At 44.8% G+C, this 72089-nt stretch overlaps 1 long non-coding RNA gene across 1 annotated transcript; it reads left to right on the plus strand.

Annotated features, from left to right (window-relative positions):
- The first annotated feature begins 22726 nt into the window (after positions 1–22726).
- On the plus strand, positions 22727–47524 carry LOC146859488 (uncharacterized). Its single transcript, XR_014979778.1, has 2 exons — positions 22727–22806; positions 46872–47524. It is a non-coding gene; the product is annotated as an uncharacterized LOC146859488 (long non-coding RNA).
- The last annotated feature ends 24565 nt before the right edge of the window (positions 47525–72089 follow it).

The following is a 72089-nucleotide window of genomic DNA, read 5'->3' on the forward strand; positions in this document are numbered from 1 at the left end:
CATATGCAAAACAAAACCCATATTTCCAAGTTGAGTGGAAGGTGTTGGTGCAATTCCGATAAAGGGTCCAGTACAATTGTAAACCAGAACAGATGGCTTCCGTGTTCCTATTTCTTTATCCGGCGCCAGCCAAGCTGGAAATAACAGTGCACCCGATTATACGACACACGCGCTAGAAAGAGGACCTCGTGGCCGCTGCCCTTTCAAGATCGAATGCAAAGGAAATGAATGCAAGGTCCTGAAATATTGCATTCAATGAAACTGTAAACTAATAGGATATCTCCGCATCCATGTGCTCCTGTTCGCTCAGTCAAGAGCAGAAAGGGAGCGAGACAACAGCTGCTACAAGGTGCAGAAGCCACACATTAAACCCTACAGAGATAGTCATCATTACAGGCATGCTTCAGATTAAAGGGCAAAGATGCCAGTGCAAGTCACGCTAAAAGTGCAGTGCACCTCTCTTGCACGGCACTTTTAGCGAGATGTGTGCACACCTGGCAGATATCAGCGCGCCCGGTATTTACAGGGCGTTTTCCCCTCTTTAGATTCCGCCAGGCTTGGTGTGCAGAAATGTCAGGAGGGAGCGCTCTCTGCCCACCGGCAGTTCCAGGGGCGTGAACGCTGCCACACTCTGTTCGCCATGCCTGCGCAGTCACCTGTGTAGGGCGGGACCTCACTGTAAGGCCGTTTATTTCAGGCCCTAGTGGTGCACTGCACAGCTGGCTCTCTCAACAGATGTTGTCTTGACGCACTCGTCTTGCATCACACCAGGTTCGCCTCTGTTCGATCGGCATTTTCAGATTGATTTATGGAAGCCCCATGTGTATCTTCAATACAGTGAACACATTGGCCTTTTGTGCCTCCTGAAGGGCAGTGTGTAATAAGGATTATGCGTTGAAAGAAGTCCATGAAACGATCCAGTAGAATTATGTAGAATTTAATCCAGAAGCAGTCAAGTAACCACCAGTCCTAGCAGCAGCTGACTTCTCAATGGTCAAGAATCCTCCCCACCAGGTGGCCAGCATTCTGTTGCTGGGCTATGACAGGCACAATATAGAACACAGCCCAGCTGCACAGGCAAAGACAGTGGAAAGGATGAAATAACATAAAACCACGACACAGTGCTTTGTTCCACGTCTTCCCATCAGTCCATACTCTCTTGCCCCTGATGTGCTGTTCATAGGCCTCGTGACACTGACAATAGACAGTCCAGGAGTGGAACCCCAGGCACCTGTCTCAGACTGCAGCGAGCCTACTCTCGCTTGTCCCAGAAAGTCTCTTGTGCATCAATGGAACTCCGAAGCGTTCAAATTACACAACCAGGTGATCGGAAAAGGCTTGATATAGACAGGACGTGACGTGCACAATAAAAACATCCGGTAAAGATTTCCAGAGGAGCAGAGACTCAAGTTCAAAACCCTGCACAACAGGATTTATGAGAAGGCAGTGTGACACTTTGAAACCAGGGCCATCACTGCAGTCACACGACCCGCTAACCAGGAGGCAAACGGGAGCCCATGGCTGATCCTACAGAGTAAAGAAAACCACTGCCTGAGCATAGAACAGCCGGCAATAGTCCCATTCAGGCAGAGATTCAATGACGCACTGAGCACTCTTGCCTATGTATAGAACTCACACAGTCATCTTACATCACCCCCTCCCAACCATACGGCAAGACATTCAACAAACTGGGCAGTTTAGGGGTAGACATTAGGGATTCATCCTGCTGATGGAGCCATTAATGGCCGCGCTCCTACTCGGCGCACCATTGTGTGTGAAGTTGAATGAGCAGAATGAGAGGAAACAGCAGATAACAGTCCTCAGTAAAGGTCAGCACGCGATCCATATGGCGGTTAGCATCTGTCCAGCCAAGCTCACTCTCATATCTAGACACACACCCGCTGTCTCTTCTGCTGCATGTCTGCGCTCCACTCTTTCAAGCACAAACCAACAGTTTGGAATAGAAGCTTCTCACAGGCTGAGCGAATACTGATAACAACACAGGATTGCACACTTGCGTCAAAGCTTGCGGGTCGGCTGTTCCGTACTCTTTGTCCGCGAGATCACTGGGAGGCCCTGCACCGCCTATTCTAAACCCCGCAGCACCACACAATGGGGCATATTAACAAGGCGGCGCTATAAAATTATCGCCACTTTTGCGGCCGTTTTTGGCCGAAAAGCGGCGATAATTTTATCACCTTATCAGCAAAGACACGCTATCGCGTGTTTTGCTGACTTAGAGCCCGTTTCCAGCACACCTAACTTTGCATCGCTAATGAGATGCAAAGCAGGCGTGGCTGTGAAACCAACCAGGGAAAATATCGCGAAGGCAGCTTCGTGATATTAACAAGTAAGGGTAGCGATTATTTAAATCGCGTTAAGTATGCCTTAATGCAGGAATTTAACGTCTGTTAAATTCCTGACTAAGGCATACCTAACATGGGGGGGGGGATTCTGTGGCTAAGGCCACAGGCCCTATCATCTAGGATATCGCCGTTTTCCACCATGGAAAACTGCGATATCCACACTATCTCTGGAATTTTTATTGCCTCGGCGATGCGCATTGTTGATAACGCGCTAACCGGGCGATAAATTCCAGAGATAGCCGGCGATAAATATGCAAGCGCTGAGCGGGCTTTGCGATATTTATCGCCGGCCCTTGCTAATATGCCCCAGTGTGTTTTTGTGGTCGAAAGGCGATAACAGCATCGGAATGCCCAAGAGAAATGAAGAGCTACACACACAAGAGACTGCCCAGCAGGCAGGTACGCCAGAGGTTCACCTATGATGCCGTTGCCTCGGCTCTCCAGGGTGGCGGTGGGGCTCGTGACAGGTCCATAGCTGCAGTCCTTGGCGCTGGTGCTGGCACTCACGGGCGGCAGGGACAGGGCGGAGCACGGGGTGTTGGCTGGCGGTGTGGCTGTGCTGCTCGTCAGGGTGGAGCAGAGCCTCACCCGCTGTGTCACGACAGAGCTCTGGGAATGGAAAGCAAGAGGGGTCAAACACAGTAGATGAATCCGTTGTGTGCTTACACAGTCTGGCACGTCAACATATATTATTAATCTAGAGAAACAATCACATGGTAAAGAGAACACGCTATACACGATTTCTGATTCCATCCCTCTCCTCTGATTACAACAACAAACAAGCATTTGCAATGCAATAGTACTAGCATTTACGCAAGACCTATTGCATTGCAGGCAGGCGGTCGGGCGGAGTGCAGAGGGGAACGAACAATGGGAGTGCTGGGCGGGAGAAGGCACGGCAGAAAATAGTACTCGAAGTAAAGGGGCCAGTAGACATGTAAGGATACAAATGACGGCATGGCCGTCACAGGGAGGAACTAACAGGCCTACAAACCAATGGAAGGAAGCATTTAGTAAAGGATAAAGACAAAAGCCAAAGAAAAAAGATGGGAGTGGGAGTGGGAGTGGGTGTGGCTTTTTTTCCGTACTCAACTACCCCGGATCAATCCAAGAGCAGCGCTTGCATGCTGGCTCAGGGCCCGACCTAAAAACAGACTGTGAAGCCACAGAGCCCGGTGCATTGGTGACAATCTCACCACCAGGAATGGTCCTCGCCAGTAAGAGGCTGAGGAGAACCAGATGCAAACACATGCAGAAGACACAGGGACATCTCCATGTCCTCAAAGTCCATGCAGGGCGCTCATTCCTATCTTTCCATGAAGGAGGCAGGGTCCATGCAGGGTCCATGCAGGGCCCATGCAGGGTAAATGCAGGCCCTCATTCCTACCTTTACATGAAGGGGGCAGGGCCCAAGCAGGGTCCATACAGAGTCCTCATTCCTACCTTTCCATGAAGGAGGCAGGGTCCATACGGGGTCCATGCAGGGTCCATGCAGGGCCCATGCAGGGCCCATGCAGGGTCCATGCAGGCCCTCATTTCTACCTTTCCATGAAGGGGGCAGGGTCCATGCAGGGCCCTCATTCCTACCTTTCCATGAATGAGGCAGGGTCCATGGAGGGTCAATGCAGGGTCCTCATTCCTACCTTTCCGTGAATGAGGCAGGGTCCATGCAGGGTCCATGCAGGGTCCTCATTCCTACCTTTCCGTGAATGAGGCAGGGTCCATGCAGGGTCCATGCAGGGCCCTCATTCCTACCTTTCCATGAATGAGGCAGGGTCCATGGAGGGTCAATGCAGGGTCCTCATTCCTACCTTTCCGTGAATGAGGCAGGGTCCATGCAGGGTCCATGCAGGGTCCTCATTCCTACCTTTCCATGAAGGACGCAGGGTCCATACGGGGTACATGCAGGGTCCATGCAGTGTCCTCATTCCTACCTTTCCATGAAGGAGGCAGGGTCCATGCAGGGTCTTCTTTCCTACCTTTCTATAAAGGAGGCAGGGTCCATGCAGGGTCCATGCATGGTCCATTCAGAGTCCATGCAGGGTCCATGCAGGGTACATGCAGAGCGGGCAGGATCTACAGGGATATATGCTGCCAGCTCCTGAGGAAGGTTTATGTGACCCATGGAAATGACTTTCCCTTTAGGGTACTGCCCCCTGCCTAATAACTGAGCCATATTGGAGGCCTTGTGTTGTAACCTGGTGGCCCCTTGTGGTAGCGCCTTAAAGCCTACAGCCTACTGCCAGCTACTGTAATAGTGGCCAGAGCTCTAGTGTTGCCTAGTGCCTCATTTATCTATATATTTTCTATCACATATCAAAACGGTTCACTTCTTGTCCGAGGAGCCTCGAGGCCCTGATAACATAAATATATCATTGGAGACACCTCCTTTAGCTGTTCCTGTAGCATGTGCAACATGGTATAGCTGTGCCCATGTTACTGTCCTCCTTGCTGACTTCCCGTGTGAATACCTCAAAAAGAAACCGCATCTCTGTCAGGCATTTGTTTAGGCCCCCTTTGCATCCCCCCTTTGCATGCCATATTCTTTGATCGCTCTGTACTGCTCAAACAGGCGTTCAAGCATGAAATAAGTTGAATTACAACATGTTGGCACCTCATGGACGAGTGCTTTAACTAACATTATATTATAACTCTGAATGATCCTCAACTGATTCTGGGTTTTAAATGAATGGTTGAAATAAGTGCACACTCTTCTGCAGGTGGACAGTAAAATGCTTACTTGGTCTATTTTTTTTTAGAAAATGTTATACAATGATGTTGATGCGCCACACACAGGAGCCTGAAATAACCACCATCGGCCATGGTCTTAACTATATTACTTCCATTGTCCGTGGCAACAAATCCACTCGCAAGCCCTCTTGGTTGCAGCCATTCAAAGAGCTTGTTTTTAAAGTCTTCCAAAATGTTTGCAGCAGTATGAGATATCTCTATGGCAAACAGGGCTACTGTTGGACTTGGCCCTTCCTACAGGGTCATCCCTGAGCTTTTTTGTTTGCCTTCCTCCTGTATTTTTTCTGACCTGTTGTTGGCTGTTTTATGACTCTAGGCACTTTACCACTGCTGATCAGTGCTAAAGTGCATATGCTCTCCCGATTGTAAAATGTATATGTTGGTTGGATTCCATGTTTGGCTTATTTGGCTCACTGTCAGACCCCAGTAAAGTGCACCAGGAGTGCCCAGGGCTTGTAAATACAAATACCGCTGGTGGGCTCGCAGCACTGGTTGTGCCACCCACAGAAGCGGCCTAGTAAAATGTGTCTAAGGTCTGCCCCTGCAGAACCTGCGTGCAGTCTGGTACTGTCATGCTGACTGGCAAGTGCACCCACTTGCCAGTCCCCAAACCTTCCCTTAACTTCATGTTAGTCACCCCTATGGTAGGCCCAAGGGCAGGGTGCATTGTAAACATAAGGTAGGACAAGCCCTGTGTGTGTGGCATGTCCTAATAGTGAATTTCAGCCATTTTCGTTTTTCACTATTGAAAGGCTACCCTGTTCTCATAGGCCAGAATGGGCTGTTGGAATAGTTACATCCTATGATCCTAACAGACCCAGGGAACATGGTAGAAAATCGAGTTTAGTATGCCTGAACTCAGAACAATAAAGTACGTCTGTTAGCAAGGTTTATTTTAATGTTCTGTGTTCGCAAACACCACTTTTAGAAAGATGGCCTTTGCTTGCCTAACCATTTCAGCCCGCCTCTGCGCTGATGTTTATCTGCTGTCTGGCTTGCGTGAGTGACAGGGCTGGGGAAACCCAGAGGGGCAGGGCTAGGTAGCCTGGTGGTGAATAGAGAGATTGACAGGTAGATGGGTGGGAGGAGTGCACCTGGACTCTGAATAGGACTGTGCTCTGCCTCCACAATGCTGGCTCCGCCCCCTGTGGAGCGTCTGATGACTCTGCCCACACCCTGAATGAAGAGCCTGCTTAGCGTCAGCAAAGTGCTCCAAAACTGGACTGAACTAGGCAAGGGCACCCCTGGCCTGGGAGAACAAAAGTAATGTAGGAGCCCTGCTCTTAAGAAATCAGATCCTGCTACAAGACGATCCTCTGCCTGAGGAGAAGGAACTGGGAAAGCTGTAGGAGGAGTACTGTCCTTGACCTGGGGGATTGGCCTGCAGTGGTTGCCTTGCTGCTGAAGGAGAGGAGAAAGATTGCTGAGAAACTTTGCTTCAACTTGTGCTGTTTAAGGTCTCCAAGGGCTTGTGCTGAGCTTGCCCCCTGAACGAAGTCCCAGGATCAGTGGACTTCACCCCCCTTGAGATCCGCCGTTCTCCCCGTGAAGCTGATGCCGAGAAAAGTGTGCGCCTCTCAACTTGGCGTGTACTTGGACAAGCCTGTGCCCCCCTGCCCGGCCTGAGCAATGCGACTAAGGCCCCTCGAGCCGTAGCTCGCAACGCAAGGGAAGGACTTCGTGACACTTGCTGTTTGCCTCTCTCCGCATCGTACCCCTTGTGCGTGTCCCCCTACCCTTGCTGAGGGAAGGCTGTGGTGCGTCGAGTGGTTGGCACGCGGCTCCCCCCGGGAATACTGCCTGCTTTGCATCGCACTGAGAACAAGGGCGCCACTCTCAAGGTACGGCTCGAACGCCGCCACGAAGAGCCAACGCACCGTACACCCGCATTGTCCCCCTGAGCAACGCGACTGAGGCCCCTTTCGAGCCGTAGCTCGCACAGCAATTGAAAGGACATCGCGCCGTACAAACGTGCTGGAAATTCACCGCACCGTCCGTGACGAACTCCTGAAAGATAAAGGTACTGTGCTCCCTTCGCACCGAAAGGTGTACGCATCACCCGGAACGTCTGCAAACGCTTGTGAGACCCGCTTGTGAGCCTCTTACAGTCACACAAACCGCCCGACGCGAACGAAGCGCACAGAACTTCTGAAATATGCTTGAACTCAAGAACTACTTATTGCAAAGTATGGTGGGCCCGTTTTAATGTTATTGGGTCTTGTGCTTAGTCTGCTTAAATATAAAATACTTATTATTGATAAACCCAGAGGGGGTAGCATTGAATTGTTGTATGTGGTCCCAAATGCTTAACCATTACGCCTAAGATAACGCCTTGTCTGCTCGCGCCAAGCTACCTAGAGGGTGAGCAGGGGTTATTGTTAGAGTGTAACCACTTACCCTGACTGGAGGAAAGGTTCCCTGCTTGGCACCAGTACCTACCTGTGCCAACCAGAGAATCTGGATTCTAACAGCTACTGGTACATGCTTCCGAGCAGCATTAAAAATCTCAGCAGTGTGAACACCTGCAGATATCTTGGGCCCGATTCACAGAACTAACTTAAGACAAAATCCTAAACTTACTACTATTTTGGTATTCACAGAAGGCACTTACTCATTTTGGTATTCACAGAAGGCACTTACTCATTTTGGTATTCACAGAAGGCACTTACTCATTTCGGTATTCACAGAAGTTAGAAGTCCTAACTTTAGGACTCCTAAACGCCTTCTGTGAATACCGAAAGTCTTAAAATTAGGATTTTTCTCAGTTTAGTAGTAGTATAGTTAGGACTCCTAACTTTAGGACTCCTAAATGCCTTCTGTGAATACCGAAAGTCTTAAATTAGGATTTTTCTCAATTTAGTAGTAGTAAAGTTAGGACTCCTAACTTTAGGACTCCTAAATGCCTTCTGTGAATACCGAAAGCCTTAAAATTAGGATATTTCTCAGTTTAGTAGTAGTATAGTTAGGACTCCTAACTTTAGGACTCCTAAATGCCTTCTGTGAATACCGAAAGCCTTAAAATTAGGATTTTTCTCAGTTTAGGAGTAGTAAAGTTAGGACTCCTAACTTTAGGACTCCTAAACTGAGAAAAATCCCAACTTTAAGACTTTCGGTATTCACAGAAGGCATTTAGGAGTCCTAAAGTTAGGAGTCCTAACTTCTGTGAATACCGAAATGAGTAAGTGCCTTCTGTGAATACCAAAATGAGTAAGTGCCTTCTGTGAATACTAAAATGGTAGTAAGTTTAGGATTTTGTCTTAAGTTAGTTCTGTGAATCGGGCCCCTTGTCTCTAGCCCCAACAAAAGATATCCAGTGTGCATTGATGCATATGTGATCAGTGGCGTGGCATCTGGTCCACATGTCTGTTGTCAGGTGGATAGTGTGAACAGCACTCTGCTGCAAAGCTTGTCCAAGCAATTCCAGCATGTTGTAATGTAGTGCTGGAAAAGAAACTCTGGCAAAATAGGATCGGCTGGGAACCTTCCATTTCAGGCAGATGGCTGCCACAAATTTAAGAAAACCCACCCCTTCCACAAAAGAAAAGGGGAGGAGGTCTAGTGCTAACATTTTAGCCAGCTTTGCGTTGTACAAACTTGCCACTGGGTGGTTGTGTTCATACTGCCCCTCCGGTATGAACATGTTGAGAATGGTAGCCTGGATTATTTTCTTTTATGGTGCCACTGATGCAGGTGACCTCTTGAGAGAAGGCAGGGGTAGGCTCAGTGTGCATCTCAGCGGAGGAGTCAGTGTATGCTCTTGCCTTGGTGTCTCGACCTGAGTCTTGTGTCACTGCGATGTTGCTGATGTGTGAGATACTACTGCACCGCTGGGAACAGGACTGATTAGTGTGACGAAAATCTCTTCCCCCTTCTTCACCTTCCACCATGATCAAATTGGATTTCCTACTCAGCATTTCAGGCCATTCACCAACAACACTTGCAGTTTTTTATTTACTTATTTATTTATTTATTTATTTATTTATTTATTTATTTATTTATTTATTTATTCAGTGTTTTGTGTAGCGCACACTTGACCCCGTAAGGTGTCAGAGCGCTTCACAGTACAGGACATGATTGCATTTTTTTTCTACAGTACAATACTCTGGATAGCATTTAACATATTAAAGTCCAGTTCAAGGTTGTCACAGCCACTTCCCTTGATAAATACTTTGGCACCTTCACAGAATGTAAGTCCAGAGGAACCAAATCATCAGGGAAAGCAAGAATCTATATTGAACAAGTGAAATTGGTTCATAGCAAAATTCTCTTGTGTCTCTAAGCGAGAGGATTTAGGCGTAGCTTATGTGGCTGTTCTGTATTGGTTACGGTAGGAATTTGCTCATTAGAAAGATCTTAGGGGCAGATTTTTGTTTCCTGGCGCATCCCTGCAAATCAGCAGGGATGCGCCAGGAAAGATGCGTCACGCAAGTTTACCCTTGCGCCACCACAGATGCGCCGCATTTACAATGCAGCGCATCGTGGCGCAAGGATAAACAGATGCGTGACGCATCTGATGGCGTAAGGGCGGCGCATTGCTGGAGTCGTGTCGCAAGCACGACGCAACTCCAGCAATGTTTAGGGGCTGCTTATACCTAACATGCTGCGTCATGCCTTACGCCTGCTTCAAGCATGCGCAAGGTTTTGACGCAGCAGCGTCGGAAAAGTGACTGAGTGAAATCTTGTAGATTCCACTGCGTCACTTTTCCGAGGCTTTTTCCGATGGAACGGCCACCCTGCATACATTAAACCTGACGCAGGTTTAATGTAGCACAGGGCTTTACAACGTGACACATCTCCCTAGATGCGTCACGTTGTAAATAAGGCGCAACATGGCGCATGGTTTACGCCGCCGCTGCATCACAAAAGTGACGCAACGGCGGCGTAAAAGTGGCGCAACTCCAACATAGATCTGCCCCTACGTTTCTTTCTTGAATCTTGCGAGGTTGGGTAACCTTCTGATGCCTGGTGGTAGCAAATTCCATATTCTCGGTGCAGCACCTGAGGATAAGTGTTTTTTTTTGCAGAAAACCGATGGCTTCCGCACTAGGTCTCTGGCGCTCCTGGATTATCTGCTTCCTCCCAAAATCTTCAATTTCTGAGCTAGATGTCTTGGTGAATTGCAGTGTAGCACTTTGTGTGTTATACACGCCAATTTGAGCTGAATTCTGGCTTCATAAGGTAGCCAATTCAGCGCTTTCAGGAGAGATATGGTCGAATTGTTTTGAGACAGTTATGAGCCTTGTTGCTGCGTTGAGGCAGGCTTTTAGAGGTGCTGTTGCAATTTTGGGGAGACCAGAGACCGTTGTGCATCCGTATTCAATCCTCAAGATTACCAATGCCTGAACTGGCATTTTGAGGTTTGCTGCAGTTTCTTAATATAGCACAGGTGAAATCTTGCGTTTCTAGCCAGCGTGTTGATATGTGATTGAAATGTTTAGGCTCTGGTCTAGAGTGATTCCTAGAGATTTGGTTGATTCAACAGTGATCGGGGTGCAGTTGGGTGCAATGATCAAGTTGCTCCATTCTTTTGTAATGGGCGGGCTTTTGGAGGGGGTTATTTGGAGGATTTCTGGGTTTTTTGCAGTTAGTTTAAGCTGATTGCTTGTTAACCACAGCTTTGTCACCCTTAAAGTCTTGGTCATTGTTATGATCTCCTCCAATGAGGAAATCTTAATATAAATCTGAGTGTCATCAGCGTACATATGGAAAAGGATGTTGGCACGGTGGAGTACATCCATTAGTGGTCACAAATATAAGTTGAATAGTGAAGGGGAGAGGGTTGATCCTTGTGGAACCCCTATCTGAATGGGGGAGGATGCTGACAGGTTTTTATTCACCAGAAATCTTTGTGATCTGTTCCTCAAGTAGGACTTGAACCATTCAAGAACATTCCCAGAAAAAATCCATCCTGTTCTCCAGCCTTTCTAGCAAAATGTTGTGGTTAACTGTGTCGAACGCAGATGATAAATCTAGAAGGATTAAAAGACATGCTTCGTTTTGGTCCAGAGCGAGTTCTGCGTTGTCTACTATGTGCAGTATTGTTAAGGTGTGCCTCCCACTGGATCATATGGTGCTTTTTCAAATGGATTCTTTGGCCCCGGTACCATAGTTTGTACCAACCTTACTACGACTAGCACTTGCTCCGCAAATGGAGCATATGGCAATGTTTACCTCCTTCTTGCTAACCATAAAGAAGTCCCAAAATGGGTAAGTCAACTTTCTGATGCTGGTGCCACTGCCCATGTCGGATGAACTAGTTGTAGGTGGGTGTTTTGATGTTTCTCTACATCTACCATGAGTCCAAGGTTTTCATGAACCTTCCTTTTCTCTAGCATCTCGTGGCATGTCTCACACTCAGACTGAGGTGGGATCCAAGTGGTGTCTAGATCATCAGAATGGGGGCTAGGACAAAAAGATGATGCACTAACCCTCCTTTTTCTTCCAGGAGTAACTACTATTGGTGGTTGTGGCTGTTGTTGTTGTTCACTTCTCTGAGTTTCCTGCAATGATTGAGTATTAATATTATTATTAAGAAACTTATAGTGCATGCACATAGCCCTAAGGTTTTCCCGGTGCAGAACGGAAGGAGGGGGAAATCAGAAAGGAGATACTTTGCGATAGAGAAGTTAGTTTCAACACCACTGCCCAGCGGCGTTGCCGTGTTTAGAATGGCTTCCTCTGTGACAGACACAGCCTGGGGCCTTGGTTTGGGTGGGTCCACTGTTGCGGGGGTGCTGGTCCCAGCTTGCTCCGCAGAGGCAGCCGTTGTGGCAGGCACAGTTCTTTTTTTTACACAAAAAGGTCTGGGCCAACATACCAGTGGTGATAAGCTACTTCAAATTCTCACTACCCACTTTCTTGGTAGTACCTTTTTATGATGCCATCTTGAAGCATCATGGGGTCTCCCCAAAATAACGGGACATTATCCTTGCAATGACTGCAGCATGTGTCATCTCACATGCTCATCCAAAACCCTTGATCTGGAACCAGGTAAAACCTGTAAACAACTACGGCACACCAACTGCAACTCATCCAATGTTGTCTACTTAGCCCCTTCAGTGCCCTGCCCTTTCCCCGCCCTGTGCCGGGCGTTACCTTAGCGGGCGGGGTTCATGACGAGATAGTCTCGTCATGGGCACAGCGCAACCGTGCTCCATGACGAGACTATCTTGTCATGGGCACTGAAGAGGTTAATCTAGTGCCTGTGTGGTCTTCGCTATATAGGCATGACTACACGCAAAGTCAGAACACGTACAGTCGAACACAGAAGCACAATACTATGCAAAAAAAAACATCTGTCGCCCCACGGACGTATTATTTACAACATGGACATACTCCAAACGACATGTCATGGACAGACATTGAACAATTTGACCACACCGCTCAGAATAATGAAAGGTTCTTACTGGCCAAAGAACAACAATGGATCTATCGCCTATCCACCCAACGCAAGGGATTAAATGATTCCATCCCTTGGCACAGTATCAACCCCTGAATAGCCTTTATTTCAACCGCCATCCCACTGGCCATCACCTTGGCAAGCTACATCCTCCTGAGAGACGTCCCACCTATTGAAATGATGGAAATCCTCACAGTATTAAATACTCTAAAACACTATAAGCACCCGCACACACGCACCTTTGGATACGCTCGCTACTGCGCACTACTACGCTTCAGCGTGTGATGCCACTAAACTTACCATATACTTTTGCCGGGGAGTAATCAACCGCATTTACGTGATCTAGTCCGGTATGTTTTCTAAAAACACTCCGCAGCTGACACATAGCCTCACTCTAGCGGCTGCACCGGAATGCCACTAACTTAGGAGGTGTCATTTGGTTGTCATGTAAAAATCATCTGTCAGTCTAATCCCTGATACTTTGCGCTTACTTCACTCTGTACTGTGTTTACACTAGCTTTCATGACGATCGACCTCGACGTCACTAGTATGGGCCCCACCTGGAGCACGTAGTCAATCCTTCTGCGTCACTAGCAAGGGCCCCGCACGGAGCGCAAAGTCTTTTGTCTATGTTCTTTTTCCCTGATAGACACTACTCTCTTAACCTGATTATCGGGACAGCTGTGTAACTACTACAGTGCTTAAACAGCCACATCTCCGCGATCCATTACCCATGGAGACCCGACGCAGCAACACAGGTGTTCAAGCACGTCCTGAGCATTCAAGCAGTGAGTAGATCACCAGAGGCAGCTCCCGCCACAAATGCGGTAAGACCTTTCCTTTTCAGGTTTTTACAAAGGGCGATCAAGCCCCCTCTCTTCTCTTTTCTCCCCGTCACAGTGCCAGAAACGCCGGAATCTCATGGGGCAGTCATAGCTAATTGCTAGTGTGAGAATACCCACTGTTTTTTCCTTATCATTCTCACTCAACATATGCTTTACCACACACGATTGCGCATATCTCAATAATCTTCACTTCATTTTTATCACGACATTCCCACCGTGTCGTTATTTTACCGTTTTTTCCACAAACGTCACGGCCAATACTTAATGATGTGATTATGCCATCGTGCCTAAAGCTACCTATATTTGTGTGTTGTTTGTCTTTTTGTGTATGTACGTACAGGTATGCTTTGAGAAGGAACTGGCTTCTCACATATAGAGCACCTTAGCGTATGCTACACATATCCCGATCGATACAAAATAGATAGTATAGACCGCACCCTTCACATTTCTGGGTCCTGAGGAAAGCCAGTATATTTTGAAGGCCTGGCTGAAACGTGTAGACCATTTACTGGATGCAGGAGTTTCTGAAATGTCACTCCACCTTCATCCATCGCCTTGTTTTTATTACTACTAGAGGCCCAAATATTAAAGTTAATCCCTTTGGGGAATGGGATCACTGGACAGTTTTTAACTTCACCTTCACATCACTTTCACTGCACACTCAGTAATATACCAGCTCCGCTGTAATACAGGCGTAGTAGTACACCAGGGACACACTCTGTGTCACCAGGTGGGCCCGATGATGAAGCATGCCACCAACTAGGTTGGTGAGTGAGGGCTTCGTGAAAAAGAAAGAAGTTTCTCTTCTCTCTTTTTCTGTCAACAACACAGGGCTCTGAGTCTCAAATCATGTCTTGATAGACTAGTTCTCATTGATTTAACATATAACCTAGGGGATAAGGTCTAGCGCTCTAAATCCTCACTCTCTTTTTGATCCTTCTACTGCCATCTTGAAGCTGTCAGTTAGTACTGTGGGTTATGTTTCTTCTCCTATGCCCGTAAAAACAAAGAAGCAAGAAGAAAATCAGTGAAACATGACATTATTGTGGTTCAATTTAACAATACAGTGTATCCATTCATATCATGGAAAACCACAACAACATAGACGTTCATGGTGACTGACTCAGGAAGGATAATTTGTAATTTGTAACTGGGTTTTGTATCGCGCCAACTCACTGACAGGTCTCAAAGCGCTACTGACCAAGTACAGCAACAAAGATGAAATAAGAATATAGAGGTGTCTGATCTAGTAACCGACTATTGAGATGGGAATGCGTCTTTAAAGAGTAAGGTTTTCAAGGACTTCCTAAAATGGAGAAGATTGGGTTCTCTGCGAAGTGCCTCCGGTAGCTTATTCCAGATGGTAGGAGCCTGAACTGAAAAAGATCTGCCTCCTTTTGTTGTTAACTTGAAACGTGGACAGGATAGCAGAAAAGATCCGGACGATCGCAGGGCGCGCTTAGGTTCGTATATTTCGAGCCTTTCTTTTATGTAGGCTGGCGCCTGTCCGTGGATTGCTTTGTGGCAGATACACATACTCTTAAATTCGACTCTCTGCACCATAGGCAGCCAATGTAGCCTATAGAGCAGAGGGGAGGCATGAGTCCTCCTCGGCATTCCAAGAATCAGACGTGCTGCGTCATTTAGGATAATCTGAAGACGATAAGAAAGAGCAACAACAACAAAACATACAGGCTTATCTGTTTGCTTTATGTGCATCACTTGGGATGTGGCACTCAGGGAGGTGCAGCTGACAAATGACAATAGAATCATCCTTAGACAATGAATGCTGTTCTGCACCTATGGCAGACATGGGGTCGATTCATTGATAGAAATCCTTGGGTCTAAGATACCTGCAAGAAGAGCTAGAGGTAGTCTCTAGTGCCGTGTGGGGAGATCCCTTTCAGGACGAAATCCCTCACCCACCAAAGGTGGCACGCTTCATCACCTGGGATTCTCCTCTTGGCGGGAAAGCCTAGTCCTGCCAAGGGCTACAGCTTCCTCTCGGAGAGGAAGGAGCTCAGGGATGTCTTATTCCTACACTTACTAAGATACACTAAATCCTGCAGATGAGAAGGGCTAACACTGGTATGATGAGAGCTCAGTGCAACAGAAAGAGGAAAGAAACAACCTTAAAGTGCAGGAGGTGAAGCTCAATCTAACTAGCGAGAGCGATAGGGAGACCTTCGTTTGCTCGTTCTTGCTGCCAGGATTAAAAACAGAGCACCTGCAGTACGGATATAGAACTGCACGTGTCAGAGGAAAAAAGTGTGTCTACGTGTTTCAGCCTTGGAGAACCAGAGTGGTATCACGGCTTTCGTCAGCACCATGGATAATGCTGCTGCGTCAATAACGCATGAATATTGTGAAAAAGAAACGAACATTTTAAAGGTGAAATACAAAACCAGTAATCTATTTGTTTTTCAGTGTTCGATTTACTGGCTGTACCTATAGACAAAAAATAAAGCGACAAAGAAAAAAGAATGGGTGAGAGGCTCACAGTCTGTCATATATTACACAGTAAGGAGCTAGTGGGATACTGTTATCGCCACACACATTCCACCTACGGCTTTAGAAACAGTGATAACATCTCTCACCCGTAGTGTGCGGGTGATGAGCCTCGCCTCAACCTGGCGACAGCTCAGGGAAGGGGCACCGCTCTGAAAGAAAGAAGGCAGCAAAAGAGCCAGACATGGCCAATGAGTGGGGCCGCCACCCCTTCTAGATGTACTGTTATCGGAGGGAAATCGACCATAGATACAACACTAAAACGTGTATGGTTTATTAAGACATTGGACACACTGGGCAAAGGATGGGAGGCTTGGAGCCTGAGGGCTGATTTAAGGAGGGCCAGACAATGACTGTATCCTGGCAGCTTCGATGGAGACCACTAGCTACTCACATCTCTGCCCAGTTATTCGAAGAAAATGTGGGGTAAAATTGGGTAATTTCACTTAATAGCCAAAAGGCTCAGTTCTTGAGCATACGTTTCTAGCGGATTGTGTATAGGGGATGACCAGGGGCGTAACACAGGCCCCCGCAGCCCCCGCGGTGCGGGGGGGCCCCCAAGCTCCAGGGGGCCCCTTCGGGAGAACAGACACCACACCGCCACACATGGTGTTTGTGATAACATTTTGTAGTTCGCAATTTCCTATTAAGTGAGAAAATCACCCACAGTAGACCTGCACTGAATGAATCGGGAGGCGCCTTGGTTATAAACTCCGCCACTGGCGCCACCCGGCACTATTTTTAGTTTGTTCCGGTATCATTATAGCCAATTAATGAGTGGAGGCAAATTCGACTTTCGCTTTCTTATTCCGCCGTAGATTGGGAGCGCGTGCGAGGCTCAGGTTCACCTAACAGGAAATTGTCAATGCACACTCTGTGTGCACTTGAGCCTCTAGAGGGTCGTTGGCGTACGTGACTGAGTGACACCCCCTGATTTCAATCAATCAATCAATCAATGAAAACTTTATTCGGATTATTGACAATCCCTAAAAGTGCAAAAGAACAATTATAAAATCATGCAATAAGATAAAAACTGTTTACACATGGGGGATAGTCCGTCTAAGCTTTAAGACATTGTAGACCTGGCACGAACCGCAATTTTTAAAAAAGAGCTCACACGAAAGACAAGTTCATCATCATCCAGGGACAAAATCATTGAAAATGCAAGTTCCAGGCTAATTGGTTTTGATTTTTTAAAATACGGAGTTAAAAACCATTTAATATACTTCATATAAAATTTACAAAAGAATAAAAAATGTAGAGTTGTTTGCCTACTCTGAGAGTCACAGGGGCATGGCTCAACTGATTGGGCATTAAAATTCCATAAAGGGAAGCTAAGTGCGTGTTTAATGGTGCCCGCCCTAAGGCGAAATATAAGGCCTCGCTCCCAATGGCTCAATGGAAGAGATAAATATCTGGGTGTGGGATACATTATAAAATTACAGGCTAAGTAACCAGAAACACTAGATTTCAAGGACTCCCTTGCTACCCTTTCGGCATCAAATAACATGTAAAGTGCTTTTTTGAGTTCACATTTAGTGGGGTGCTTAGTGGTAGAGGGTTTCAAGAAAATGTCTTCAAGGTTCACGCTGCGAAGAATACTATGCACCCCTGATAGCCAGGGAATAGTCATGCCCCTATCGCAGCGGAGACAATCCTCAATGATATCCCTAGTCAGTTTAGCAGTGGGATTTTTCCAAATCGACAGCCAAAAGAGAGCTGGACGGGCGCGAATAAAATCCCCTATAAAATGCAAACCCAATTCCCTATGGCATATAAAATGTGGGGAAGTAATGGGAACACAGAGAAGTTTCCTACAAAATCTGTGTTCCTCGGTAGTTATATCAGAGCAACTGGCAATGCCCCAAACCTCAGCACCATAAGTAGCAACCGGGACGCATTGAGTTTTGTATATTTTTAAGATAGCAGGCAATGCCCCGGTCAATTTTGGACGGGGGAGGCTCAAAATCGAATTAATGGACTTTGAGAACTTACTTCTGGCGTGGGCAATATGCCCACTCCAGGAGTTCTTCGCAGCAATGACCACTCTCAAATACGGGAAACTGCCAGTTGACCCCAATCTTTCTGCCCCCACTGCTATACTGCCAATGTGATGCCTCTTCGGGCCGCAAGACATTACAAAAGACTTTTTAAAATTGGTCTTCAGATCTAGGGAATCCATATGTGCAACAAAGCCATTCACCAATATACGTAATGCATTTGGGGTGCGTCCCATAAGAACCGCATCGTCTGCATATAGCAGTGCGGGGAGATGGTTATCTTTTATAAGCGGGACATTGCCTGTTAAAGAGACCAAATATTTGTGTATGCCGTTAATATATATTATAAATAAAAGAGGGGCTAGGACACATCCCTGTCTGACCCCTCTATTGACTGTGACAGGCTCAGAAACCTCACCCCCGGTGCCAATCCTAACACAGGCCTTCAAATCCCTATGTAAATAGGCCAATAAATGTACCAGCGATTCATCCAAACCATAAACTATTAAGGCCTTCCAAAGTAATGACCTATTGACAAGGTCAAAGGCGGTGGATAAGTCCATGAAGGCCAAATAAATTGGGCAATTACGTGCTACGGTGTACTTGCCCAAAATAAGGTTCAGATTAAGGCATTGCTCCGCAGTTCCCACTTTATTGCGGAAGCCCAGCTGACAACTCTCTAGAATATGGTTGTCCTCGGCCCATAACAGGATTTTATTATACAGTACTCTCCCTAAAATCTTTAGAGTATTGTCAATGAGGGAGATAGGCCTGTAGCATGATGGTTGTGAACGGTCACCCTTCTTAAAAATAGGCACTATGATGCTGGATGTCCAGGTTGGAGGTGGTGAGGAGGTAAAATTTAAATTCTTAAAGACATTCAATAGGAGTGGGGCCCATAAATCAGGGTGGGTCTTAATAATGTCAATTGGGAGGCCATCAGGGCCAGGGGCTTTATTCCCCGCGCTCTGTGCGATGGCCTCCATTACCTCAGATAGTGATATATCAGCCCGTGGGGGGCTGTTAAACATTGGGATGGCCGCCGCAGAAGGTGGGACCGCGTAGATCTTAGAAAAGTGGTCCACCCATGCAGCTCCAGAGATGGTACAATCTATTGGGGTCGCGACCTGTCCCGCGGAGCGCAGGTCTTTGACCGCGGCCCAAAAAATATCTCCCCTACCACGGGCAGCAGTTTGTACTAGCACCTCCCAGCGCTCCTCGAGAATCTCCTCCTTCCTTCTTCTAATAGCTAATTTATATCGTGTCCTAGCGTTTTTTACATCAGTCGGATCCCTCGGGCTAGCAGATAAGGCTAGTCGCAGTTCGCGGTTGGCCAGGGAACACTCATGATCAAACCATCCCTGGTCATCCGTCACGGCGCGCAAAGGAATCATGAGCTGTGCACGGAGGGCTGAGCAGATCTTGACAAAATCTTCTACTACCCCGGTATTGGGACTTAAATCGGACAAGCACGAGAGGAAAAGAGCAAAATTGTCTCTGATCAAGGTCTGTACAGTCGTCAACACATTAATACCCCTCCATTTTAATCTGAGGTTGTTTGAGCTTAAGGAAAGATTCCTAGCGCCACATTCCTTATTGTAAACCGGTCGATGGATAATCTTTAGACTGATCTTGATAGGGTTATGGTCCCCTTGGGACATTGGAATTACCTTGGCCTCACTGATACGGTCTGTCAGGCCAGGGGATATAAAAATGTAATCAATGATTGAAGAACAATCTCTACCTCTGAATGTTGGCACTAGGGGGACAGTGGGAAAGCGGTCCATAACATTCTCCAAATTGTGTGTACTCAAGAGGATAGTTAATTCCACGCCCCTTTGGCACCCCAAGCCTTAATTACAATCCTTAGGGGTTGGATAGTCACCGTTTAATTTCGCATTAAAATCGCCACCCAATACAAGGCCGGAGGTATCATTAAAATCATCCCTAGCCTCCAGAGTGGTGATAAAATTAAAAACGTTCCTAAAATGTATATTAGGTAGTGAGCTAAAATCATTATTATAAAAATTTACTAAGAAAAGGCTAGTTTTCTGTTTAAATAATATGGCCTGGAAATTCTGATTGTTTGTCGGTATGACCCTGGAAGAGCCTCCAGCAGCAATGTTAATCCAGATAGATAAACCTCCAGAAGGGCGGCCCATTCTAGGTTTTGCGGCGAGAATATTATGGCACTGAAACCCATTAACATGGAGGTTGACCGTTGCCCATGTCTCCTGTAACATAATTATGTCTTAACTCTGAATAAAATTGACCCACCCAGGGTCGAGGAGCCTTTGTTGGAGACCTGCTATATTCCAACTTATAACATTTAAGTTACCTGTCCTTGATGCTATACACTCTAAGGAGTTAGCGACATTATCAGAAGTCATAAGTACAGGTGCTGACGGCAGGATAGGGTCCTCTATCAACGGTAGGGCAAGGAGTCCGTTACTCGAACTTGGTTGTCAATCAGGAACATCTAGATCAGACAAACCCAAGAAACGATTGGCCAAAGGAAGGGCCGTAGGCGTGGGCACACAATTATTGGAAATGGGTTTATAGAAATAGCCAAGAGAAAACATACAAATGTTCGTCATAAGCCCTGGCAATAACTCACGAGTGCGCATTAGCGATTGAACAGTGTGGGGTCTGCAAAAATTTATCACAATGCAATCCCCACTAATGTTTTTTGCCGATGAGCCCACCCATCCCACTCTCCGCACCATTAAAATTTCATGCAATCTGGCCGGTTCAAAACCCTTGTGTTTCCTTAACCAGTCCACACATTTATTACGAAGGTCCACCCAAGATTCCTTCTTATTCTCGGGCAAACAGGGGACTCCGGCTAAAATTATAACGTAGGGATAGGATGCCGGGGGGAGGTTTAAAGTCACAGTGCTGGGCGAAGTCTTCGGTGGAACTGGTACAGTGAGCCGTGGTCTGACATCAGTGTCCGATGAAAGAAGAGGGGTCGTCGCCGGTAAAGGATGTGTTAGACCATTAGATATACGCCGAGTACTATTGTTGAAATTGGCTGGTCCGTTATCAAATTTATCAGCGGCCCCTGAGAGGCTCGTCGTGATAGGTAAAGAGGTACAGTCAACAGCCGATGCAACAGAAGCTGACTCCCGAGTTAACAGTTGTTCCATACGTAGGAGTCTCTCCTTTAAAGGGGCAAAATTTGCGTCAAAGAGGGCCTTAGAGTGGCTAACAATGGCTTTTAAACCCGACTCCAGAGCTGACATAATGTCGTCCTTACTATGGGAGGTGGGAGTGGGCTCATCAGTTTGGGTGCCCACCGACACAAAATTAGGAACGACAATTGTCTGCAATACCATTTTATTACATTTGGCGGGGCGGCCAGGGGTATTAGGTTTATTATTGGCCCCCCTTTTCCGTTTGGCCGGTGGACCACTGGGTTTAGTTGCGCCAATTAATTTGGGGGCGTGAGATCTGGTGCGAGATTGTTGGCCACTAAGACATATATCAGAAGATGTAGCTGAGACATGTGACGGGGACGATTGCTGAGCGGGTGTAACGGGCATCGGGGGCAGAGTTGGTGACACGGAGAGACGGTGGCTAGCAGTAACGCCCTGTGTTGTGGCTTCAAGAGATGAGCGACGCTGAGCCGCCATTAAGTCTAAAGATAGACGTCGCTCAGTTAGCTCAATCTCGTGGGTCAGTATGCTCTCAGCCCTGATCATAAAAGCATCCAATGTCCCTGCCACGCCCTTGCGTTTGCTCATGTTGAACCAATGATGTTCCCCTACACACCGCTGAAGCACATATGATACAGAGGCTTGTGCAGCAAAATTAAATCAGTCACCTGGTATTCCGGTTACTTGCAGTTGGTGGACCAAGGGGGGTGTCCCGACCCGGCCTCCTCTGGCCCCGGACGGCCACAGACGGCCCGCCCTCTGCCCGGGCTCAGCCCGGCGCCGCCCGCGCGCGTCCCGCGAGGCGTGGCGCAACGTCGGTTATACGCGCCTCCTGGCGCAAATGTGGCGTCCAAGCTCCGCGCCGCCGCAGGGACAGCCGGGAATTGGAGTCCCGGTACAGCGGTATTGAGTGCTCCTTCCGTGTCGCCCTTTGACTCTTGGCGATGGACCGGCAACCAGGGAGCAGCTGGGCACGCAGGAATTTATCCCCCTTGACTCGTGGCGGTGGCGGCGTTCACAGTGATGCAGGTAGGACGAGTTCCCCCCGCTCCGCCGGGCGCGACGTCGGTTATACGCGCCTCCTGGCGCAAATGTGGCGTCCAAGCTCCGTGCCGCCGCAGGGACAGCCGGGAATTGGAGTCCCGGTACGGCGGTATTGAGTGCTCCTTCCGTGTCGCCCTTTGACTCTTGGCGATGGACCGGCAACCAGGGAGCAGCTGGGCACGCAGGAATTTATCCCCCTTGACTCGTGGCGGTGGCGGCGTTCACAGTGATGCAGGTAGGACGAGTTCCCCCCGCTCCGCCGGGCGCGACGTCGGTTATACGCGCCTCCTGGCGCAAATGTGGCGTCCAAGCTCTGCGCCGCCGCAGGGACAGCCGGGAATTGGAGTCCCGGTACGGCGGTATTGAGTGCTCCTTCCGTGTCGCCCTTTGACTCTTGGCGATGGACCGGCAACCAGGGAGCAGCTGGGCACGCAGGAATTTATCCCCCTTGACTCGTGGCGGTGGCGGCGTTCACAGTGATGCAGGTAGGACGAGTTCCCCCCGCTCCGCCGGGCGCGACGTCGGTTATACGCGCCTCCTGGCGCAAATGTGGCGTCCAAGCTCCGCGCCGCCGCAGGGACAGCCGGGAATTGGAGTCCCGGTACGGCGGTATTGAGTGCTCCTTCCGTGTCGCCCTTTGACTCTTGGCGATGGACCGGCAACCAGGGAGCAGCTGGGCACGCAGGAATTTATCCCCCTTGACTCGTGGCGCTGGCGGCGTTCACAGTGATGCAGGTAGGACGAGTTCCTGACTAAAAAACACTGTATCGATGAAAGGCGTCGCCTCCCTTCGTTTTCCCGCCGTTTCTCATCCGTTAACCTGTCAAGTTTTACGCACTCATAACGTCACACCCCCTGATTTGCTATCCTCTCTGCTTCAATATTGCTCGGCCCGCCGGAAAATAACATTAGAGTGGTCTCCTAATCTCTGAAAACTACCTCCAGCCAGAGCGAGACACTGTTGAGAGCTGACTCTGTGTGACTCGCCGTGTGCTCTTGTGCGCTGAGATAGCTTTATACTGCACCCAACTGTGGAATTGCAGCACTCGGGTCGGGTGAGTCATGCATTTTTGTTTAGTGTTGACATCTTTCCAAGAGAAAATTACAGGCCATTAGTTGTATTTTCAAGTCTGCAAAGGCCTGTATTCTGAACATGCCATACTAACTGGAAACAAATTCGTATTTATTCATTTGTAACTGCAATTTCTGCGTTCGTTTACTTTACGTATTAGTCCCTATAACACATTTAATCGTGTTTTCTATTTATATTTTTCTATTTTTGCATGTGAAAGTACACCTATATTTTAGTGCAAATACAGGTGGTAACTTATTTTTTCCATCTGGATTTTTTTTTACCATGAAGAAACACTTCTCCAAAAGACTATCGCTATTTCTTGGGGGTTGTTCCATTCAATTTACAACCATGGAAAAGGATTTACCCAGCCCCTCAACAGGAGTAAATCTCCGAACATCATTTCCACAACAGGAATGTGTCAGACAAGGGTTTGGTAAAATCCACAAACGTGTACGTTTGTTTGTGATCAAAAAGTTACATAAGAGGAGTTAATATGTGACATGATAAATGTAGACGGCCTATCGGCCATTGTGTTTTTAAATGCAATAAAATGTGTTATGAAACAAAAAGTAACATAACAAACCCACTTCAGCATGCAGATAAACGGTAAAAATATGCACCAGCTGGGATTTTGCTTTTCTTGTACTGGCTGGAACATCAGAATATCCACCCTGTGTTTATTTGATCTCTGCAGCAGGTACTTAACTGTATTATTAAGACGCAATGAAGCGCAATGACATGGGGGGGGGGGGGGGGGCGATGTGACATGTTTTATGATGATTGCTTTACTTTGATATTTTCTTAGTATACAATTGCATCAGTATTTTAACCTTTCATTTCAGGGGTTTTGCTGCAGTTGGAAGATATTTTAGGGCTTCTCATTGATCAAAAAAGTGTAATTTCTAATATTTATCTCTTACCAACCACTTTATTGCTTGATTTTGCTTGCAGGAAAATGTACCCTAAGTGACACACATTTGGCAGTTGAGTGTCACTCATGCACTGAAACCATGGAAATGTCACACAGTCTGAAAACGTGGCAGCAATGTGTATGAAGCTTTCTCACACCCCTCTGCTTCCCTCAAAACCCCTGAAACTGGGGCCTTGCTGCAGAAACAACAGTCTCCAGGCAGCACCCCCATGTATGGAGCCTTCTCCCACCTCCTCCTTTCCTCAAACCCCTGAACCTGGGGACTGACTTGCAGCGACACACAATCTCCAGGCAGCAAACCCATGTATCCTTCTCACACCTCTTCCTTCCCTCAAAACCCCTGAATCTGGAGCCTGGCTGCAACGATGAATACCCTCCATGCAGCACCCCTATGTAAGGGCACTTACATAGGGGTGCTGCTATTTCTGGTGCTATGTAGCCGTTTTCAGCTCTTCTTAGAGTTTCTCATTGCTTCAATGGGTGTAATTTCTGACATTTATATATTTCTCTCGTCTTCCTTGTTGGATTTTGCTCGCCACGAAGTGTCACTCATAGTCGCTGAATGTCACTCATAATTACACTGAAGTTATGAAAATGTCACACATAAGCAATCCGAAACCTTGGCAGCTATGATTTAAACCTTAGTCACCAGAGTCGTAGTTATCGATAGTGCAGCAGGTGCACTGGTGTCGGAGCCCAAGATTGCAACGGGCAGTTGCACCCCAGTACTGTTTGTCTTTTATTACCCAATAGGGGTTTGAAGGCACACATCCCTTGCTGGCATTGTGGCCCGTTGTGCCGTGGGTGCGCTACAGTTTGTAGCCATTGAGCTTGTGCAGGCGACACAGTGACAACGTGTTTGCTTGAAGCAAAACTGGCGCGTGGCGCTTGCTCTGTGTGCAAACCCCACCTGCTTCCACACACAAACTGCCACAACAAAACAGGCAGGTACATTAGAAAGCCAGCACCCCCTTCAACGCATTAGCAACACATGTTGTCTTTTTTACATTAATACAGGGAAGTGTGTCTTTTTTTTGTTGTCAGTTTGAGTTTTATCGGCTGCCTCCTGTTGTTGCACTGCGCTTCCACCCCCCTCTAATGTCCTAAGGGCACCACTAGGAGCCTGGCGACGGCCGAATGTCTCTCCTGTGCAGAGAGCCGGCATTCCGTAGCTCGAGAGGCCCCTCTGTGGACCCCCTCACTCCTCTTATCCAGTTCTCTATGTGCCAAGGTCCCAGGATGCACTCTTGGAACGGAGGTGAAGGAGGTGGAGGCAACCTCAAGCGAAGAGGGCGCTGAGCTGAGAGTGGGGCGGAGGTGAGCATATGAAGAAGGGGTGCGTAGATGAAACTTCATTGTGGTTTGCTATCATGGTATACAGTATGTATAGGCCATGTGCCTGCGGGTTCGCACGCATTGCCTTGTGAACAAATATGCTTTTGTGCAAACTGTGTAACAGACGGACTCTGAAATGTGCTGCTGACTTTAACCTCTTCTCTGCCCAGGCTAATGAATATTGAGCCAGGCCAGCTTTCAGTGAGCATGTTACTAAGGGCTAAAAAACAAGCCAGCATGAGCTATGGATCGAAAAAACAAATACTATTTAAAGCAGCAGTGTTATGCTGCCACATTCAACAAAATGTTGGGTTTTGGCTTATTATGTATTTTCTGGCCAATGTAGCTTTCGAAGGCTTCAAGATAATTAAAATCATACTATTGACATAGATGGGTGTACATATATATATATGCAGTGCTTTAAATGGAAAAAAAGAAGTGCAGGTAGTCACCATATTAAGATGTGATTAGGGGTGGGGCTTGGGCAGAGGGGGGATATGGGGTGGGGCTACGGGGAGTGCTAAGGGACCCAGCGAGGGGCACACATTTGATTTGATTGAGATTTAATTGGTGTGCAAAACTAGTAACCCATATGCCTATACACATAAAATACAAATCTGGGATCAACATGTTGTGTTTTGCAGCACGCACATAAACCCTCTGTGCTAACTTATGATGAATCAAAACTGTTATCAGATAAAGCACATCTCTTTTTGGCAAGTACTTTTGTTGGCGTTTGAAAAACGGAACATGTGCAGGTAACCTAATTATTGAAATTGGGGTCGAGCTTAAAATGTCCCAATGGCGCCAACACCACACCTGGCCTCCCAGCGAGGCCTCAGAGCCTTTGCACACTCCCACACCCACCTTTGCCTGAATGCGATGGCCTGGCAGAGAGGTCAGCTGAAACAAATTTCTTCTGCACCGGGCTCGCCCCTTAGGGCTGACGTGGGAACGGCCCAAAAGATGGAGCCAAACCTGGCGTTTCAGGAAGGCCTCTGAATAGCACCTGCACTCCTCGCCTACCACGGGATGAGTGTGAAGCGCCTGCCTGGGAGGAAGCATGGGAAAAACACAACCTGTAGGCTGCCGAACGACCCTAGGGCCACAACATCTGGCCTGGCATCCCTGTGTGGCTTCTCAGCCTCCTCACACTCTCTTCTCCCCCGCCTGCCATGGCCTCAGTGCAAGGAGTGCTTGGCAGAGGAGTACTGCAAAGACACTGCTTTTGTGTTCAGCTGTTCCACCTACCGAGCCCCTTGTCCCGCAGGGGCCGAGTTGTGAATGGCCTAATGACCAGAGGAAAACCTGCCCCGCCCCGCCCCGACCACATCTATTAAGGCACAGTGTGACGGAATGGCAGGAAGGAATGTGGAATAGCACTGCTTGTGGGGTCTGGGCTAAGGTGAAGACGGCCCAAAACTGCAGCCACAAGACTGGCCTCACACTCGTCTCGGCTCCCTACCTCTAAGCACAGCCTTTTGTGCTGCGACCCGCCTACACATTCCATGGTGGCAGGTGCGATCGGTGCGACTGCACCGGACGTTGACTTGGGGTGGGGCGTCATTTAAAAAAAAATTATATTACCATTTTAAAAGCACCTGTTGCCCTGTTTCTGGCCTCCAGCAATTTTCAGACATCAATTAAAACGTCAATATAACTTCTGTGATTTATCATCTTCCTGGAAAGAGACGGGAGGTTTGTCTAGTGGAAGTTTTGACTCATCCTAAGGTAGTGCAGAGGGTTAAGATGCCTGCTGCTAAGAACGTGTACCATGCAGATCACAAAGTGCATGTACTGTAAATAGGTCAGTGGGTTACTGCTTCTGTAAGTGAGCTCCTTTTGTCACTTGTCGTTTCTAAGGCAAAATCCTAATATAGAACATCGAGATATTAACTGTCATACTAGAGCTGCTGCTACCTGCAAGGTGTTAGAGCTATAGGTTTTTTGCCCAGTCTTTCATCATCGTAATCTTGCGAAAAGGGTTCATTTGGGTAGAAAACAATTCTTATCATTAAAGAGAACCCCTAACAATGATGTTACGTTTTAAATTCTGAATTTGTGCTTTTCCAGAATAAGGACTCAAACTATACTGCCTACCAGTATCGATGACATGTCACTTCTATACTACACCTTGTAGTCCTATCTGATGTAACATTTCCTATACACTGATTTACACACATATGATTGTCTCTATGCAATGGTGTAATGTGCTCTGACACCTTACACTGGTATGAGTGGTGCTATAAAACTAAATGGCACTGTTAAAGGGTGCTAGTGAGGGAATCCGTGGCAGAGGTGGTCATGGGGGGGGGGCAATAGACATTGTCGTACAGGGCGCCACCAGCGCTAAAGCCGGCCCTGCATAGTGGCCTAGTCAGGTGGCCATAGTGGGGGCTGGGTGGCCAGTAGTACATTGTGGTTGGTTGTGCTCCATGAAACCAGCCCACAGGTGACACTAAGGCAGGGCCCATGCGCTTTGCCAATCCATCCCTGGCAGCTTCCTACATTACTAACCTTGATTCCCATCTGCTGTGCTACAATTTCACTATCAGTTTAACAAAAATGTGGTGACCCTGTGTCCCTTAGAACCTGGGTATAAATTAGTAAAAAAAAGAGTGATTCTGTCGGGTTTACGTCAATTACTTTTCAGTGCACTTAATGTCATGTGCATATTCTGATTTTAACTTTCACATCAGTATCTCAAACGCCTGAATAAAGAATCTTTACAAACAATAAAAGCCTTAGTCGTCGATGTTTCAACCCGTAGTGTGCACCATAGGGTAGTCACGTTGGGTCTTCATCAGTCACTGACTTTATGCATCGACAACGCTGGACGGATGCCTGCTTGATCCTCGCAGTACTGAATTCTCCTGCACCTCTGAAGAAATTCTATGCCCGGGTCCACGTTGATTCCACCGCAAGGCGCCATATACTGTTCACATAGCCAGGACTCCGTCTGGTCTACACTGGGCTGTCATTGTCCTTCCCCCGTCCTGACCTGATGAAGACCCAACATAACTACCCAATGGAGTACACTACGGGTTGAAACGTCGACGACTACACAAGGCCCAGATTGACCAAGGCTCTGCATACCAAAAGAAGCATTATCAGCTAACAGAGCAATTGGTTCGAAATACTTGTCTGGCCTATTTACCCCCACCCATGTACATAAGTTCTGACCACTCTGTATATGTTGCACACTTGTTGAGCAATGAGCACTTATCTCACATGATCACATTTATGTAAATATTGCTCCATATGTTGACAGCCTTGATCTACTGCATATGTGAATATATATGAATGATTTAATTCTGAAAACAAACAGTAGACACTACTATCGAGTCACAGCTGTTATTGTTTGTAAAGATTCTTTATTTAGGCATTTGAGATATTGATGTGAAAGTTAAAATCAGAATACGCATGTGACATTAAGTGCACTGAAAAATAATTGACATAAACCCGACAGAACCACTCTTTGTTTAACAATTTCACTATCAGCACCTTCCTACTCAAGTTTAAGTTTATTTGATTTAGTTCTCTGCTGAGAACAACACCTACCTCCTCAATCTGACTTCAAACAAGTGCATCCGTACTCTGCTATGCCAGCAGGAATCCTTTCTTATATTTCCCACAGTGACAATATACCTATTAGCAGGGCCTACTTGCACACCTATAGTGCTATTGACGCTACAGAGCCTGAGTGTCAAATATCACAGTGTGACGTGGGCCCCTCCCAAACTTCCTGCCAGCTCTAATTAAATGGATACGGGCCGCCCCACAGTTAGCACATTGAGGGCAGATTAGCACTCGATTATCAGAGTGCTTAACGAAAACGGACTGATTAGTCAGGTCTCGCTTCTTTTCTTACATGCCAAATTGCACTGAGCTTGGCATTCTACCCCATGAGTACCGGTACTCTCTTTGGACACGGAGAAGTTCCGTTACTCAAGAGTAGAAAATGTAGAAGTGCTGGTACTTAGTAACGGAGAGTACCGGCCCATTTAAAGCACTGTATATATGTATAAGTATATTAACGACATTATATTGGAACGTGCTATATAGAGTATTGGTGTTTCAGATTCAGCACCTCAAATTCTTAGTTGTAGATTCCTCTTTTCCTCAAGTTATTCAAACCAAATAACCTTCTTTATACTCTAGAAACTTGAAATACTTAAGCTGAGTTTCTACAGGAGGCTCCCTCTTCCTCGAATGATTAATCAAATGATTAAGCGTAGTCCCTGGCCGAACTTTGCGTGCAGATACATATCTTCTATATTAAGGCACATCTGGGTTCCAAATGCGGCATTCTACTTGGAGTAAACAGAACCGCTATCACCCCAAGAGGAGAAGAGGGAGGCAATCAACTGGAGTCAGTGCTTTAAATGGAAAATGAGAAGACTGGGTGGGCGGTTAGGGGCGTGGCTATGAGCCAGGAACCTAACAATAGCCTCATAAGTAAGGTTTAATGCAAATGTTCTGATTGTCATGTAAAGCCCATGGGCCAAATTCGCACAATATCAAACTGCCTCCTTACATAGGAGACATGGCAAGCATCAGCTCCAATGTATAGGTGCAGGGCCTAATTTTTGGCAGTTTGATATTGCGCAAATTTGGGTCATGGACATTTAAGCGCTTTACATGACAATCAGAACATTTGCATTAAAGCTTAATTTTTTTAAGCACCACTGGTTAAGGGAGTTGTCCAGAGTCACAGGACGATGAGCCGATGTCGGGATTCAAACCTGGTTCTCCAGTTCCACTGTCGGCAGCTCTGGGCACATCCTCATTCTCGTTGCGATGCCAGTTAGAACCTAACACTGCAGGAGCACCCCAGCGCAGGAATACACCACCCGTTGCCTGCCAGAGCGGCACTTAAACACGCTCCATCTGAAAGGGTTATTTTCAGTAGCTTTTGCATTGCACATACCCGTACATCAGGGCATGAGCCCTGCTGCTTCTGGGAGTACCGGTACATTGCTTGCCCAAAAACAAGTTCCGGTACTCAGGGGGAGAAAACTGAGAAGTGCCGGTACTCAGTACCGGTGAGTAGCGGCCCATTTAAACCGCTGGACCCTAATGCTGATTTTTTTCTCATAGGTGAGCACATATCATGCGGGGGCGCCATGACACAGGTCTGTCTCACGGTATGCAGTCTTGTTGGACCAGGAGGGGCACCCAGCTATCCAGATAGTGGTGGAAGGCTACAGCCTTCGTAGGTGTTAAGCAGCACGAGGGCGGTGGTGGCAGCATACTGTGTGGTGATCAGTAGTAGTGAACTGGTCCTTTTTACCCGGTCACTGGAGTGAGGCCGACAGGCTCACTCACTTTTTTAAAAGTTCAGCTGCTGTGTGCGTGACTCACCCTTGGCCTACTTCAGGTAGATGTGCAGTGCTGCGCAGGAGCAGTGACTCTGCGCTAGATGTGTGTGTGCCTGGGAAGGGTACAGTACAGGGATTTTTATATGCTGCTGCCTGCTGTACTTATTATTGTTTTAACAGTGACTTTGAAATATCAGCACCTTCATGCACAAACCAAAGGGGCATTGGTTGACTAAACTGGTTTGATTTTTTTATGCTGCTGCCTGCTGTAATTGTTATTGTTTAAAATGTAATTGTGAAATATTTGCACCTTCATTCACAAACCAAAGGGCCGTAGTCTGATTAAACTGGTTGGATTTGATTTTTGTATGCTGTTGTGCATGTTATTCTTCGACCAGTCACTTGTTTTTATCACGCACTTTGAAAGTGTTTTCACCTTGATGCAAGAAGAAAAGGGGATTGCTTTACAAAACACGCTTGAGCTTTGTATATTGCTGGATTGCTGATTCTTTTATTATGTACTTTGAAAGTATTTGCACTTTTTCCTTTGCTTCACCAGCTACAGTTGGTATAGATTCTGTCATTAGGTACTTGCTAATATGGTTTGTTTTTATCCTACATGATGCGGTATCGATTGTGTTGTTCGCACTTGTCTATAATATGTGCACCTGAAATTGTGTAATTGGCTTTGTTTACAATACAGAAATGATAAATACAGACACACATCTGCATCAATGTTCTGAAGCATCCAAGCAGTTTTCATCCTCAGGCTGGTGTGCCTGCCTGTTTACGCCCTGCTTACTAATAAAGCCCTGATGGTAGATATTGAAATTGCTCAGTTCATTTTAAATACTATAGAGTGGTTAATATGGTACAAAATCCCTGACAGACACAAGTGTGTGGAATGCAGATAATTCAACCAGTTTTTTTCCCTTGGAGCTGGCAGGATACTGGGTTATATCTTGTGTACTGCTTATGTATATTGTCAGTTGAGTCTGTTAAATTGAAGATTTGGGTTTGTCCTCAAACAATACAACCGCTCCTTGGCATTGCTGTGATTCCTGTCTCAGTTAAATAATCTGCTCTCGACAATAATGTTACAAATGGTGTAGGTTATATGGTAAGAGTGTTTCTTACTTTCTTATTCGAATTTTGAGTACGCAAATATAGAGGCATTTCATTAAATGCTAGAAGTTTCAATTAAAAATATACCAGATTTTTTGGTGGTGGGGCAAAGTGGTGGGCGGTGGGTCAGGGGGCCCCCTCCATGTACTTTGCAGGGGGGCCCCCTCAGATTTCGTTACGCCACTGGGGATGACTGTCCCATCAAAAATGTTGATGACCACAGCACCCATTAGTTTATGCTGCATATCTAATGTAGAGGACGTGTGTGGAAGAGGGAGAACTGGGCACCACTGTGCTGACATATATTCGCTCTGAGCGTAGGTTGTCTTATAAACGCTTTGCGCAAGATTGTAGTAAAATCCTGATATTGCAGCGGACTTTTGCCTGAATGCTCACGAACTCTGAACAAACGTGCACAGGGAGAAACATGCACAGAAATAAATGCTGCTGCCTGCTGCTCGCGCTTGGTTGGCCCATACCTGTCGACTATATGAAAAGCTATAAAGGCGTGAGGTGAAATCAAAGCTGCACTGTTATTGAGCCGAGAGGATCGACCCGTACCCGAGCTCTCTATTAACGGCAGGAGGGCAGTGAAAGAGTTAAAGGTAAGGCTTGCGTATCATTGCTGGGACCGAGTCCTAGTAAGCCCGTTTACATGCTTGCAGTATGACATGGCAATGCGATTGCCTTTAGGGGGACTTGTAGCCGCAAATACCCTGCTCGACACCTCGATTTTAAGTTCTTGTAAAATAACAACAAGCATTGGCATAGCCAATAGGGCTCGCCTTTGGGACCTTATAAGTGTTTAGCCATGCAACAGTTGATGTTGTTGTCCCAAGGATATTGTGCTGCATAACTAAATACTTATAAGGTCCCAAAAGCGAGACCTATTGGCTATGCCAATGCTTGGTTAAATATTAGCCCTGAACTTGTTAGATCAGAGATGGATATTTCAGTGCACTCAAAGTGTCACATGCCTGATGCCGCTACCCAAAAACCCATTGGAATGCAATGTTTCTATGCCACAAAACAAGTTCTAATCCCACATATATGTGTGCCAAGTTCTCACTGAAAAATTGCATGGTAGCATTATTTATCTTAAAAATGAGATGATTTGTGTGTCAGTTGTACTTAAAGAACAGTCAACACATAACTGCAGTGGAAATGTGAGATCACAAACCTAAAACCAGCTCTATTCCTTTGCTGTGATTCATTATCTGAGTGTAACTGCAACCCAAGACTGGAACAAGGCCCTTCCCCGCCAATTCCTCTCTTCCAATGCTGCACCACACAGCCTATTGTGCTTCAGAGGCTCGAAAAATAAGATGCCCTCCTCAGACACGGGAAGTATGAATTGCTACTTGTATTTAAAAAACAACAATTATGTGTTGTAAGATCCAATATCCGCCTTTTGTTTGTAAGCCCACCATACCACTGTGTTTAAATGTGACCCACAGGAACTCCAAGTAACCCAGTTGAAGGTCATTAAAGAGCAGAAGAGCTTGCATCCCAATATTGTCTAAAATGCATAAGAATGCATGGTGCCTTTTATGTAAAAACAAACATGGTATCGAATGGTGCTTAGGGTCTAAAAACATTCACAAGCGCTTTGTTGGAATGTAGACTTACCTACCTCAAAGCCCACAGCAGTCAATCCATTATAGTAAAATGTATTGTTTGAAATAATCTTGTGCTATTGCGAAATAGTGTGCGCTGCTCAGGATAACAAAAAAGGAACAAATGTGCATTTTAATTTAAAAGTATGCAATGGCAAAATACTGCAAAATTAATTTGCAAAATGGCTGCATTCTAGAAAAATAAAAAAGCGAGAGTCAAATAAGGTTTATGTAATTTAAGATACATAATAAATATCTATAAAAAAAGGTTTAGGATGCAATAAACAAACCCAGCTTAAGGTACTTCATGCCTGCAACCTCATCGCCTGATGCAGAGCAATGGTGTTGGGAAATCATTTGTCATTTGCTACCAGCTTAGACTAGTGTTTTCAAATCATGTAACATTTCGGATTAATGCAAAAAATAAAAAGGAGAAATGATGTACAGGTGGCAGATATGCTGGTTAGAAAAAGCGTCATGAATAAGAGTTTTTTGCTCGCTAAGAAACGATCAGGTCAAATATATTTTAGTTAAAATAAAATGTAAAACATAATTAACTTTATAAATGATTAATAATACAAGTTTGCAAACAATGTCAATTGTTAGTAAATACATAAACTGTTATTGACAAAAGTAACAACTTGTGCTACAAATTGCAAAGTCGACAAAATGTCAAAAGATACTAATATATTGTTCTGGAATCTAATAGAAAAGGTTTCTGCAGATTTAATTGGTTGTGTTTGCACAGGGATGGTATATTTATTTTAGTCAACGTACGTACGATTGGCGGATGTATGTGATATGAAGATTAGTAAATATCCTATATACATCTCAGACATGACCTGAGTAATATTGACAATAACTTGAGTGTCTGTAGGACTTTGCAGCGGATGACAAACGTAGAAGATTGTAACAGTTTGTGGTAGAAATGAGCCCTTTGAGATCCTTTACCAGGTGTTTGCACTGAGAGGATTTCCACATCAAGGCACGATTTTGAAAAATGTTTATTCATGTGTATTTCCTGCACACAGACAAGTGGATATAGCCTACATGATCACTCTGTGAGTCTGCCTCGCTTTAGTGAATTGTGTGTAACACATGTAGTGATGTGGGCTGAGGAGATGTGACAACAGGGCCCTTGTGCTGAACACCACTGTAACAATCACTGTGCGTGCACTACACGTCCTCATAGTCGAACGTGGCCTAAACATTCTTGTCGTTTTTGTGCGAGTTCTTCCCTCCTTGTTGTGGAAAACGATGGTTTCACAGTTCGCTTCTTATAAAAAGCATTCGATTAATTTACCTCGGTTGCTCTAGAAAAAATACCACAAGAAACACAACTGCATACGTGTATTTCCCAAACAAAAAAATGTCTGGGGTTGAAAACACACAGTACGTCTTAAGTGGAAAATGTTAGCGAAGTTCGAGAATCCACGCATTACTCTGTCATGTTTATAAATAAACTGTCCGCAAGCCTAAGATGTATACTTGAATTCCGATACTTTCCTTCTTCCAACACGAAAATGCACATCTAAGGTTCATACAAGCGATATCCTACCTGGATAGCCCTCCCTCCTGGAGCAAGGAGCGGCAATGCGGCGCTAAGGAGCTCTCATTTCATTCACAAATGTTGTAAGTACGACTAATGGCTTTGTTATTGCCATGACGACACATCTGTATGTTCAAGTAAAGTGCAGAAAAGGAGTTTGGAATCCGCTTTTAAATATAGATTGAAATCTGTTTTGTGACATTGCGGCGCGAAAAATAAATGCAACATGCACCCTGCTGTGTTTTACTTATATGCCTGTCAGGCGTGTGCTCTGAACGCAGTGACTGTGCACTAGCAATCTGGGATTTCCTGCAGACAAGACGCGAAGCAATTCCAAAGCCATCCAAGACGTGAACTCTTAGTTTAACAAACAGGAAGTGGGATAAGGGAGGGGGTGGCAAATGGTGTGCACTTTCACGGCCGCTTTGATGTCCTCAGTGGCCGCGCGGCTCACTGAGAACATCAAAGCGGCCGCGAAATGAATGACACAGGCTGCCAAATGGTGCGCGCGCCCGGCACACATGCACTGTATTTGGAGGCCTGAAAAGCACTAGTTTGCACTTCCAGATCCCCCTTTTACAAAAGCTCTCGCGAGAGCAGCGCTAAAGCGCTGGCTCAGGCGAGACCTAAAAAGCGGGCGACCCTTACCCTCCATCGGTACCTCAGGCTGTCATGGAGCTGCTGCCGGAGGTGAGGGCCACTCGTGAAGTCAGCTCTTAACAGTACCTCGGCCACGGGAACGGTGCACAGACGTCACCGTGCCCCTGGCATGACGTTAGGGGTGGCGCGGAAATGCAGTGTAAGGCCGGCAAGAACGGGAAATGCAGATCGCAAGCATGCTCCTGTATTTTAATTACTGAAATCTTTATTGTGTGTCTTGGGCAATGTTACAACCAACATCGTCTCGCACAGTTTATCTCTATTGCAAGCAGGGGGAATGTGTAGTCGAGGGGTCCAAGCGCGGAGACTTGTGTAATGTCTATAGTGACTTACTCGAGCCAAAACTATATGAAATAGCAGTCGTACCTAGTTGGCAAAATTATTGAAGCTCATATAGAGCTCGATATGTGGCACAGAAACCAAAAAATGGATGGAAGGCAGTGTGACTATGAGAGCATAAGGTGCATACCGATGTAATGGAACACGTGATACATTTTTGATTATGTCTTGGACCTGGAGCACCTGTGTTACATCAGGAGTAGTCCTGACTAGATATGGTCTCATCTCAATACACTGAATGCTTATTTCTCTGAAAGATTCAAACTGTTACAGGATCCAAAGTGACTTCTCATGTCAGTGTCAGGCTAAGATGTAGTGTCCTCATCTATAGTGACGTCCACGGGATGTCGTCATTAACCCTGCACTGTCACTGTGTAAGCGGTAGACCCATCGTAGTTCACGACGGATCAAGTATTGGGCGATGTCTGTACTGTGTGGTGGAATGAAAGGTTGTTCTAACACTGTCCATCTTAGTTCATCTTGTTTGTGGTTCTTTTCTAAGAAATGGTTTGTTAGCATGGTTGATTTTTCTTTGCAACGAATGGTACTTGTGTGTTCTATTAACCTGGTCTTTATCTTTCGTGTGGTCATACCCACATATCTCAGACCACAAGCACAACTGATCAAATAGATTAGGTTCTCGCTATTGGAGTTGGCATGGCGAGATAATACCCACGGTCTGTCTGTGCCTATGTCAATTGTGGTGGTATGTTGTGTTTGTGGGCATGCTGCACACAACCCGCCAAGGGAAATGACCTTGAACAGCTGTAAGGCCGCATAGTGTTTCACGACTAGTGATCTTCTTCAGTTTGGGGCGCGTATGTATCAACTGGTCCTTGAGATTTGTACTTCTTTTAAATGCAAACAACGGCAGGGGTATGGTGGTGTTACCTATCTTCAGGGTCTTCCAGTTCTTTTTGATTGACTTCTTTATTTGGTTGGAGAAGCTACAGAAGTTGTTGACACACGTGATTGTTGTAGATTTCTCTTTAGGTGTCGCTTCCTTAATCAGGGCCTCTCTGTTATTGTTTGCCGCCCGTTTCCTTGATTTTTGTACCAAATCAGCAGGGTAGTGTCTGTCTGAGTTGTGCTGAAAAAGATTGTGCATGCTTGTCATATTTGTCTTTTGTGGAATAGTTCCTCTTAATCCGTAGGACTTGACCATATGGTAGGTTATCTCAAAAGAATTTGAGATGGTAACTGTTTTGTGACAAGAGGGAATTTCTGGCCATGGGTTTTCTATAAAGTTCAGACTCTAGTCCGACTCCGGATGGGAAGATGTGGATATCCGGAAATGGAAAGCTCAGATTGCTGTACTCAAAGGTGAATTTAAGGAACTCATTTCTGGTATTTAACCATTGGTGGGATTCAATAATGGTGTCTGGTGACCCCTGCCAAAGGACAAACACGTCATCAATGTAGCGCTTTCACATGAGAATATGATTCCTGTATGGATTAGTATTCGTCAGGATCTTCTTATATTTGAAAAGGTGTACATACAAATTCGCCAAGCGAAAAAGCTGCCCATGGAAGTTCCCGATATTTGTAGATAGAGGGTGTCTTCGAATTTGAAGAAGTTCTCCTTCATGGCAAGGCGTGCACATTCCATTATGAAGTGCACTGGGGAGATAGTGTCCAGATATCTGTCACTGAGCAGAGATCTTACGGCTTCAAGTGTCTCGTCCTGCAGAATGCATGTCTACAGAGACTCAACGTCAAATGAGACCAGATAGTCTTGAGTGATTTCAAACGGAGTCTCAGCCAGGAGTTTGAGGATGTCTTTAGTGTCTTGGATATAAGTTGGCATCTCGGACACAATTGGTCGGAGGAAATGATCCACAAATGTGGAGAGAGGCTCCAAAAGCGACCCTATCCCAGAGATTATGGGTCTTCCGGGGGGGTGCTCTTTGCTCCTTATGAGTTTTGGGCAATACATAGAAATATGGAATAACTGGATGAGATGTCACCAAGAATGTTGCCTCTTGGGGAGTAATCCAACCATTGTCTTTTGTGTTTTCAACCAGCCATTTAATCTCTTGTGTGAGCCTCTTTGTGGGATCCATTTTCAGTGGAAAATAGAACTGTCTGTTCTCCAGTTGACAAAAGCATTCAGAGCAGTAGGAGGATGTGTTCATACCCACAATGGCACCTCCCTTGTCCGCTGGATTGATAGTGATTGATTAGTCATTGTTTAGCGTTCGTATTGCTAGTTGTTCTCTTTTAGGGAGATTTTGAAATTGTCTGGTGTCTTGTTGGCATGCGTGAGCTACTTCTTCTGAGACACCTTTCTCAAATGTCAAAACCTGAGAGGGAATCAGGTGAGAAGGGGATTGAAAGTCGAGTGCTAGTTCTAGTTTGATTTGAAAAGTATCTCCTTTATATGAAGGGACAAAACCCATACCCATAAAAAAAAAACATACCTCTATTCAGTACTGATTTCTGCTTCTCCCTCTCGATCTGCCCTGGCCAGACCCTAAAAAAGGCTGCTTTGGGAAGAACTGAGGTTGTGGGTAATACGGCAGCCTTGGTGGTTGAAACGGTGGGTTAAGGTACCCATACGGTGCTGGTGGCCACCATTGAGGAGGTGGTAGGACATGTTTGCCGCCTCACCAATTCGTCCTGTTCCTTCTGTTTGAGCGCGCTTGCATGCGTATTTCTTGTGAGAAATGCACGCGGGCGCGCACATGCACAGTTTTCTCAATGATTACCCAGACGGTGAGGAAGAGAAGGAGGGCAGCCTGGGGATGCCGCAGTACAGGTGAGTGGTTCTTAATTTACTTTTAATTAATGTAGAGTTAATGGTTAATAGAGGGTGGAAGCTGGGGCTGACCAACTCCACTCTGCTCTGCTGCAGAGTAAGCGGAGATTTTGCATTCTCTGCGGAACGCGTAGTAGGCAAATCTCCACACACTCAGCGGGCGGAGCGGATTTCTCCACCCTGGCTTAACCTTAATATGCACACCCATCATCCAAGGGATAGGTGTCAGCGGAGAGGCCAGGAACTCACCACAACCTACTACTCATTTCTGTCATGCAAGAGAGAGCTCTCAGAAGAGAGGATACTCCCTTTCAACACCCTAGTATGCACTTCCATCATCCATGGTAGAGATCCAGGCAGAGGGAAATTCCCCCCCCCCCGACACCCTGTTATACACACTTGTTATCCATGAGTTAAGTCTCACCAGATAGGTCAATCCATTTCCACATCCTACTATGCACAGCCATCTTCCAATAGAGAGGTTTCATTGGAGAGGGGAGTTCATATCCACACCCTACTACACATGTCTGTCATGAAAAAGAGAGGTATCAGTGGAGATGCCAGTCCCTTCCCCACACCAGACATCCAAGGGACAGGTGTCGGTGGAGAGGCCAGATCCTCCCCACACTCTATTATACACTTTGTTCATGTTGGAGAGAGGTCTCAGCTGAGAGGCTATTCCCTCCCTACACCCTATAACGCATACCCATTGTCCAAACCTGTCTTCCAAGAGAAAGGTGTGATCAGAGAGTTCAGTCCTGCCCTACATCCTGCTATGCTCCCCAAGACAGAGGTCCACTGAGACCTCTCTCTTGGATGATGACAACCCATCATCCAAGAGAGATGTCACAGTGGAGAGGTCAGTCCCTCCACACACCCTACTATAAAAAATGTCCATCTTCCAAGAGAAAGGTTTCAGAGGAGAGGGCAGTCCATCCTCACTCCCTTCTACACACTTCTGTCATTCAAGAGAGATGTCTCAGCAGAGATGTCACCCCATCCCAAACCCATTATCCAAGTGAGAGGTCTCGGCAAAAAGGTCAAAGTCTCCCCATACCCTACTACTCATGCTGGAGCAGAGTTTTCTGTTGAAAATTTATCGAGTTTTAAGCTCCAGTTTTGTCTATATGTTTGATTTAAAAACACTAATTTGAAACAACCAATTAATAGTTTGTTTTGCTTTGATTAACCAACATTTACTAATGAGAGAAACTACACGTGGGATGCATATATGTTGCTTAATAATAACATGCGAAGTTATTTACAAGTGCTATTTGTTTTGTGTTTGTGCGTTTAAAATGATGTGTACTAATGCTTTAATGCGTTGCAGAAGGCTAGATAAGCACATACACATAAGGGTATTAGTGGGGTTTACTGTGCGAGAAGAGAGATAATAGGGGGATGGCAGAAGGTGTCAGGCGAGTTGCAGATGAAGGGTATCGGAGTGATATATGGCCATGGATCCACATTATGTAGGGCACGTTCAAGGACTGCTAGAGTGGCGTCCTGAGGTATGTTCGTATATAGTGCCTCAACGTCCATTGTGACGAGCAGGTCAATCGTCTCTGGGGAATCAAATAGTTGTATCAAATTGAGTACCTCCATAGTGTCTCTCAGGTAGGTAGGTGTCTTGCTGACTAATGGTCGTAAGAAGAAGTCGCAGAACTTGCTTAAAGGTTCAAGTAAGGAGTCAATACCAGAGACTATGGGGCGTCCAGGAGGAGGATTAGTGCCTTTATGGATTTTTGGAAGGCAGTAGAAATACGGTGTCCGTGGGTTGGTTTGGTTCAGGAAGAGGGCCTCATCATGTGAAATCCAATCCTCAGCCTCAGCTTCCATGGTCAGGCTCTGTATCTTATTCACGAGGTGTGACGTTGGGTCCGTTTCAATGAGTTGGTAATATTTGGTATCTGAGAGTTGTCTCTCACATTCTGCTTCATAAATCCCTTTGTCAAGGATAACGATTTTGCCGCCCTTATCAGCAGGTTTGAGGATGATCGTCTGGTCATCCGCGATTTTGGTCAGGATACTCCGTTCCGCCTTGGATAGGTTGTCGTAGTGACTTTTAACCACCACCTTGGTCCTGACGAAGCGCTAGGATCCATTAGGGACCGGCAACAGCGCGAAACATGTTGACCACCACTTGTACCCCCTCTCTCTCACTTTAACCCTCACTCCAAAGGGTCGAGAGCAGCGGGACGTATTTACATCTTTCTTCCCCTACTCAGAATGTTTATGTAACATCATCCCCCGTTACTTTTAGCAGACCTCTTGGACCCACCAATAAATATCAAGTAAATCAAAAGGGAGTGGATCACTCGTCCCAGAGAACCAGGGTGTGCAAGGACAGTAAAGGTACTGTTTTAAAAACCCTCAATCACGTTATAAACGTTTCGGATGTTAGCGGTATATTTTCGTTCTCCGCTTCGTTTTTAGTAACGTGACAGCATCATCATTGGGTTTGCTGTTATGCTTTCTCCACCTGGAGATCGTACCACTGGTTGTTTTGGTAGTGATCGTAAATAAAAAATGAGAGTGAATTTGGTGAAGTGTTCAGTGGTGAAAAAAAGTTAATTAAAAACCAACAGAGCTAGTAAAAAATCTTTAATTGTACTAGATGTTAGTGAAATTAGTCAGTGTGCACTCAGGGTGAGTTAAGACCCTGTGCATTCTAAGGTGCCAATAAAAAGGTCGACATGTTTCAGCCCTTGTTGTGCCCCGAAGGGTCACGTGGGCTTTCTTCAGGACCTAGGAGGTGAAACAAAGACCTGAATATTCACAGGATCTTTAGGGTGAATTGATTAATGGGTTAATTATTCCCAAAGGTAACTATGCAACTTGAGCCTGTAAGAATAGTTTCAAAGAGTAAGGTGGGGAAGGAAAGAAAAACAGACCTAGTTAAAATAATTAGTTGTGGAGATAAAAACAGATTGTCATAACACATTCGTCAGAAACAGACAGCCAACTATACACAGATTGTTCCTTTATATCTATAAGGTTGTCTGCAGCAACTGGAAAATGGCAATTTTTAGATTCAAGACACTAAGTGTGTCCCATATTTCTTATGGCAAAATTCGTCCCTCCTTCAGCAACTCGTAAGAGATTTACACATTCCATCTTGTCATATAAGGTGTTGAGAGCGTTCATATGTGATTGTATCAATAATACAACTGGAGACTCATGATTAGACCAGGGTGACGCTACTGACAGCCTTTGTTGTCCTAAACTCGCAAGCGCGTGTTAAAAAGGGGGGGGTCTACTTGAGGAAGTGCAGAGGCGCGTAATCATGGCAGTAGTTATGCATTCATTGAAAATTCACAGATGTCTTAGTTGCGCTCGTATTTTTACAATTAGCTCAGAAGCAGTTAGTTTATATGGGAAAAAGGAGGAGCGGTATATAGTTTGCGTACTCATGGCAGTGTTTAAAATGTACGCAAAGTAGTTGAAGCTTACGTATGAAACTTACAGCAGCTTGTATAATAGATTGAGCAGTAGCGCTGCCTGATGTTACATAGTGCGAGTAAATATAAATCTGACAGGGATATATTGGCGAAAATATATTAATAGCTGATGCTCGAAACGGAGGCTGCGCGTGTGATTTGAAAGGGCTTCCGTACCTGTTTCCCGTTACTGTGGGTAACAGCGGGTGTGGAGTAGGGCGGTCGCTCGCGCTCTACAGAAATAATAAAGAAGAAACACAGGAATTGAACTGTCACACTTGGACCCAGAAATACATTACGGTTCTGTTGTGAAGTTGAGTCCACCATCTCGCTAACCTCTTCGGCGCTGGACGCGGCTTCTGTGCTGGCTCTGCCCTAGTCGACCCGGTACTGCCGGTAGGACCTCAGAGCTCGCGTTATATCTGGTATGGACCGCGTAGAGATAGTCGAAAGACTACTAAGAGATGGGCCACATAGAATTTAGAAAACTGAGCGGCAAGACGTGGTAATTACCGATTCTGTGTAGAAATGATGACATTGATGCAGATTATTCAGAATTGTACACAAGGTAGTTAAAAAAGGGGGAAAGGTGGTCTTTATGGAAAGAGCGCTCTGAACACGCCTTTAAGTCATTGTCAGCAGCGTGTGTCCTCATACGGGACTACATATGTTCGATCAGGTATATCGACCCTTAAGCTTTTAAGAGGTTGATATATATTTTTGGCCCGATTCTCAAAAATTGGCAATGAAGTCTTGGACGACAGAGGGTCAGAACATCATTTTCTCAATACACTCAACCATGGTATATTGTCATTCAAACCGTGGGTATTCGTTGAAAGTCGATGGACCCATCTTTGTTCTTTTTCGAACAAAACTTTCTCTGCTTGGTTGTTCTTGTTAGCAAGGGTTTCTAGGATCACCCAACGTAGGTCGTTGACAGTATGTCCTTGTTCCAGGAAGTGATTGCTCATCTTCGTAGTGCTTCTCTTGCACTTGACGTTGCTGCGATGTTCGCAGAGTCGTTGTTTTACCTTCCTGCAGGTCATTCCAATGTAGCGCAAGCCGCATGGGCACGTGATCATGTAGATAGCGTGGGTGGTATTGCAGTTAGTGTGCGCTCTTATGGTCCAGTTTAGGTTGGGTAGTAGCTGTAAATGTTTGGTTGCTGTTGTCAGGTGGCAAACTGAGCATGACCCGCACGGAAAGTGTCCTGTGACCGGTGTGTGATGCCAGAGGCCTTGTTGTATCTGCGTGGCTGGTTTTTCCAAAGGTCTTGTGTGTACGAGTATGTCTTTAAGGTTCCTCGTTCTTTTATTTGAGAATCTGGGTTTTGGCCATTTCAAGTTTCCCGAGGTCAGAGTTCGCCAGTTCTTGTTGACGATTTTCTTGATCTCGTTTGACACAATACTGTAAGTGCTGACACATGTCAGCTGATCCAAGGTGGATTCCTTTATTGTGGTGTCTAGGAGGATCTCTCTTGGCTGGTTCCTTGCCCTTTTCTGGCATTTATTAATAATGTGTATTGGGTAGTCTCTGGTTTGCAGTTTTTCACTTAGTTCCATCGCCTGGCTTTTGTAGTCTCTGATGTTGCTACAGTTTCTTCTGAGTCGTAGGAACTGTCCATACGGGAGGTTTTCCCTCAATGGACGTGGGTGAAAGCTGTTATATGATAACAGGCTGTTTTTAGCTGTGGGTTTGAAGTAGGTCTTAGTTTTTAGATTTTCCCCTTCGTTGAAGATAGTGACATCTAGGAAGTCGAGTTTGCTGGGATCCGCTGTGTATGTAAATTTCAAGCAGTCATCCCTGGTATTGAGCCATTGGTGGAATTCGCTCAGATCTTCGTTATTTCCTTCCCATATCAGAAGCACGTCATCTATATATCGCTTCCAGAACACGATTTGGCTCAGGAAGGGATTGGAGGGGTCATGGATGTATGTAGTTTCAAAGTTGCTGACATAGAGCCCCGCTACACTTGGCGCAAAGGTACTGCCCATTGAAGTACCGTGGCGCTGTTTATACATGATTTTGTTGTATTCAAAATGGTTTTCTGTAAGTGCTAACCTACAGCACTCAAGTACGAAATGTCTTGGTGTCTTGTGTTCCCATTGTTGGCTGAAGAGAAGGGTCTCTAAGGTCTCCAGGGTTTTCTGTTGCGGGAGGCTCGTGTACAAACTCTCGATGTCAAGTCCCACTAGTAACATTCTGTTCTGTGAATATTGTAGATTCTGTAAGTGGTTGAGTAGATCTTTCGTGTCTTTCAAATAGGTGGGAGTTTTTTGTACTAATGGTCGTAAGTAGTAGTCAGCAAATTGTGACAACGGTTCTAGAATAGAACCGATTCCAGAGACAATAGGACGTCCGGGGGGCGGGCGTCGTTCTTTGTGGATTTTGGGTAGAGAATAAAAGTAGGGCATTCTAGGTGTCTTGGTTAACAGAAACTCTGCTTCAGTCTTGGAGACCCAGTTGTTAGTTTCTGCTTCATCGACCATGATGGCAATGGTGTTCTGTAAGCGTTGGGTCGGGTCTGTTCTGATGACTTCGTAGAATTTTTCGTCAGAGAGTAATTCGATGCACTGTTGATGATAGCCTTCTTTACTGAGAAGCACAATGCCACCTCCCTTGTCCGCTGGTTTGATTACTAACTCTTGATCATGTCGTAGCATGGATGATGACAACCCATCATCCAAGAGAGATGTCACAGTGGAGAGGTCAGTCCCTCCACACACCCTACTATAAAAAATGTCCATCTTCCAAGAGAAAGGTTTCAGAGGAGAGGGCAGTCCATCCTCACTCCCTTCTACACACTTCTGTCATTCAAGAGAGATGTCTCAGCAGAGATGTCACCCCATCCCAAACCCATTATCCAAGTGAGAGGTCTCGGCAAAAAGGTCAAAGTCTCCCCATACCCTACTACTCATGCTGGAGCAGAGTTTTCTGTTGAAAATTTATCGAGTTTTAAGCTCCAGTTTTGTCTATATGTTTGATTTAAAAACACTAATTTGAAACAACCAATTAATAGTTTGTTTTGCTTTGATTAACCAACATTTACTAATGAGAGAAACTACACGTGGGATGCATATATGTTGCTTAATAATAACATGCAAAGTTATTTACAAGTGCTATTTGTTTTGTGTTTGTGCGTTTAAAATGATGTGTACTAATGCTTTAATGCGTTGCAGAAGGCTAGATAAGCACATACACATAAGGGTATTAGTGGGGTTTACTGTGCGAGAAGAGAGATAATAGGGGGATGGCAGAAGGTGTCAGGCGAGTTGCAGATGAAGGGTATCGGAGTGATATATGGCCATGGATCCACATTATGTAGGGCACGTTCAAGGACTGCTAGAGTGGCGTCCTGAGGTATGTTCGTATATAGTGCCTCAACGTCCATTGTGACGAGCAGGTCAATCGTCTCTGGGGAATCAAATAGTTGTATCAAATTGAGTACCTCCATAGTGTCTCTCAGGTAGGTAGGTGTCTTGCTGACTACTGGTCGTAAGAAGAAGTCGCAGAACTTGCTTAAAGGTTCAAGTAAGGAGTCAATACCAGAGACTATGGGGCGTCCAGGAGGAGGATTAGTGCCTTTATGGATTTTTGGAAGGCAGTAGAAATACGGTGTCCGTGGGTTGGTTTGGTTCAGGAAGAGGGCCTCATCATGTGAAATCCAATCCTCAGCCTCAGCTTCCATGGTCAGGCTCTGTATCTTATTCACGAGGTGTGACGTTGGGTCCGTTTCAATGAGTTGGTAATATTTGGTATCTGAGAGTTGTCTCTCACATTCTGCTTCATAAATCCCTTTGTCAAGGATAACGATTTTGCCGCCCTTATCAGCAGGTTTGAGGATGATCGTCTGGTCATCCGCGATTTTGGTCAGGATACTCCGTTCCGCCTTGGATAGGTTGTCGTAGTGACTTTTAACCACCACCTTGGTCCTGACGAAGCGCTAGGATCCATTAGGGACCGGCAACAGCGCGAAACATGTTGACCACCACTTGTACCCCCTCTCTCTCACTTTAACCCTCACTCCAAAGGGTCGAGAGCAGCGGGACGTATTTACATCTTTCTTCCCCTACTCAGAATGTTTATGTAACATCATCCCCCGTTACTTTTAGCAGACCTCTTGGACCCACCAATAAATAGTCAGGGTATCATTAGGTCTTTTTAAGCTTCATCACCACACCCCCCTTCCCCACACACCCGCACGCACAAGTACGGCGACTCCACCAAAAGATCTCCGATAGAGAGCCCTTCCGAGGGCCCGTGAGGGACTGCAGCGCCACCCCCACGAGGAGCACCGCCCGATGATGATGCTTTGCACCCGCAAGGGTGTGTGAGGGCACTTCTAGTACCATCCAGGAGTTTCTGGTCTCCATCACACTACCACTCTCGAACCTCGCCTGACACCTTCCGCCATCCCCCTATAACCTCTCTTCTCGCACAGTAGACCATACTGGCATATATTTTTTAGGAACTGTTACCTTACTTTGTACGTGTACTAATTTCAGGAGCACTGGTACAGGACCTTTTCCTTCTCCTACTTATCTGCTCCTTGTCCCCCTATTCTCCTCGAAGTGTGTATACATATTAGTGGGGTTTAACACTGTACAATCATTATGATGTGGTAACGTTGTTTGTGTCTCTTTTAATTAAGATGGTCCGTTTTGGCCTAAAACAAGATGGCTGCCATTTACAGCCTGCACTCGAGTGATCGAATTTTGATGAGAGGCCTTGCTGAACATGGTCGAGAGTCACCTGACCACAGCCTTTGCCTGGGTAGAAAGTTTTCCATGAGGACAGCAGCTCCGGGAACGAATCCAACTGTCCTTGGACAAGGATAAAGCCACAATGAACAATGACAATGCTGCGGTGGTTCTGCTAAGATATCAAGGAAGAACTTATACGAAAGAAACATTTGCAAACTCGAGTTTCCTTCTTCCGTCTTTTTATTTTTGTGATTTTTTTCTGAGCGGAGGTTTTCTAAATGTAACCAAGAGACTTCCTTTCCTGCTTGCTCTGCACAGTGGCTCAACGGATATTCAACAGTTGGTTGTAACTTTTTATTTGATATTTTTCCTATAAAAATGTTAGACTAGAGAGGGTCCATGTTCATTGCGCTCTTTACATTCATCGCGTTCCTTGCGGTCATCGCGTTTGGACTTCATGCTGAGGACGGCAGCTCGAGAGACTTTACCGAGAGACCTGTCCTGACCCATTTAGCTAGAATAGGTAACTATGAGAATAATGATTTTGCTAATGATTGACTTTCCATTTGAATTTATTTAGATAAACAAGCAATTGTTTGAATATCAGTGTCGGGTGTTTATTCCTTTGTCATTTATTGAGTTTCAAATGTATTTCTTATGTTCACAATCATGACTCAAGGCAATGTCATTAAGGTCGCATTGACCTCATTGTAGATGCAGATTGGTTTAGGTTTTCTCTCCTATATTCAGTGAGGATAGAGTAATAGCGTGAATTTAGTGTTATGGGCCCTAGCGTATGATGAGTGATTGTGTGTGTGACTGTAGATTTACTCTGTCCGTGGAAGCAGGGAGAATTTATATGCGCCGATCTGCAGCAGTTTCCTGGTAGCAGTATGATGGTTTGATCATTGTCTTGATCTGATTAGATTGCTTGTACAAAGGCTTTTGATTTATTGATTATTGATTGATGTTGGTATATGTACTAATACTATATGTTGAAGTCGTTGTATTAAGTTCTATGTAGTGTGTACGGCTTCTGGAACTTGGGAGCTAGTGACAGTTCCGTAGTAGGGCAGAGGGAAGTAGGTGCTGCTCTCGGGAAAAACGGGATTGTTGGCCCTGTACGTATGCGGGGAAAAACGTGTGACAATTGAAGTTGCGCGTCACATTGTCTGGGTTCGGAATGAGTGACATCGTCGTGTGTTACTATTAGGGATATATTTTCGTATAAAAGGAGTGTGTATGGTAGCGGAGGTTATCTATGAAACTCTGGTCTTAAGTCCCAGGGATCCGTAAGGTTCGCCGTTAAAGCTTATCGCTGGAGTAGTAATAGGTATTCTATAAGCTTGTCTGAAGGACTGGGCAGAGGTAAGCGCTGCTTGGTTAACGCGTGTTATAATTCTGTAGTGGGACAGACTGGTTGCTGTTCTCAGGAAAGGCAGGATTCTGTGTGCATGTGCTATATTTTCTGGTGCGAAAGTGCGTGAATGTATGAGCATTTAATTGATTGTTAGACTCTTTTGGAGCAGTCCTAGAGGAAACAGTTAATGGATGCATGTTAGAAGGGCAGAGTAGAGGGATGTGCTACTGTATCAACGAAAGTGATTATTCCGCGCTGTTCTGGAGAGAAGCAAGATTCTTGTGACAAAGATTTTCTTTACTATTCTGTGGTTAGCGAAGCAGACAATGGAGATGTTTATATGTTGTAACTAATAGATTTTGTAGAATCTGAAACGAAGTCTACTGAGGAGGCTTTGTATAGGAGGGGTAGACGAGTGACAGGAGACAAGAGCAGAAGCGACTGCAGCGACTGCTGACGTCATTCAGACCGCGCTGTGATTGGGTAGTGGATCAGAACAGTGCTCGCGCTAGGATTGGTACGTTGGTGTGAGCCGCGCAGGGATTGGAAGGAGTGCAGAGTGACGTAGACGCTCCAGGATTGGTGCGTTGGTGTGAGTCGCGCTGTTATTGGACAAAAGATCCGTGACTGTACGGAAGCGACTAGAGAATATTGGTAAACGTTAAAATGTATTACCAACCGGAGGGAAAAAAGAAGAAATCTTTGTTCGGTAAAATAAAGAGGTGGTTCGACAAAGATAAAGATGTGATAACTAGAGAGGGTGAATTGCTACCTCCGACGAGAACTCCTGCATCCTTCATGGTTGCGAAATATGGGTATCATACCTGTATATGGTTGGATGACTGGGCTAAGTATACTAAGGATGATGGTGTCTTAGCATTCCCGGAACATGGTTCATTTAATCTGGCCGTGTTAAGAAATTTACGGGAAAAAATGATGTGTCTAGAGCCTAGACCAAGGCCGACACAGTTCGAGGCGTTGGTGGAATGGGAAGATGAGGTGCATGAGCGGGAGAAACAGAGGAATGGAGGCAATTATAGGTCCTTTTTTGGAAGAAAATATGATCATGAGACTCATCATGATCGTATGCGGAGATGGCGAGATGCCAGTATGTCAGAGGGATTATATCCTATGAGAACTGTTGAAGAAGCGGAAGGGAGGAAAGGTGCAGGAAAGGTGCCTGATACGGAAGTGAGAAGGTATGGGGTTAATGATTACGAGGATGAGGTCTTGGATGACATGATTTACAAGAGACCACCTCCGTATAGACCAGAACCAGAAGAGAGTACGCCCGTTTCTACTCCTGTGAGAGATACTTTGCGAATTATTAAAACTGAAGTTGTGACACCTGATCTGAAAAGTGGTAGCTCTTTCACGGAAAGGGAGAGAGAGAGAGAGCGAGAGAGAGAGAATCGAGTCAGTGAAGAGAAAACAAGAGAATTAGCCAGAACAACATCTGAGCTGACTGAGAAAATCCGCGAGCTGACGAAAAATCTTGAAGCAGTTACAGTGCCTGTAACTATTGGTCCGGTTGTGCCTATTTTTGATAAACAAAGAATGGGTGAAAATGGTTTGACAGTTCCTTATGTTGGAAATGGTTTGGTTGGTACTTGTACTTTGGAGGAACCAAGAGTGAGAACAGGAGGAAATGATTCGAGGCAGTCGAGACATGACACATGGAGTGGAGGTCTAGAAGTGCAGCCTAATTCAGGATTGAATACTGGTTGTTTGGGAGGAACAATTTTGGAACCACAGAGGATGACAGAACAAGTGGGTGCAGTGAAAAGGTCTACTGAAATAACAGCTGAAGATCTGAATGATTGGTTGAAAGTTCTTCAAAAGAAAGATAAAGATTCACAGGCAATTGATGTAGCCAGGTTGCGCATAGAATTGGAGGAGCTAATTGCAGGGACAATTCCTACAGATATACTCAAAAATCATCATGATGGAGAGTTGTTATTCATGTGCAAAAGCATTACCTGGAGGGCTAAGAGTACACATGACAGGTTAAAAGCAATAGCGAATGAACAAGGAGTTGACATGGATAAAGTGAAAGCTTTGCAGAAGCCTTATAGGGTGGATTTTACAGACAAAGATATTGAAAATCTAAATGGTGTTGGCAGAACAGGACAAATTAAGGAAATGATTGCCTTATTGCGAAAATGGGGTGATGTAGAAAAGTGGAAGGATAGATGGTACAAGAAAAGGGAAGATTCAGTGGACAGGACTTACTCAGCTTTCCCTGTGAGAGAAAAGGAGAAAACAGTGGATGCTTATCCTATGAGAGAAATTCCTGGAGGAGGATATGTACATGTCCCATGGACTAGACAGGATATTTGATCATTTACGAATGATTTTCCTTGGCTGAGAGAAAAGCCCGTCGAGTGGTATAGGCAGGTAGACAGGTTTGTGAAATTGTCAAAAGTGCTGTGGATTGACCTGAATAGTCTGTTTGATATAATTGTTCCAGCAGACTTGTGGGCAGAGTGTAAAATAGTTGTAGATTGGCCTGCTAAGGAATACCCAAGAGATCCGAAAACAGGAGCACCAGATCCAGAGGTAATGAAGAAGTACGAACAGGTAATTGTGTTCCTGAAAAATAAAGTACCCCCAAAAGAAACAGACTGGGTTAAGATAGATCGAACACATCAGGAAGCAAAAGAATCAGTTCATGCTTTTTATGAAAGGCTGATACTGGCTTTTAAACAGTTCAGTGGAGACGAACACCTGGGTGATAAGGATTTGAGTCATTTTGTATACAGATTTGCATATGGCCTGAGACCTGTAATTAGTGAAAGGATTCGAGAGCATACAGTTGATTGGCAGAGTAAAATGATTGATGAAATCCTGAGACATGCAAAGTACTTCAGTGATGAGATTGAAGCAAAACAGAGAAAACTGAAAGAGAAAGCAATGTGGGCACAGGTGAAAGTTTCTGAAAGGCAAGAAGCACAGTTGATGGAACAGGTAAACAATCCAGGAATTAGACCTAGATTTGCAGGAAAAGGAAAGGGGAATTTAGAGGAGGCAAAAAAGAAGTTCCCTTGTCACAACTGCGGACAATTGGGGCATTGGAGATCCGAGTGTACCAATCCACCATTAGTGAGTAATGAAAATAAACCATTAAATCAACAGGTGCAGAACGAGGGGTGTAATCAACAGCAGCAACAGCAGAAGGTTGTCAGACAGCAGAGTCAAGAGCCAAAACCGCCCTTGCCGCAGAATAGAGGGTCCCAAAAGTATAACCAGGACTCAGGATTCTACAATGATGAGCAGGTAAACAAACCGAGACGTTCTAACCTGGTACAGCAGTACTGGTTAAAGAATGAGGGAAGTGAGTCTGAAGGGGACTATTGACGGTGCCGAAGAGAGGAGGAAGAGTGCATACTTGGTGCAACTCTAGAAATAGACCAGGCAGGACCATTTGTAGATGGGAAAATAAATGGGGAGAGTGTTACTTTTTTAGTAGACACAGGTGCGACAAGATCAACTGTCAGGTCAGCAGATACTAGAAATCTTCCTCTCTCGGACGAAGCAATCCAAGTAGTTGGTGTAGCCAATACACAGATTAAGACTCGACTTACCGAACCAGTAAGGGTAAGAATAGGGAAATTTTCAGACATGCACAGATTCGTAGTCTGTGACACTAGTCCAGTGAACTTGTTAGGTAGGGACCTATTGTGCAAGATGAATTGTACAATTTTTTGTACTCCGGATGGAATAGCTTTTGAGACACAAGATGAGGATGTTTTGTACCGGATGACTCTAGATAATAGAGAGAGTGAGATTGTTGGTACATATGCTGTGTTTAATCCAGATGATTTGCCTCAAGAGTTGAGACACACAGTGAAAACAGCAGTTTGGGATTTTACTGGAGAAGATGTGGGATTGATGAATAATGTAGATCCAGTGAAGATTTCAGTGAAAGAGGGAATCACTTACCCTAATATCCCACAGTACAGACTGACACCAGAAATAATTGAGGGAATTACTCCTATAGTTGACAAGATGATTCAACAGGGTGTTTTGAGAGAGTTACTGAGTAGCCCGTGTAATTCACCGATAATGGGGCTGAAGAAACCTAATGGAAAGTTCAGGATTGTACAGGATTTGAGAAAAGTTAACAAAATTGTGGTGGCATGTTGTCCCATTGTGCCAAATCCTTCAGTGATTTTGTATCAGATTCCGCATGATGCTGAGTGGTACACAGTAATTGATTTGTGTCATGCTTTCTTTTCAATTCCATTGCATCATGACAGCCAGCCGATTTTTGCATTTCGGTTTGGCCAGCGTATTTTAGCATGGTGTCGTATCCCACAGGGGTATACAGAGAGTCCTTCGATATTCAATCAGTTGTTGAAAAAGTCATTGGAGAGTTTGATCATGCCTGAAAGCTCAGTACTAGTGCAGTACATCGATGACTTACTTGTGGCATCAAAGACACGTGAAGCTTGTGAAGTAGATACCATAGCTTTACTGAATCATCTGGCAGATGGAGGGTTAAAAGTATCTCCAGCCAAATTGCAATTTTGCAAAAAAGAGGTGCATTATCTTGGACACAATATTGAAAAGGGTCTGAGAAAGGTGACCGATGACAGGATCAAAATTATCAGAGGAATGAGAGCCCCGATGACCCAGAGAGAAGTGAGGATGTTTCTGGGGATGGTGGGTTATTGTCGTCAGTGGATAAGTAATTTCTCCCTGATAGCAAAGCCACTGATTAAGCTGACAAAAAGTGAGGTGAGAGACCCATTGCAGCTAGATGGAGAACAAATGGCAGCATTTGAAGAGTTAAAAAGCAGAATGTGTGAAGCCCCTGCTTTGGGAATGCCAGACTATGAGAAAGAGTTTGAGTTGTACTGCAGTGAGAGAAATGGTTGTGCACTTTCAGTGTTAATTCAGAAGCATGGGCAGCTGAGAAGGCCGATTGCGTACTTCTCATCGACACTTGACCCTGTAGCTGTGGGTTTGCCAGGTTGCCTGAAAGCAGTAGCTGCTACATGCAGAAGCTTGGAACAGAGTGAGGGCATAATAATGGGATATCCTGTAAGGGTGTTCGTACCTCATGATGTGGCAATTCTTTTGACAAGAAGCAGGACTCAGTACATGTCACATAGTCGGTTGACTAAATATGAGAAAATCATTCTGGGAGCATCAAATGTGACTCTTGAGAGATGTGTGAATGTGAATCCAGCAACGTTGTTACCAGATGCTGACAATGTAAATGTGGGAGATGATATGGATCATGATTGTTTGGATGTGCTTGACTACTGCACAAAACCAAGATCAGACATAAGAGATTTGCCGTTGCCTGAGAGTGATCATGTGTTGTTCGTGGATGGATCATGTCTGAGGACTGATGATGGTGTGCTGAGTACAGCATATGCAGTGTGCAAGGTTTCAGAAGTCATGGAAGCTTCGCCTTTGAAAGGAGTGAGATCTGCTCAAGTGGCTGAATTGGTGGCATTGACAAAGGCTTGCAAAATTGGAAAGAATCTGAGAGTGACTGTGATGACTGATGGTCAGTACGGATTTGGAGTTGTTCATGATTTCGGCCAGCTTTGGCTACAGAGAGGTTTCTTGACGTCGAGTGGGACTCCAATAAAGAATGCTGAAGTGATTGGAAAATTGCTTGAGGCGATACAACTGCCTAAGGAGTTAGCAGTTGTGAAGTGTGCTGCTCATGGACAAGGAGATGATTTTGTTACTCTTGGTAATAGATTTGCCAACGACATAGCTCAAGATTGTGCTATGAACAATCATTCGATTAACAGGGCACGAGAGAGGGAAATGTCTTTTTGTTCTGTGATGTTTACTAATGTCCTAGAAACGTGGGATGAAGTGAAGCAGTTGCAGGATGAGGCAGGAGATGAGGAAATGAGAGATTGGATTAAGGCAGGTTGTGCCCCAAGAGAAACAGATCATGTTTGGATCTACAGAGATGGTAGACCAGTCATGCCTAACTCAATGCTGTCGACAATGGCAAGAATGTATCATGGCCAAGGACATCTGGGAAGGGACGCAATGATTAGGTCCTTTAAACAAACCTGGTACAATGCAAAGTTCAGATTGATTGCAGAGAGCATCTGTCAGAGATGTTTGATTTGTCAACAGTTCAATACTGGGAAAAAGACAGTGGTGAGCCTAGGAACAATAGGCAGAGAAGGAGGTCCTTTTACCAGAATGCAAATAGATTTCATTGAAATGCCCCAAGTGAACACATTGAGGTATGTTCTAGTGGTAGTCTGTTTGTTCTCAAGATGGGTGGAGGCCTATCCGACCAGGAGAAATGATGGAATAACAGTTGCAAAGTTACTGTGAAGGGAATTGATTCCTAGGTACGGGTTCCCAGTGACGATTGAGTCTGATAGAGGTGGACACTTCTATAATGAGCTCATGGGTTTAATTTGTGAGGCATTGAGCATACAGCAGAAGCTACATTGTGCATACAGACCAGAGGCTTCTGGCGTTGTTGAACAGATGAACGGCACAATAAAAAACCGAATTGGTAAGATGTGTTTAGCCACTGGAATGAAATGGCCTGATGTCTTGCCTCTAGTGCTGATGACTATTAGGTCTACTCCAGATAGAACCACAGGTTTGAGTCCGCACGAAATCTTAATGGGACGTGCGATGAGACATGCATTTGTGCCTGTCAACAAATTGATGACAATAACTGATGACATGATTTTGGATTACTGTAAGGGCCTGGCTGACGCAGTTCATTCTGTGTTTCACCAGGTTGGAGAAGACGCTACTACACTTGAGAAGAAGCAAGCCCATGATCTGAGTCCAGGGGACTGGGTGAGGATTAAGGTACACAGAAGAAGAAATTGCTTGGTTCCAAGGTGGGGAAGGCCAAGACAAGTCATTCTGACTACGACGACTGCAGTAAAGTGTGCTGGTGTGAAAAACTGGGTGCATGCGAGTCATACTATGAGAGTTCCAAATCCAAAGGATGGGACTGGTAAGGAGTATTTTGAAGAGTCAGATTCCAGTGATGATGCAGAAACTGAACCAGTGAGAAGGGGGAAAAATCCTGACAGAGGTGAAGGAGAAAGAGAGTTGAGTGATTCTTTCCCTTTTCCGAGGGAGGCTTCAAGAGAAACATTGAGAGTCTCAGAGGAGAGATCAGATTCTGTAAGAGTGCCTGAAGTTCCAACAAGCGGTAGAAGAGAAAGGAGTAATTCCACAGAGACTACACCTGAATCAGATGAAGAAGTTGAAAATCCACTTGAGATTATACCTGAAGAAGCAGGGTCAGAAGAAGTTAGAGAGGGACAGATTGCGGAAGACCCCCGAGGAGGTGTAGGGAACATTCCTGATAAGCTAGGTGAAGGGACAAGTAGACAGCAAGAAGATTGCGTGTCGGAGACCCGAGGAGGGACAGAATTAGGGAAATCTCAATCAGTGGTGGGAAAGACTGTGGAGCGAAAGAAAATTGTTGAAGAACAAGAGGCAAATGAGACAGAATCGGATGAAAGTGATAATGAAAAATCAGAGGGTCGAGTTCTGAGAAAGAGAACTTGGATCGGAGAAAGAAACAACAAGGAGGTGAGACCAAAAAGGGTTGTAAGGGGAGATCTTTGGCCCAACAGGATAAAGAGACTGAGGTACAGACTGACACGAGCAAATTCATCGAAAGCTGAACAGGTGAACGAGGTGTCTAGTCAGAATCAAGCAAAAAGTGAAAAACAAAAGGTCTCAAAAGAACCAGAGGAGATCAAGAGAATCAGAAAACCTAACCAGAAGTATAGGTCACCGGAATGGACGTACGTGGCACTGTCTGAAGGTGAAGAGGCAGATAGTCAAGGAAATCCAGAGGGGACCGTATGGGAAGTGGTTGAGGAGAAATCGGTTGGAATACTGAAAGTTATCCTGACTGACATTGGAGAAGAGTCGGATGCACAGGATGTTGTTGATGATCTAATACAATTTGATGTTGCTGAAGAAGAAGTGAAAAATGATGAAAATCCAAACTGAGTGAATTGAAAGAGTCACTTGGAGAAAAGTGAAAAGAAGAAAATCTGAAATTATCAGTGTGAAATAATCTAGAGTTTTAAACTCAGTAGTGGAGTAGAAGAGGCTAAGTCAAAAGACACTGCCAAAGTAATAAAATGGCTAACACAGAGAATAATCAAAGTAGATGTGCCTTCCAGAAAAGATGGTGTAAAATGTGCTGCTGCTGTACTGGATTATTAATGCTATTATGGTGTGGTAAATATTTCATTACCGGTACTATTTTTTATGCGGTAAAGTCTAGTAAGAATAACTCAGTAAATATAAGAGGCAGAATCCGTGGTATTAGAGGTTCTAAAAGGCTTTATTCCTCTACAAAGGAATTTACAGTTCGAACTGCAGGCTTCAAATTCCATCACCATGAGGGTTCAGGAAGGAAGGCAATACATTATTGACAGGTAATAATTGCATTACAGTGAAACAGATGCAGGAGGCGTAACAGTTGATAAGATAGATAAAATATGCATACGTAACTAAAAAAGGCGGACATATAGGCGTAACTTAGAAAACGTCATTATACATGATGTCACAAGTGGGTGGATCCATAAGAGAATCCTGCAATGTCAGCAGAAATATTTGGCAGAGATGCGCGCGCAGCCGCATGACGTGTGATTGACGTGCAACTAGAGGGTGAAGGGGACTTGACATTTAGCTCTACATGTGGAGACAGAAGTCTGGGGGGTCATGTCAACCTAATCCCAAATCATATCTAATATCTTATGTTTAAAGAACTGTATTATCCAAAAGGAAAGGTCTCTCGGACAGAATCTATTCTATACTGACTGTTGGTGCGTGTACAAGCGTCTAAGTGTCTACATGAGATGCGAGGGGGCAGGAATCTTCCATGGTAACAGGGGCTATGAATTACTTGCATGAGGACAGTGAGGCTTGGCCCTTTGCACTGTAGCTGGAAGAATGTTTACCTAAACTACTAGACAGGAATGCATCGGATGAGGAGCGGAGCAGATAATCTTGAAGGTGAAATACAGTTTTTGGCAGGCAACAGGCAACAGGCTGGATCAGGCACCGTTAGCCGCGCAGGGAGTAGGACAAAGTTCATGGATACAGATGCGGGCTCGGACTGGAGCTTTCAGAGGCAGAAGGCAGGAAAAGGCTTGATGGCAGAATTCAGGGCCTACTCGCCTGAATCTGTAAAATGTGGAAAGTGAACCACATAAAGTCGGTGGCCTTTCATATTTAGGAATGGAATATCTGACCCATTCATGGCGGATCTGAAAGAGGACATGTTGACGGTGGACGCACATGTATTTGCGCCTTCATAACTGGAACTGGAGGGAACATACATGTACTTATAGCATGCACATGGAGCCGTTGGGGTCTACGATAGGGGACATAACTGATCACAAAATTCATATTTCCTCATTCCCTCCTTGTCCCCTACGGACCCTCAGGAGATATCGATCTTCATCAATCCATCGATCTGTTCATATAGCATCATTTGTTCTTCTTTCTTCTTCCAGGATCTTGAATGAAAACTTGGATGCGGGATACACGATGTGGCACACAGACCACAAATCGCTGGCCCACATTGTAGACATAAGCAGCAACTGAATAGTATGAGAAAGCCAATACCTAGGAAGGATAGGATCCTCCATCCCCAGGCTCACAACACGCTCCAGAACCAACCGGACCAAGTCCAGGTGCCTGGACTCTGGTGTATCTGGCTCACAATCTTATGAAGGCGAGTTATGGCTTTATATACTGACGGCGAATTTTCTGGTAACAGCAACTTGATCCGATGACCCTACAAGCTCCGCCCCTATCAGCCAGGATCACGTCAAGGACAAGACGATTTTGAAGCACAACAATCCGCATAGCAGACTGCTCTTCTGTTAAATTGCCTAAGGCGGAAGTAGTCTCGTTCACTACTGCTTCAAGGGTTCTAGTTAATCTACGTATCAACTTACTATTAGTGACTGTACCCATATAGGGAAAGAAACCTTTATTGAAATCTGTGTATTGCTCCCATGCCGTTTCAGTGTAATCGACAATCGGGAGATCTCTCTGCTGTCTATTGTGTACTAAATGAGTATTTCTGTGATAGTCAGGAGGGGCTAGGAAAACAGGTGGCAGAAGGAATGCTATGTAACAGGTACCATCCCAGTCTAGAGGTAGACGTATATATGCGGTCTGGCCACATATGAAGTAAGAATGACGGGAAGCTCCAAATGTAGATTTGCCTTGATCACTGAATTTTATTACAGTGGTGCATTTACTATGGCCCATGTGTATGGAACCATTCTTTCTTACACATAATTCCCCTTTAACTGGGAATACTGACATGGCGGGCAAGATTAGTGTAGCTTCGGATTCAACATTCAGAATCAGGAGGTTAAGTGTAAAATTACCTAATCCATATACTTCATTTTCTAGATCAGTTCCTGTTCTTTTGGGAAGTCCCTCCTTGTTAGGGTAGCAGACTTTAAGCAAAACTAGGTTCAGGTTTCCCCATACCCAGTTGTCTTGATAAACTACTGAATTTGAATCTAGGGAATTAATCAAACTAAACCATGCTCCACAGGAGCCATTGTGTGTGAACGGATATGGAAAGAGGGGCAAAACTCCCTTATAGTTCTGATAGGGAGGGAGTCGGCCACATATCCAACAATTTGTAGCATTGCTGGTCTGATGGGAATGATGTAACATACTAATGAATGTGTTGTTGCGCAGCGCAAATCTATAGGACAACTCATGCGGAGGTAATTCGCTAAAAGAATGTTCAGCAGTAACATTGTAAGCACGTTTAGAAATAGGGTAATACATATGCAGCAATATACTAGAAATGATGATCAGAAGACTTAGGAAAAACAAAATTAATAATGTTACTGTGCAGTGACTACGAAGTGATTTACAATACGCATGCTTTTTAAGCTGCATCTGTCGATTTCTTTCTCTACTCCGGTCTAGAGGATACATGTCAGAGACAAATTCAACCGATTCACCTTGGAGAGGACTTAAACAATCAAATTGTCTGACTTGCTAGACCTTAATTTCAGTTTATAAAGTTCCGTTTTTGTCTGTTCAACCAAGGGGAGCTTTGAGTCTGTCTGTGAGGGAATGCAGGGCTGAGTGTTCACACTGGACGGTAGTCCATAAAATTTCTTGATATGACTCGAGTGCAACCACCCTTTACGTCCCTCGATCTTCACGGCTGTCCTTGTTGTTAGTAGAACGAGTTTAGGCGATTTCCACCTAGGCTCCAGTTGGGTCTTCCGGTCGAAATTCCGTACCAGAACCAGGTCACCTGGAACCACGTCATGGGGCTTCACCTCAGTGTTATCAGGAAAAGCTGCAGCTACCTGTGAACGACAAGATTGTAGTGCAGACATCAAGGAAGCCAGGTAATCTGTCAGCATATTACAGTCAACATCAGTGATTTTGCGAGGTATAGGCGTCCCCCACATATTTGGTGGTCTACCGAAGATCACCTCGTACGGGGATAGCCCTGTTCGAGAATGTGCTACCATTCTCATGTAAAAGAGTGCAACTGGTAAGGCTACTATCCAATCGACACCTTTTTCTCTACATATTTTGGACAATCTGATTTTCAGAGTCTGATTATGGCGCTCCACGAGACCTGCTGCCTCGGGATGTCGGACACAGTGGAATTTCCATTGGTAACCTAATAGAAGTGAAACGTGTTTCATTAGTTCGGATGAGAATGGCTGGCCGTTATCTGAGTAGACAACACGTGGCAAACCATATCGTGGGAAGAATTCTCGAACTAACTGTTTGGCAGTAGTCGGGGCAGTGTAATCTGAAACCGGGTAGGCTTCTGTCCAACGGGAAAGAGCACAAACAACTACGAGAACATATTTGAATCCTCGACATCGTTCCATCTGGATATAATCCATCTGGAGGACTTCAAAAGCATGATCGGGAGGTTGAAATCCACCCTGCTCTACGGGGATGCTTTTACCTGGATTAAACTGACAACATATCATACAGGTACGTACTTTCTGTTTGGCTGCTGCTCGCAAGTGTTTGTTGAACCAAATGTGTTGAATGCTGTCTAGCATAGCTTTTTCTCCTAGGTGCGCTGGGCTATGTATTGTGTTAATGATGACTTGAACCATGGAGTCGGGAAGCAACCATATAGATTTTTCCTTCGTCATCCATCCTTGATCCGTTTGGATCCCTCCTAATTCAGTCCATTTCTTTATTTCTTCTGGTGTAGCATGTGTCTGTATGTCAATTACATCAAGGGCGGGATCCTTAACTGTCATGCAATGTGTTGGTGTCAGAACTATTGTCTTTGTCGCGTCAGTTATATGAGTCTGGTTCTGAGCAGTCTGTTTAGCTGTTCTGTCAGCTAAGTCGTTACCCTGAGAAATGATATCGGTAACTTTTGTATGGGCTTTGCATTTCATAATCGATATTGCAGTAGGTAAATGAATCGCGTCTAATAGGGCTTGAATGAGGGGTCCGTGTTGGATGTGGGCACCGTGAGAAGTTAAATAACCTCTCTCTCGCCACAGTACGCCGAAGTCATGGACGACTCCGAATGCATAACGTGAATCTGTGTATATGTTGACTTTCTTATTTTTGGCTTGGATACAGGCTTGTGTCAGAGCGATGAGCTCTGCTGCTTGAGCTGACAAAGTGTTAATACAATTTGTTTCAATGACTTCAGTGTCTGTTGTGACTGCGTAAGCGGCCACTAACTCTCCTGTACTTGTTCTCATACATGACCCATCTACATACAATGTCAAGTCTGGATCTGATAAAGGGATATCTGTCAAGTCTTGTGTGGGTTTCGTCGTGATAGTAATGACTTCAATACAATCATGTGCTAATGGATCTGTTCCATTTACTGGCAAAAGTGTGGCAGGATTTAACGTATTACAACGTCTGATTTCTATGTGTGGCTGAAACAATGTTAATTCATAACCGGTGAGTCTCGCTATAGTCAAGTGTTGTGTTTGTGTGCGGTTCAAGAGAACCTCTACTGCGTGTGGTACTTGTACTGTCAATTGATGTCCTAACACTATGGCATCGCTTTGTCTGATTGCTAAAGCTGTTGCTGCCACTGATTTCAGGCACGCAGGAAGAGCCTGAGCTACTGGATCTAATGTACTAGAGAAATAAGCACATGGTTTGTGTGATCCTGCTTGTTCCTGAGTGAGTACTGACAAGGCAGTACCGTCGCGTTCTGTAACAAAGAGTGTAAACTGTTTACTGTAACATGGTGTTGCTAAAACGGGTGCTTGGCATAAAGCTTTCTTTAAGCTTTCAAAGGCATGTGTATGTTCTTGAGTCCAAGGGAGAACAGTCGATGTGGCTGCCTCCTGTGTTGTCAACTGGATGAGTGGTTTTGCTAGAAATGCATATTGAGGGATCCACTGCCTACAGTATGAAGTAAGACCTATAAAAGCCCGCACCTCCTTTTGTGTCTTGGGTGGTGGCATGTTAGCAATTAACTGGATGCGGTCGGGTGTAAGCTGTCTTCCCTCCTTGGACAGCGAGTGCCCAAGGTAAACAACTCGCTGGACACAGAATTGCTGCTTAGAAGGGGACACCTTGTGCCCCTTGTCGGCCAGAAATTTCAAAACCGTCAGTGACGCTGTTTCACATTCATGTTCGCTTCGGGCGGTGATCAGCAGATCATCGACATATTGAAGCAAGGCAGTGTTGACTGGCATGTGGATACTGTCAAGTTCTCGTTTCAGTGCTTGGCTATAGATGCTGGGGCTTTCTGTAAATCCTTGAGGTGCGCGTGTGAATTTAAAACTTCGTCCATTTAAACTGAATCCGAACAGATATTGACTTTCCGGATCTATTGGGACGCTAAAGAAAGCATTCTTGAGATCAATTACAGTGAAGAACGTTGCTTCTGAGTCAATAGCTGTTAGTAATGAAGAGATATCCGGAACCACAGGGTATTGTGGTACAATACATTTATTTAATTCGCGCAGATCAATAACTAATCGATATACTGGTGATGCTTTCGGATCCGTTCTTTTAAGAATCGGAATTATCGGGGAATTACATACATTGGAGTCGGTTTCTACAACCACTCCTTGTGCAATGAGCTCGTCAATGATTTGCAGCAAAGCCACAACAGCATCTGGTGGTAACTTGTATTGTCGCATTCGTGGTAGTACTACTCCTGTTTTCAGTGTGACTCGATATGGTGTAATGTTCATACAACCAACATCAGTTGGGCCTTGTGCCCATAGATGTGTAGGTAAATTCTGCAGCCGGTGATCCATGTCTCTGGACACGTAGTGACCTTTAAAGTCACGTAAAAATAGTCGTACTCCTTCCGGAGAACAACATATTATAGCTCCTAGAGCTTTCAATGTTTTTATTCCTAACAAGTTTTCTGGACATGATTTAGTAAGCAATAAATCTGTAGTACGTGTCAATGGACCAACCGTAAGTGGAAGAGGTTGCGTTACTTCATTAATGATAGGCTTTCCTGAGAATCCAAGGGAAATATTCTGTGAGCCTGAGAGGGGTGCCCCTGGAACTTCACTGCGTCGTATAGTTGTTCTGCTTGCCCCTGTATCAAGTAAAAACTTTCGGTCTTCCCCTAATAGTTCACTATGTACATAAGGTCCCTCTTGATCTACAGGAACCTCGATAAGGGGTAAGCCAACTTCCCTCTCTAGGCTATTTCATGTGTATCGCTGATAATCGGGATAGTCATTTTGTGCATACTGGTACATCTGTTGTGTCATTGCTTGTGTTGCAGCAATAGGCTGCGCTTGTGGTGGTGCTACGGTCTGTTGTGGAGCTGCCTGTTGCGGAGCTAGTTGTTGCGGAGCTGACCTACGTTGTGCATGCTGAGGGATTTGTTGTTGATTCTGATCCTGTCTAAGTGGACGTGGTCTTTCCTGGGTTCTACCTGTGGCAATATTATGTTTCAGGACTGGACAATCGTGTATATAATGACCTTGTTGTTTACAATAGTTGCATGTCCCTTTCGTTGGACCTGCGGAATCACCCTTTTTATGACCATCAGCTGGAACTGACTGAGCAACAAGCATTTTCATTTTCGTATCTTTCATACGTCTTTGTTCATGTTCTTGTTCTTCTCTAATTCTATTGTGGTGATATTGTAACATCTGTAACATCTGTGACGGGGTGTTACCTTGCCAGGTACTCTCAAATTTCAATACTCTATTCTTAACTTGCGGCAGGGAATTTTCAACTAATTTTGTCACAAACAGGTGTGGATATGACTCGCTACTTGCTTTTATGCCACTATTAATACCAAAACATTTTTCAAATCGGGAATAGAAATCACTAGTGTCTTCATCTTGCTTTTGTTTACAGGCTGAGATTGCACCCCAGTCTTCCTTTTTCGTAGTTAATAAACGTGGCAGTACCTGCACTAGTAATCCTGGTAATGCTGTAGTCTTTTCCCCAAGCCCTGATCCTGCAGCTCGGGCCTTTTCTTCGTTCTCTAATGCTGTCCAATCTATCTTTTGGTCTCCCACCTCCCATTCCTTTTCTTTGAGTTTCTCGTAAATACCGGCAGGCATTAATACTTTTAATATTTTCATAATGTCGGGGTAGGTATACTCTCCCATGAGTAACATGTCTTTTATCTCACGGTGGAAACCTGCTGGATCCTTGTCATGGCTGGGTACTACTTTCTTCATTTCTAATAATTCAATTTTGGTTATAGGCGTGTACACAAACACGCGTGTAAAGTTATTACCTTCACCTCTGATTGGGTGTACTTCACGTAACGGATTCAGTCTATCTATGTGATACATTTTTCTTCCCATAGTGGGAATTGGAACGTGTTCTGGGCACACGAAAGCTATATACTGGTTTCGAAATTCTAGAATTTCTTTAATTAAATCAGTACCTGACCCTCTCCATTTATTCGTGAGTAGTTCTGTCAATATGTCAGGTAGGGGTCCAGGATCGGAGTGTTGGCTTTTATATAATATAAGGAGGTGTTGAATCATGTATATACTAGCTAAACGCTGTTCGTCTGGGGCAAGATTCAGAAACGTGTGTGCTAGTGCATCATCACTGTATTTGCTGGGACTGTCAGCCCATTGTACTGCTGACCTAGCTAATTCCTGTTCATCCATGGAATCGAGCATATTGTATCCCCTTCGATCTCGGAGTAATTTATCAGCGGCTTGGAATAGGTGTTCAGGGGATCTTGTATTTAACATAGGGGTTTGAAAATGTCTATTACATTCTGGACGTATCGGACGTATCGGATCATTAAAGCCTCTAGCATTATTATGGGGTCTTCCTCTACTTACGTAAGCTATCGTATCTAATTGTTCTGATTCTTGCTCCTCCTCTCCCTCTGATTCAATTCTGTCTGCTTCTTGTCTTTCTTTATGTATTAGTTCTACTTCCTTGCGGATCTTTCGATACATGGCGATTATACACGCCTGTCTATCATGTTTCTCATCTGATATGTTCTGACCCCATTTGGCAAGTGTTTGCATGGTATCATGATCTGCCCCAGGCCTGTCTTGGTTCCTGATCACGCAGTTTATGAAAAAACGTAGTAGTTGTCTTTGTACATCCACTTTCTGGTATTCCATAGCTTCGTTAATACTTTCTGGGCCTCGCCCTGTTTGGACGAAGTGATATATATTGTCTAGGTGTTCAACCATTCCTGGTATCGTCATTAAATACAATGTAGCTCGTCTTATACGTAGTGATGATAGTAGCAATCTGTCCTGTTTACCTGGCACTGGATCGTATCTACAATCCACAAGATGTTCTTTAAACATGTCGGGTGTCGCTAGTTGGGGTGTACGTTGGAGTGCTAAATCTCTAAGGGTCTGTTTATTTCGCGGCGGTGTGGCAAACATGTCTGTCGTACCTCCTGTAGCACCATCTGAGGTGCTGGGCAAGAAAGGATTCGTTGGACGTAAGATAGAAATTGTAGATGCGGGAAAAACAGTAGAAACGGATGGACCTGTGGGAATGGGCGTAGGAGTTTGTTGTTGCGGGGATACAGACGGATGATCTTGACGTTGAACACCATCAGCAAGCGGGGTGTGTGGTATGGTATTAGCATACTCGGGAGCTACGTCATCTAAATAGGAGGAAAGGAAAACATCTTTTGCTGTTTTAGGATGTGCTTTCATCGGGAGTAATGGGGGTGTCAAGTTTTTCGGTATTTCCGCGGTGGCCTGAGGTAACCCTTCGGCCAAAAGAGGATACATACCATTCATAAGGGTATTTCTTTGTCTATCTACTTGTTCTGTTTTTACTCGGGTACCTTCCTCGATTAATAAATTTTCTCGGGCTTTATTTGAATTCTCCCTACCTTTCTCTTCCTGTCTGAGTGCTTTTTCTGTACGTCTATATGATTCTTTACGCCATAATTCAATGGCATCTTTCTGTGACTGTCTGGCTTTCTTTTTCCATAATTCTTCTTCTACTCTCATGATGCAATCTGCATCCCAGGTCCCCGCTGGGGGCCATCTCTGACTCTCTGGTAACTCTTTGGTGTAGTCCACCCATAAATCAAGAAATAATACGGCATCTAGGCCATGCTTATGATACATAAAGTACCCTGGAGTGTCCCTAGGTGGGATGGGAACAGCTTCTTCGAGTACCCCTTTTCTGGTTTTGATCTGTCTTAATTTCGAAAAGAGCGGCATTTTTAGACCTTCTTACTAGAACACACTTTATACAATAAACACAATAATGAACAATCATTCACACCACAATATGTAGAACGTATTAAAACAATTAACATTTAACAGTTTAACGAACGATAATAACTAATAGGAAACTAGTTACTGACATAATACTGACACTAGATAATACTGATTTATATGCAAGACATACTAGATATACTGCTAAACAGTACAGATACACTGCTGAAACAGTGCAGACCGGATTTGTGTACCCAAACCCGTCTTGACCGGCACAGACTATGTGCACGTTTAAATGCCTCCCCGGCAATGGTACTCACCGGGTAGCACGGAACGGAAGGCCTCGGAACTGAACTGAACTGGACCGGACTGGACTCGACTCGACTGGACTCGACTGGACTCGGAACTTCGGAACCTGGTGGGCCTCTGTATACCTCGGATCTTGCTCTCTCAGCTAGGCTCTGGTCGGGATACTTCGCACGTCTCACCGCCTCGTCTGGGTGTTGATCGCAGCCTCAGTCACCCCCGCTTGGCCGGAGGGAGATACAGGAAATCCTGCAGGTACGCGTTTTTGTCCGTTCAGCTGTGGCAGGAGACCGGGCCTGCAACGCACCTCCGGCGCGTGAGATGAGAAAGTGTCCCTATTCGGGCGCCAATTTATGTGGTAAATATTTCATTACCGGTACTATTTTTTATGCGGTAAAGTCTAGTAAGAATAACTCAGTAAATATAAGAGGCAGAATCAGTGGTATTAGAGGTTCTAAAAGGCTTTATTCCTCTACAAAGGAATTTACAGTTCGAACTGCAGGCTTCAAATTCCATCACCATGAGGGTTCAGGAAGGAAGGCAATACATTATTGACAGGTAATCATTTTTATAAGAAATGCATTACAGTGAAACAGATGCAGGAGGCGTAACAGTTGATAAGATAGATAAAATATGCATACGTAACTAAAAAAGGCGGACATATAGGCGTAACTTAGAAAACGTCATTATACATGATGTCACAAGTGGGTGGATCCATAAGAGAATCCTGCAATGTCAGCAGAAATATTTGGCAGAGATGCGCGCGCAGCCGCATGACGTGTGATTGACGTGCAACTAGAGGGTGAAGGGGACTTGACATTTAGCTCTACATGTGGAGACAGAAGTCTGGGGGGTCATGTCAACCTAATCCCAAATCATATCTAATATCTTATGTTTAAAGAACTGTATTATCCAAAAGGAAAGGTCTCTCGGACAGAATCTCTTCTATACTGACTGTTGGTGCGTGTACAAGCGTCTAAGTGTCTACATGAGATGCTAGGGGGCAGGAATCTTCCATGGTAACAGGGGCTATGAATTACTTGCATGAGGACAGTGAGGCCTGGCCCTTTGCACTGTAGCTGGAAGAATGTTTACCTAAACTACTAGACAGGAATGCATCGGATGAGGAGCGGAGCAGATAATCTTGAAGGTGAAATACAGTTTTTGGCAGGCAACAGGCTGGATCAGGCACCGTTAGCCGCGCAGGGAGTAGGACAAAGTTCATGGATACAGATGCGGGCTCGGACTGGAGCTTTCAGAGGCAGAAGGCAGGAAAAGGCTTGATGGCAGAATTCAGGGCCTACTCGCCTGAATCTGTAAAATGTGGAAAGTGAACCACATAAAGTCGGTGGCCTTTCATATTTAGGAATGGAATATCTGACCCATTCATGGCGGATCTGAAAGAGGACATGTTGACGGTGGACGCACATGTATTTGCGTCTTCATAACTGGAACTGGAGGGAACATACATGTACTTATAGCATGCACATGGAGCCGTTGGGGTCTACGATAGGGGACATAACTGATCACAAAATTCATATTTCCTCAATGGGGTGTATAGCTTTATTAGTTACCTTTAGGGTTACATTAGACGCTTTAGGAATACATACTGAGAATGTGACTAATGTAGGAAAGAATTCACGGAAAGTAGTTCCAACTAAAATTAGTAACATTTACGTGCATAAAGATAGGTCAATTAATGATTTTTCTAGCAATGTTTTTTCAAAGTTGTTGTACGAATACGTAAAGACAATGGAAGTTAGGGATTGCTACGTCTGTATGCAATTACCTGCATCCGTTTCAGAGGGTGTTACTTATCATCATTTACCAGCTACGTATGGGATTTCATGTAGTGTGTTAAGTAGTGTTTTTTATTTGTTAGGGAAAATAGATTATGAGATGTCTAACAAAGATAACCTTTTTGGGCAATTGCCTATGGACAAAAAGCTGAATCCGGCTAAAGAAGTTAACATTTTTGGTGAGATTTTTATTGAGAAAGAAGAATTAACATTAGATTACATTTTTAGAAATAATTTAACTTGCAGTCTGAAAGAAGAGGAGAAGGCTTTCCTAAACATGGTAGAGGAAAGGAGAATGAGCATGCATGAGAAGGCAGGGAAATATAAAGTGAGTGAGACAATTTGGGACATTGAGATGGGAAAGGAGTTGAAGAATGGGGCCAGTCCGACTTTGGCTTTAGATGCACCACAGAGGGGTAAACTATGCATTACCAGGAAGAGATCCCAATATGATACATATTTTGTTGGGACTAGTGAGTGTCATGATACATACTTCATTGCAACAGGATGCAACAGGATGCAACAGGTCCTCAGCTGTATGTACCTAGCGCCAGGATGCCCGTAGGGTTGCAGAGCGCTCTACAAATGCTATAAATAAAAAAATAAATGGGGTTTTAAAGGTGGTGAAGATCCAGTTTTCCCAGGAGTGTATTATGTTTGTGGGAACAAGGCTTATTACAAGTTGCCTGACCATTGGTATGGCACGTGTTATGTGGGCCTGGTCTTTCCAAAGATTTTTCATATAGATAGAATAGAAGATGTAGAACACATTAATTTACTAACACTTTTTAAGAGAGAAACTTGGTCAGAAATAGTGGGTGACATTTTTGGAGCTTTAATTCCAGCAGTGGGAATTTCTTTGAATGCGTATGGGATTCGGAAACTGTCAACAGTGGTGGATCGCTTATCGACAAGTACCGCTGGAGGGTTTCTTTTGGTAAATACGGAGATGATTGCCGTACGTGCCATGTCTATGCAAAATCGACTTGCCCTTGATATTCTATTAGCCAAGGAGGGTGGAGTCTGCGGAATGCTGAAAGTTCAACATTGTTGCACTTACATTCCTGACGAAAGCAGAGACTTAAAGGTCTATATCAGAAATATTACTGATTTGCATGAAAAATTAGTACCACTTGAAGCTGAAAGTATCTAGACTAAAATAGCTGATAAAATAGTTGCTGTTAAGAGTTTTATTGCTAGGATAGGTAGTACTATTATTGGTAAAATATTATTTCCTTTGACATGCATAATTGCTGCTTTATTGATACTAAGATTGGGGTGTTTGTGTTGTAAAAACAGGGGAGGGAAAAAGAGAATAATTAGAAGCAATGCTGAAAAGAAACAAAAGAGGTCAAGGAGAGACCCACAAGAAATAGAATTAGAAGAATTAAGGGAGAGTGTTTACTTGGAGTCTAAGAGGGATGATGTGAGAGAGTCTGGTGTTTAATGTTGTTCATAAAAGACATTTTCAATTTCTCCTCAAAATTTGGACTAAAGTTTTCTTTTTTGGGTTGGTTTTTGTGGTGATGAGATATCACCAAAGGGGGGATTGCTGGAGCAGAGTTTTCTGTTGAAAATGTATCGAGTTTTAAGCTCCAGTTTTGTCTATATGTTTGATTTAAAAACACTAATTTGAAACAACCAATTAATAGTTTGTTTTGCTTTGATTAACCAACATTTACTAATGAGAGAAACTACACGTGGGATGCATATATGTTGCTTAATAATAACATGCAAAGTTATTTACAAGTGCTATTTGTTTTGTGTTTGTGCGTTTAAAATGATGTGTACTAATCCTTTAATGCGTTGCAGAAGGCTAGATAAGCACATACACATAAGGGTATTAGTGGGGTTTAACACTGTACAATCATTATGATGTGGTAACGTTGTTTGTGTCTCTTTTAATTAAGATGGTCCGTTTTGGCCTAAAACAACATGGCTGCCATTTACAGCCTGCACTCGAGTGATCGAATTTTGATGAGAGGCCTTGCAGAACATGGTCGAGAGTCACCTGACCACAGCCTTTGCCTGGGTAGAAAGTTTTCCGTGAGGACAGCAGCTCCGGGAACGAATCCAACTGTCCTTGGACAAGGATAAAGCCACAATGAACAATGACAATGCTGCGGTGGTTCTGCTAAGATATCAAGGAAGAACTTATACGAAAGAAACATTTGCAAACTCGAGTTTCCTTCTTCCGTCTTTTTATTTTTGTGATTTTTTCTGAGCGGAGGTTTTCTAAATGTAACCATGAGACTTCCTTTCCTGCTCGCTCTGCACAGTGGCTCAACGGATATTCAACAGTTGTTTGTAACTTTTTATTTGATATTTTTCCTATAAAAATGTTAGACTAGAGAGGGTCCATGTTCATTGCGCTCTTTACATTCATCGCGTTCCTTGCGGTCATCGCGTTTGGACTTCATGCTGAGGACGGCAGCTCGAGAGACTTTACCGAGAGACCTGTCCTGACCCATTTAGCTAGAATAGGTAACTATGAGAATAATGATTTTGCTAATGATTGACTTTCCATTTGAATTTATTTAGATAAACAAGCAATTGTTTGAATATCAGTGTCGGGTGTTTATTCCTTTGTCATTTATTGAGTTTCAAATGTATTTCTTATGTTCACAATCATGACTCAAGGCAATGTCATTAAGGTCGCATTGACCTCATTGTAGATGCAGATTGGTTTAGGTTTTCTCTCCTATATTCAGTGAGGATAGAGTAATAGCGTGAATTTAGTGTTATGGGCCCTAGCGTATGATGAGTGATTGTGTGTGTGACTGTAGATTTACTCTGTCCGTGGAAGCAGGGAGAATTTATATGCGCCGATCTGCAGCACTCACACCTGTCTTCCAATAGAGAGGTTTCATTGGAGAGGGGAGTCCCTCCTACACACTTCTGTGATCCAAGTTAGAGGTGTCAGCAGTTTGTCCAGTCCCTCTTCACAGCCTAATATTCACTCATGTCATACAAGAGAGAGGCCTCAGCAGAGAGGCCTGTCCCTGCCCACACTCTATGATGCACTTTTGTCATGTTTGAGAGAGGCCAGCCCCTCTCTGTACCATACTATGCACTTTTGTCATGCAAGAGAGAGGACTCTGCGAGATTTCAGTCCTTCCTACACCTTACTCTGCACACCCATCTTCCAAGAGAGAGGTGTCAGTGGAGAGGCCAGTCCCTCCCCACACCATACTACACACTTCTGTCATGCAAGCGAGAGGTCTCAGCAGAAAGGTCATTCCCTTCTCACACCCTAGTATGCACACTCATCTTCCAAGAGAGAGATTGCTGCAGCGAGGGTAATCCCTCCCTACACCCTGCTATGCACACCCATCATCCAAGAGAGAGGTCTCAGTGAAAGGGTCAGTCATTCCCCACACCCTACTACTCACACTAGTCTTCCAAGAGAGAGGGTACAGCAGAGACGACAGTCCCTCCTCAACCATCCTACACACTTCTGTCATCCGAGGGAGAGATGCCAGACCCTCCCCACACCCTACTATGCACTTCTGCCATGCAAGAGAGTAGGTTCTCAGCAGAGACGCCAGTCCCTCTCTACACCCTACTATGCACACCTGTCATCCAAGAGAGAGTTCTAAGTAGAGAGCCTCTCCCAACACTCTATAATGCACTTTTGTCATCTAGGAGAGAGGTCTCAGAAGAGATGACAGTCCTTTTTATGGTTCACTGACACAACATCAATGTAAAAAATATCGACAATAAAAATATTGAATAAAAATATAAACAACAAAAATATTGAGTTCTATACTTAAACAGGTAAGTACAAAAATATTGACAAAAAAATTGATGTAAAAAATATGGATGTATAAAATATCAACTTTTATTTAAATGTAAAATAAAATAATATATATCAAATATATTAAATATTACATATAATTTCAATGAAATAAAATAAATGTAATATACTTTTTAATAAAATATAATAAATAGACCTAATAACTGTTATTTTTATTGTAGGTTGAAAGTTTAAAATAATATATAAAAAATAAATATATCTTAATGATTTAAAATATAAAAAATAAAAATCTATAAAAAAATTAAAACATT

Source organism: Triturus cristatus, chromosome 3_2, assembly GCF_964204655.1.
Source record: "Triturus cristatus chromosome 3_2, aTriCri1.1, whole genome shotgun sequence".
NCBI lineage: Eukaryota > Metazoa > Chordata > Amphibia > Caudata > Salamandridae > Triturus > Triturus cristatus.